At 34.9% G+C, this 51255-nt stretch overlaps 6 protein-coding genes and 1 pseudogene across 7 annotated transcripts; 6 read left to right on the top strand and 1 right to left on the bottom strand.

Annotated features, from left to right (window-relative positions):
* Positions 1-1608: 1608 nt before the first annotated feature.
* LOC105159730 (putative F-box/LRR-repeat protein At5g02930) lies at positions 1609-4588 on the top strand. Its single transcript, XM_011076904.3, has 3 exons — positions 1609-3050; positions 3354-3530; positions 4118-4588. Exons 1-3 carry the CDS (start codon positions 1857-1859, stop codon positions 4418-4420), a joined length of 1674 nt encoding a protein of 557 aa, XP_011075206.1. The 5' UTR covers positions 1609-1856; the 3' UTR covers positions 4421-4588.
* A 4001-nt stretch (positions 4589-8589) lies between these two features.
* Positions 8590-12787, top strand: LPAT2 (lysophosphatidyl acyltransferase 2). The gene is given in 12 exon segments (XM_011076903.3): positions 8590-9012; positions 9267-9389; positions 9545-9584; positions 9684-9757; positions 10217-10276; positions 10495-10572; positions 10702-10860; positions 11350-11475; positions 11914-12006; positions 12163-12246; positions 12330-12554; positions 12556-12787. Coding segments are annotated over 12 exon segments (1164 nt in total). The 5' UTR covers positions 8590-8931; the 3' UTR covers positions 12577-12787.
* Positions 12788-16362: 3575 nt separating this feature from the next.
* On the top strand, positions 16363-32521 carry NRPA1 (nuclear RNA polymerase A1). Its single transcript, XM_011076902.3, has 21 exons — positions 16363-16511; positions 17163-17332; positions 17433-17592; positions 17687-18037; positions 18952-19227; positions 19326-19505; positions 19916-20078; positions 20512-20702; positions 21998-22261; positions 23288-23376; positions 23473-23620; positions 23760-23978; positions 24118-24417; positions 24509-24647; positions 25556-25773; positions 27160-27362; positions 28890-29088; positions 29197-29513; positions 30140-30280; positions 30735-31494; positions 31694-32521. Exons 1-21 carry the CDS (start codon positions 16509-16511, stop codon positions 32306-32308), a joined length of 5106 nt encoding a protein of 1701 aa, XP_011075204.1. The 5' UTR covers positions 16363-16508; the 3' UTR covers positions 32309-32521.
* A 128-nt stretch (positions 32522-32649) lies between these two features.
* LOC105159726 (target of rapamycin complex subunit LST8-1-like) lies at positions 32650-37791 on the bottom strand (annotated as a pseudogene). The gene is made up of 11 exons (XR_016065174.1): positions 37698-37791; positions 36417-36553; positions 35567-35725; positions 35333-35445; positions 35167-35236; positions 34925-35002; positions 34536-34651; positions 34354-34448; positions 34144-34222; positions 33978-34037; positions 32650-33387 (listed from the first exon to the last, which is right to left on the bottom strand). The product of XR_016065174.1 is annotated as a target of rapamycin complex subunit LST8-1-like (transcript).
* Positions 37724-39917, top strand: LOC105159725 (H/ACA ribonucleoprotein complex subunit 4-like). Its single transcript, XM_011076901.3, has one exon. The coding sequence runs from the start codon at positions 37843-37845 to the stop codon at positions 39643-39645; it is 1803 nt and encodes a 600-aa protein (XP_011075203.2). The 5' UTR covers positions 37724-37842; the 3' UTR covers positions 39646-39917.
* Positions 39918-40839: 922 nt separating this feature from the next.
* Positions 40840-42311, top strand: LOC105159724 (uncharacterized). Its single transcript, XM_011076900.3, has 2 exons — positions 40840-41216; positions 42037-42311. Exon 1 carries the CDS (start codon positions 40937-40939, stop codon positions 41201-41203), a length of 267 nt encoding a protein of 88 aa, XP_011075202.1. The 5' UTR covers positions 40840-40936; the 3' UTR covers positions 41204-41216; positions 42037-42311.
* Positions 42312-44368: 2057 nt separating this feature from the next.
* NTT (C2H2-type zinc finger family protein) lies at positions 44369-46760 on the top strand. Its single transcript, XM_011076899.3, has 2 exons — positions 44369-45090; positions 46156-46760. The coding sequence occupies exons 1-2, from the start codon at positions 44533-44535 to the stop codon at positions 46582-46584; spliced, it is 987 nt and encodes a 328-aa protein (XP_011075201.1). The 5' UTR covers positions 44369-44532; the 3' UTR covers positions 46585-46760.
* The last annotated feature ends 4495 nt before the right edge of the window (positions 46761-51255 follow it).

Below are 51255 nucleotides of genomic sequence, written 5' to 3'. Positions count from 1 at the left end.
TTTCAGTTAAGAAAATTTTAAGGTCAAATTGCATATTACCCCTTGTATTTTAAATAGGCAAAAATATCCCTTTCTTTTTTTTTTTAACAAAAACCACCTAAATGTGGGGGGAGCTTTTCGGAGTCCCCAGTCCTCTATATTAAAATGTACAAAATAATTACAGTAGGGATAGCTACTTCCCTAAAATTTCTAGTAAAGCCATAAATAAGGAGTACTACTCCCTTACAAATAGAGCAACAATAAACAAGGAATACTGCTCCTTTACAACAAAAGACCCGAACATGTGTCGTAGAAAAATTATGGCGGGTCAAATTATAGCGGACAAAAATATCCTTTTTTATAAAACACTGCGCAAAATCCCCCTTACATCATACATTAATGGAAGGTGAAATGCACTCGCGGGTGGTGTGAGCTGACATAATTTTTTTACGAATTTTAACAACTTTAAAAAAAAATGTATAATTACAATATATTTCATTGGAGACTGGTGCAAATACCCCTATTTATTGGGTCAAACTATAAAAAATCGGCGTCCATAGAAAATGAATGCGAACAATGTTTGTTTTATTAATTGATAATAACATGATAATTAATAATAAAGATATTAACAACTCCTTATTAATTACGATCAAGATCTGCAAGGGAAAAAATGAAGAATCTAGATCTGACCAATAATTTTGCCGTTTAAATTATACTCGTTTTTATATTTTACCATCTAAATATTTTTATTTTTGAACATCAATCTACTATCTCAACTTTGTGAAATTTGAATTTGTCGTATATGAACCTTTTTTGATTTATTTTTCTGTTATACACCCAAAAAAATTACTATATTGTCCTTAAATATCATATGTGTATTACATGCGATGTTCTTTTTACAGAATAATCAACTAAGAAATATTAGTATATGACAAAATACAAATTTTATAAAACTAAAATTATAAATTAATAAAATAAAAAAAGTTTGAATAGCAAAATATAAAAATAAATATAATTGAGATAACCATGATAAATGATGAGTCGTAACGTTCATGTCCAAGAAAATGAAGTAGGGAAGGGAATAGCTGTTGAAGAATCAATCATAAACATATGGCGTCACGAGCTACTGAAGGCCAATGTGGTGCCAACATCGACCAAACAAACATAACAACTATTGTCAAAAAACTAACAAAAAATTTCAATCGACTAGCAAATAGAAACTCAATTATACAAAATTATTAAATCGATATTAAATATAATTTTTTTTCCCTAATATCAGCAATTTTAGTGACTTTTAATTAATGAATGAATTTATTTATTAGACAAAAATAAACACTAAAGTACAGAATGTGATTTTTCAAATCACAGAAAATCTATATATAATTTTGCAAAATGTAAGAGGACGGTGCAATTATGCCTATAATTTATTATGAAAAAATTGTTTTCCTAATTTATGAAAAAATAAACAAATGTATTTTGTTATTTTTAATGAATAATTGGGCCAAGAATTCGGCTTGTCAGTGTTAATTCGATTCTTCTTATTGGGCCAAAAACTGGGCTTGCCCATATGCAGTTGGGCCCAATATGGAAGTCTATGCAACAGATATCAGAGCGAGAAAAGAAAATTGAAATAAATAAGGAAAATTGAAATAAACAAGGAAAATTACACAGCGAGCGGAAGGCAGTGCCGATTCACTTCGGGGGATACCGCAGCCACCGCCTCAGCGGCGCTTGACTACACGCCTTTGTATTTTTTACGGCAGAAGGATTTTGAAGAGTGTTTGGATTTTCAGGAATTTGGAGGTTTAAGTTGGCCTGGATTCTGTTGATTGAGGTTCGGATTGTAGGTACAGTAGTTTCTTCTTCTGTTTCATGCGATGAGCGACGAATGTTTCGACCGGGAATCGCGTAGCGGTGGAGCCTTCGATTGGAGTATTTTCTTGGGCAGTGTTGATGATGATCATGTCGTCTATAAAAGAAAAAGATTCCATTATCAAGTTGAACAAGAAGTAGAAGGGCAAGAGTCTGGAGGAGAAGAATTTGGCGAACAGGAAGGAGAAGAAGAGGAAGAAAAATTTGCCGCGGAAGAAGGGGGAGAGGAAGGAGTAGAAGAGGAAGAAGGAGTAGGAGAGGAAGGAGAAAATTACCGCGTCGAAAGTGATGAAGAAATTAGTTCAGCATTATCATCAAACAAACGGGTAAAGCAAATGTCCGTTGATCGGCTAAGTGCATTGCCGGATTCACTGCTTGTTCGGATTCTCTCTTTTCTTGATATGAAGGAAGCTGCCATGACTGATATATTGTCGAAAAGATGGCAATTTCTCTGGACTGGTTTGCCGAAGCTTAAATTTTACGAGGGCAGTAGCCGGACTGAGAAAATAAGCAAGTTTGTGGCTTGGGTTCATAGGACCCTTGTTATTTGCAGCGGCCATCATTTGGAGGCGTTTGAGATTGACTTCGGGTATGATAAATGCTTTGCTTCCGATGTTAATGTTTGGGTCGACTTTACCTTAAAAAATAAGGTGAAAGATGTCGCATTGCTGTTGAATTCCAGAAAAGATTTGTATCTGCTGCCTCAGATGATGTATTCAAATTCATCCTTGACGCGGTTGAGCGTGGAAGGGTGCATTATATCTCCTAAAAGAACAGTTGAGTGGGGATCATTGACTACATTATACCTTGACAAAGTGGTGTTGAATGAGCATGTAATTGAAAAGATATTTTCTGGTTGTCCTGCTTTGTATGAGTTGGAACTAATGGCATGCACGGGATTATATTATTTGAAGATCGACTATCAAAGTCTTCGTAAACTTAAGATAGGATACTGGAAAGGTGAGAACTGCGAAACCTGTCTAGATATTTCAGCACCCTATATACATACTTTGCAGATCTCACTGCATCCTAGAGGGAGGAGATTGCGGCTTACAAATGTCGCCTCTCTTGTTCGAGCTAATATTGATTTTGAAGTTGATTTCGATCCTGGCTCTCTGAAGTTGATCGGTTATACAAAAGAACTTTTTAATAGCCTTCAGCATGTCAAGGAGCTTGAAGTGGGATATGGGTTTCTTGAGGTTTTATCCATGCTCTAAGCTTTCTACTGATCTTCTAACTACACTACCTAAATATGTATCAAGGAACCTATACTCATTTGAGCATGACTTGTGTAGTTTTCCTCTTCATGATTCAATATGTTTTTCTTGATATGGTGGTATTCTTGGGTTTGTCAATTTGGAGTTTGACTGTTGTTAATTATATGTCCTAGGAGATGCATGGATTTGGGGTATTCTTATTCTCCTAACTTAGGTTGTAAGTATACCCAAATGGTAGACGTTATGCTAACCCTTTGTATTCTTTATCTGTTTCATGTACAATAGGTCCTATCAATGTTGGCGGTAAAGGGGTGGCGGCTCGCACATTCAGGGCGAAGACGTTTGACAGTACATGCGTCAAAGGATGAACACAGAATTCCTGGAATTTTATGTCTGCTGGAATCTTCTCCATACCTTGAGACAATGGACATATCATTAGACGAATTTTGCGAGTTCAATGAGGTATATATCTTGTCACTTGTGTATAATAAATGGTAATCTTTAGTTTGGTTTCTATGGCTACAACTTAATTTGTTCTTATTACTTCTAAGAATCTAAATTACAGGATAAAAGAACTAGCAGTTAAAAGTTTAATGCTGGTTTTATATTGATCTAGATAGAAAACTTGGCCGCTAGATAATTTGTTCAAGGATCAAAAAGGATCATGTTATGAAAGTGAGAGGTGAGAGCTTCAATTTATCGAAGAGAGAGACAGAGCATGTCTACATGGGAATTTTTCAACATCTTCCAGTCACAATATAGAACTTTAAATTGTAATATATCATACATTTATACTGAAAATTGATTTTATGAATTTTGCTTGCTCAACATTTATGATTTTCAAATAAGCACTGTTACCAAAAATTGCTGGAGCGGAGGGCTGTTTCATTTCACTGGAAGCAGTAGGCCTGAGGTTTTCTGAGCATTATCATCGAAATCTTTCATTTCAAAAACTAATCCAAGAGTCCACCTCATACTCAATGTAAATCACGTAGACTTGGTTATTTGTTGTTAGTTTAGCCTAAATATGTCGTCCTTCTTCTTTGTAGGACTGGGTCAATATCAGTCCAGCTGCATCATACTCAAAGAAGGTTGATTTGCAAAACGAGTTATGGCATCTGAAGACAGTAAATATCACAAGCTCTGCAGACTCGGATCTTCCCAGTGAAGGTGTGCTAACCCTGGCACAACTTCTGCTTCAGAGAGCAAGGGTCTTAGAGAAGATGGTGATTGATACCGGAAAATTTGTCACATCTTCATCAGCAAACGTTGCAAGCAACTATATCAGGATATCTCAGATGCTGCTTAGCTACCCAAGATCCTCACCAAAAGCAGTAGTCCTACTCCATTAGTGATCATGCAATTGCAACATCATCAGTGTCCCACCGCTTTTGTGGTTCTTTACATTATCGTAGTACCATTACTTCTTTCCTACAACGTTAGCTGCGAGACATAATCCTTGATTGTCAAACCGCAACATATTTATCGTAGAATGTTATCTTATTTCATGTTTACTTTTACCAGTGTTGCCAGCATATCATCTTTGCTTGATATTTGAGACATGTACTGTGTTGGGGATTGAGATGTAGTTTCATGTTACAACCTGAACATTTGATGTTGCCTTGCTTATTAATCTGCTTTTATGCAGGGGTAATTACACTCTCCTCCCTCAGGTTTGGTGTAATTACACAAGACCCCTTAATAGTTTGAAAAATTACATCTAGCATCCTTGAGGTTTGCTTCAGTCTAACAAATAGTCCTTTAATTAGTGAAAATTCACTGAATTTGCGAATATTAACAGTCAAAACTGAATGAAAATTGAAATTTACCCTCAATTGACTTTTATTTACTTATTGTAGGTCAAATAATTTTTTTTGAACTAAACTACCCTTGTAACAATGAAGATATATCTCCTCACATGTATTAATGTGTGAAGACTGATGATAGTAATTTGGTCATAAATAAATTTATTTGATTTGTAATAAGTCAATCGACAGTATATATATTTTATTTTTATTTTTTTGTTAATACAATAAATTCGATAAATTTTTATTAATGCCGGACTAATTGGTTAGACGAAAATGAATTTCAAGAGTGTTAAATGCAATTTTTCAAGCCATAGAGAATTTAGATTTAATTACATCAAATCTCATAGAAAAAGAGTATAACTATCCCCATACATTATGGATGTTCATACCTTGAAATTTTACACGGACAAAAAATTCGAGACATTATCGTAACAAAGATAAGTGGTTGTTGTATAATTTGTTTTATCATTAACATCACATTCATGACCATTAAATAGATAGAAGAGAAGTGTTATAATTTGTTGGTGTGGTTGGTTAACTGGTGAAGCTATTCAATGCATTGGAAGGTGTGTGTTGGCAGGTAACAATGACTTACTAGGAACTGGACTTGTTTAGGTGCATCTGATTCCTACCACTTACCATAGCAAGTTGGGATGATTGTACTCCTCTTTCTTCAAAATCGGTGGTTTGAAAAATTATATTTAATATTTTTAATATTTACTTTTATCTAATAAATAGATTTCTTCATTAGTAAAAATTCATTGAATTTATTAATATTAACTAAAAAATAATATTAACTAAGAGATGGATTATTTATTAGACGAAAACATATATCAAGAGTGTTAGATGTAATTTTATAGACCACATGAAATTTACGTATAATTATATCAAATATCACGAGAGAAGAGTATAATTACCCCTAACAAGTAATTGTAAAGAAATTTCAAGCGCACAATTATTAGCTCTACAATATACTTCCCATAATATGGAAAAATTCGAAAATCACAATAAAGTATAATAATATTTTAAGAAATTGTGAAACGAAAAATCAAATCCAGAAAACATTTATTTGTTCATTATCTTTTACGTATTTATAAATTAAATAATAAGGACAAAATTAGCTCGAAATAATATTTCATCAAGTGAGGTCCTAATCACATAGTATGTGTAGCCTTAGTAAAATAGCAATAATGATAATAGACAATGATGAAATTTAGGAATTAACTATTTTGACTGAAATAGTTACATATATAAAAATAAAATAATAATTACACCTACAAACCAACTACACCAAATGTGCCAAATAAATGTTGTATCCACTGGTCTCTCATAATTAGGGCTGTAATTAATTTGAGTCGAGTTGAACACGTTATGATTCAAGATTATATATATTATTATAAAGCTTAGAAATTTATGGTTGAATTTGGTTTGGTTATGAATCTAACTAATCTCAAACGAATTTTAATTGAATCAAGCATGAATCGAATTCGAATTATTTGATATTTTATTATTTTTATACTAAAAATTTATTCAAATTTAATACGTTAAGTTTAACAAATCGAATCCAAACTATCTTTTTATTGAATAATTTGATTTTTTTTAACCTCAACATACAATAAAAAAAATATTGATCTAGTGAGTTCATTTAATTTGAGCTAAAAAAAAATATGTTAAACCATGAAAATATTTAATTTATTTTTAGTACAATTTAAAATGACTTTTTTATAACAACGATAATTTATATATTTAATATATACTTCAAATACCAATTAAATATATTTAAAGATAAATTACAACGATCTTTAATGAGATTTAACATAATTATGAATATCATCTTATTTGAAAAATTATACCTCTTGGTTTTAATGGTTGTCTAACAATTAACCAAATTCATTAATCTTCTTTAGATTTCCATCTACTTTTTATAGAGAATTGACCAAAATATCTTGTGGAGTTAAAACTATAAATTTTTTTTATTTTTTATGGATTAAGTGAATCAATTTTTTTTATGATTTTTCGAAATTTTTCATCCATTCAGTTCAAATTTTTTACAAATTTTTATTTTTTTTAAAATTTTGCAGTAAGTGCAAAGTTGATAATTTTTTACCTTCATCCAAAAACTACATATTTTCATCAAATATTAAGGGGTATTTTTCATTTTCAAATAACGAGTGAGTATTCATAGATTCAAATTACATTTTGCCATCCAAACTATGTATGTTTTTATACTCTGTAATCAAAATTTTTTTTTTTTTTGTCTCAATTTTTGCAAATTTTGCACTTTACCATATATGATCATTTTTTTGTTGGTTTTTCTGTTGAAAAAATATCATATGTTGTGCTTATGTAAAAAAAAATACCACAATCAATAACTTTTAAATATCGCATGTGCACGGCATGTTATGTTCTTTTAACAAAAAACTTGATTGGAAAATAATTATAAATGACAAAATGCAAAATTTCGTAAAGTTGGGATGATAAATTGACAAAAAAAAAAGAGCTAAAATGTAAAAATAATCATAGCTCAGATGACAAAATATAATTAAACCCTATTTGTAATTATACCAAATTTCAAATAAGATTGTTGTAATTTACCCTGTATTTAAATAAAAAATTTTAAGTTCTCAGCTTTACAATTAGAATAAAAAGATAAATTACAAGAGATTTTTTAAGTTTTTTTGTATCATAAATATTTTTTATTATTTAAAAAATTATAGATACCCTTTAAAATGAATAATTATTTAATAAATACTACTTTACAGTTAATTGTTATGATGATATATTTGTTAGACGATTATTAATTATAGAAAGTATTTATAATTTTTTAAATAAATAATAAATTTTGGAGATATCCTTACAATCATCATCATCATAATAATAATAATAATAAAAGAGATTGATTTTGTAGTAACTTGGTTTGTATCGAAGACTTGATTATACTTTAATTTACTTAATTATCTCTTTGTCACGCTGTCGTGACTTGTACGGTACAACTCCAATGCATGCTGCCCTGACCCCCACGTAAGCCTTTCTCCTTCCCACCCACATACAGTAAAACCTCTATAAATTAATACTCTATAAATTAATAAACTCTCTAAAATAATAAAATCCTCCGGTCCCGACTTGGGCCTTTGTAAAAAATCATCAAATTTGATAAGATAATAAAATAATAATTTTTCGAAAAATTCCTTTATAAATATTAGGTCCCATTAAAACTCTAAATTAATAATTCATAATTATTACAATTATAAATATTATGATAATTTACTAAAATATGAAAACTATAATGCTTTACGCATTTGATCATTCATGGATGATTTTGCAATGCCTTTTAGATGAGAAGACATGGTTGGGTGTTATGAATTATTTTATTATCATATTGAGATTTATGTAGTATATGTTTCATTCATCATGCACGAATATATTTAATTGGTTATAATAGTTATTTAAGTGCAACGAATTAATGTAAACATATAAATAATTCCAATGAATTGATACATGTGTCTATGAATATAATAGTTAATTGCTGCATGAATATAATCAATGAAACATATATGAATTTATTTATTTTCAATACATATGTACTAAATTTGCTGAATTTAAAAAGTCTCTCTTTTAATTAATAAAATATTAATTTATCGATAAATTAATATCTCTCTAAATTAATAAAATTTAATGGTTTTATCTCTCTCCAGTTCTTCTACCATACTAACTACTCTCTCTCTCTCTCTCCGATTCTTTGCCTGCAAGAAATTAAATAAATGAATTAATGCTGCGCCTCAGCATGATATAGAGCTGCTGCAGCTCTACTATCCTCTCAGAGACCCAAAAGATTGATTGTTTCCATAAATATAAATCCGCAAGATATAGTTATATATACGCATTATCATCATCTGTTGATGAATTGGAATCTTGATATTGTTTCTGCACATTTTCCCAGATTCTTGGCCTGTATTTGTTACAGCAGCTACCTCTAGTTCGTACGCTATCTCCTGGAAGCAATTGCGGCCCAAAATCTGAAGTTTTCTGGGGTGTATGCGTAGATATACCCGAGTATGGCGATTGCAGCGGCGATAGTGATTGTTCCCTTGGGTGTTCTCTTCTTCGTTTCCGGCCTCGTGATTAATTTCATTCAGGTTCTGGCTTTTACAGCATATGCATGAATTTGGATGGGTTTGAAGATTTGGATTTTGATTTATCGAGTTGATTGTGAGCTCAAGGTGTTTCTTTTTGGGGGTTGGGTAACTGAAATGATTTCGTGTGGTTTTATTTTGCTTGGTGTTCTATGCTTAGTTACTTGCTCTTAGTTTTCATTTTGAGTTTTTGTTATTTCAGACTTTATTTAATTTTTAAATAGAAATTGTGATGGATCCTTCTTCCAAATTTCCAGGCAGTATGTTTTTTGCTAATCAGACCGTTGTCAAAGAAGACATATAGGAGGATAAACAGGGAGGTGGCAGGATTGTTGTGGCTGGAGCTTGTGTGGCTGATCGATTGGTGGGCTGGTGTTAAGGTGAAACTATTGATAATTTGTGGTATTATGCTGTAGTTAGAAACATTCTGGTCCTTCAGACACGTTATAGCACAGTATCAATGTTAGCCACAGTCTTGATTTATCACTTTCATCTGATTCATCTGTCTCATACCCCGCTGGTAATTTGGTTGCAGATTGAGTTGTACACTGATTCTGAAACTTTTAAGTTGATGGGTAAGGCCAAAAAGTTTGCTTATATACTTTGCTTTGCTTGTGAGTGGAAATTTCAATCTTGCTTGAGTTGTTTATACTTTGCCGTGCTACCTTTTCCAGGTAAAGAACATGCACTTGTCATATGCAATCACAAAAGTGACATTGATTGGCTTGTTGGATGGGTGTTGGCTGAGGTTTGCTTTCTGCTTGATGCTTCTTTATGATTTTTTGCATCTGTTACTTGTTACTGCAAATCTGTATCATCTGTACCCTTTGTTACATATCATGATTACCCTGTGCAGAAAATAAAGATGCTCGTCTTTTGGTATATGCAACTTGTTTCTTTACGTAGTGAACATCAACTAAGGTGTGCTTATCTGGAATTGTAATATCTGGAGACATGATTGTTTATGGCAGATCAATGCACACATCATTATGATTATATTTTTTGTTGAGTGTTTATTGTCCCCTGAGTGAGGCTGGGAGTGGGCTAAGCATGTAGCAGAATGCATAAATATCTGTACTCACAGACAAGCAACAAAAATGGGATAAAAAAATTGAAATATCTGACTTGTCCTTGCTTTAGCTGACTGTTTAGTATTGTTATTACTTTGAATCTTCTGCTAATTGAGTTTTGGATCCTCTAATGACAGCGATCAGGTTGCCTTGGTAGCACTTTAGCTGTTATGAAGAAATCATCAAGATTCCTTCCTGTAAGTGGCAAATATTGAACTTCTTGTTATGGCATTACAGCTGAGATTTTACTTTCATCTTAAATCCATTTCTTTTTGCACAGTTACTGAATGCATAATTTTAGTTATGTACCACTAAAATACAACAAATTTTGACCCATCAAGGAAAACTTAAATGTAGCTGGCCATCTCTGATAGTTCTAGTCCAGTCATGTTAACTATTGCTTTTAATTATGAAGGTGATAGGATGGTCCATGTGGTTCTCTGAGTATCTCTTTCTAGAGAGAAGCTGGGCAAAGGATGAAAGCACCTTAAAGGTATTGTCTGATAAAATTTTTAGATCAATCCTATTTTAAACATTCTCATTTTTTTCTTTTGCTTTGGTTTCTAGCCTATGTAGCTGTCATAATGTATACTAGTGTTAACTCAGTTAAAATCCATTCCAGTCAGGACTTCAACGGCTAAGAGATTTTCCTCGACCCTTTTGGCTGGCACTTTTTGTTGAGGGTACTCGCTTCACGCAGGCAAAACTTTTAGCTGCTCAAGAGTATGCATCCTCGGCAGGGCTACCTGTTCCAAGAAATGTCTTGATTCCTCGTACTAAGGTTACAAATTGACCTGCTTCTACAGTACAATACTTGCTTCTGGTGCCTGTGCTGAAGCTCTATGTTTATTTAGGATTTTTGTAGTTCTGACAATTTAGGACATTTAATCTGCCTTGTGGTGGTATCGAGTTTTAGTATTCCTGCAAATGGAGGATTCACATCTTTTCTAAAGTTTTATTGATGAAACAACATCTTTGCTATCAGAATAGCTAGCTTGGTGAAGTTGCTTGTGTTTATTGTTTTTGTTTCCCTTGCTAGGATGGTTCCACATGAAAGTAGCATCTGGCTAAGCAATTGCTGTTCTTCTGCGACGAAGTATATTAGCTTTTTTTGTTTCTCTCCCTGCTTACATGCATATTTTGATAGATGGTCGTTGAACCGAATTTTTCTGTGTTTCTGTTATAATGCTGCAATATTTTTGTCCCTCAAGATCTCAATTCTTTTATATGCTAGCAGTATTTAGATTTTAACATCAGTTGCAATTTTCAGGGTTTTGTTACTGCAGTAAGTCACTTGCGCTCATTTGCTCCAGCTATCTATGACGTAACTGTTGCCATTCCCAAAACTTCCCCTGCACCAACAATGCTAAGACTCTTTAAAGGGCAATCTTCTGTGGTAAGCCTGCAAAATATCACTCAGAACCCAGTCTCAAATTTGTAAATGTTTTGGTAACTATACGGAAATTGGAGGTGATTGCTGCGGCTTTATGCTGCTTTGCGTGGTGTTACAGATTTTATATTCCCTTTATACTTTAAGTTTATACTAGCTAGGTGCAAGTATAGATTTAAAGGTTACTGCAGGTGACCAGATCAACTGCAACAAAGGTTATCAAATGCTGGGAGATGTAGGAAATGTTTGAAAATTTTCTTTCCACGTGAAATTGCAGCAGATTATAACAATTTGCAGTTATAGTAATGAGCGTTGAGACTTATGTGGATTTGATTATTTTATTTCATGGAGTAATATTGCTATTTTGTTGTCATAAAGAAAATTTGATTACTAGAAAACCAACAAAATATAATATGATATGCTGATAATTTGAGGTTTCTGTAGGTGCATGTCCACCTCAAGCGACACTTGATGAAGGATTTGCCGGAAACCGATGAGGCAATTGCTCAGTGGTGTAGGGATGCCTTTGTTGCCAAGGTGCACTATACTTTCTCGTTGATGTCTATTTTTTACCTTTTCTCCTAAATATTTTGGGGTTGCAAAAGAGTATTCAATAATCGATTGTTTTACGATTGCACTTTCCCAAAAGAGTATCTGGTGTTGATCGTTCTTTGATTGCATTTGTCCCACTAGGATAAGTTATTGGACAAGCATAATGATGAGGATTCCTTCGGTGAACAACTGCAAGACACTTCTCGCCCCGTGAAGTCCCTTCTGGTAAATTACTTCGTGTCTCTTATTCTGTATCGGATTGCGCCTCTGCATATCAGACAACTATGAAACTCTTCTTGCAATAACAGGTTGTCTGTTGTTGGGCAATTTTGCTTATCCTGGGAACCTTGAAAGTTATCCAGCATTACTCTCTTTTATCTTCACGAAAAGGCGCCGCTTTGTCAGCCATTGCTTTGGCTGTCGTTACCATTCTCATGCAAATCTTGATCCAATTCTCGCAATCGGAGCGATCAACCCCTGCCAAGGTCGTACCATCAAAGTCTAGGAACGGGGTAGAGCCCTCACGAGCTAACTAGACGAGATAAACAGCAGTAAGTACACTGTATTTCCGGAACGATAGAAATCAATGGCCTTATTAGGAGTAGCCTTTCTTTCTAGCCAAATATGAATCATGCAGTGCGTTTTGCTGTTCATTTACACAGTTATTACAGTAAATCTGCCTGTGCTTGAACTTTCTGTACTAAAAACGGACTTCTTTTTAACTCTGATGTGATGAAGAATGAAAAAATCTTTCTTGGTAGAGTCATTCTGTAAGTATGAAATGGTAAAATTAGGCAAAATAATCTTAGCCATAAATTCAAATTTTCTATTGATTGAGATTCATCTCATATTAAACTATTGATAAGTGGATTTGATGCTTTGTAGGAAAGGGAATAAATTTATTTCTTGGATAAATTGCATGCAGATTTCAAATAATTTAAAAATATATTTTTAGTTATACATAGTCGCAAGTTGTTCCTGCTTGCATATAATGAAATCATATTTCACATTCTAAAATATATTGTAAATAAGAGTAAAATATATAAATTAATACATTATATTAAAAAAATTAAAAAAGAAAACAAATAATTTATTTTTCAGTTAATGTAAAATTTTAAAAATTGAATAAGTTAGTTATCTACATTTTTGAAAAAATTGGTGCAACGATGTTACTATTTGTCGTTTGTGAGTGTAAAGGATCACGTTCATACAATAAATAATTTTTTATGTTTTAAAATATATTATAAATAACAGAAAAATATATAAACCAGTACATTACATAGAAAAAAAGAAAGAAATAAATAAATAATAATTTATCAATTAATGTAAAATTTAAAAAGTTGAATAAGTTAGTTATTTTATCAAAAAAATAAATTTTTGGCTTCACAACTTCGTGAGTGTGGAAGAGTTTTTCTTTTTATATTAGAATAGATATATATATATATCATATATATTCATCAAATATGTGTATATATATATCTTATAACCGACAATTGCCATTGCTGCCCAAACTCTGGGTGACGACGAAATTGCCCCGAGCAGTCTAGGCGATGTCGCCACCACCCACCTGTAAAAGGGGGCGTCGTCCGTGGGCCCATTTCTGCAAACCCGTAGTTGCCAAGGCTGGGTAGAGAGAGAGGTCGATTGGGGAAGAAATGATGAATTTTGTTTAATAATTATTTATTTAATTTTAATGTTTGTATGTTTAATTTTATAAATGTTAAATATAGATTACACGATAAAATAAATCTGAACCATTGTTTGATTAAAAAATATTTTTATATTACATTTAGTTTCAAATTTGTTTTAAGTACATATAATATGTTTATAATGTTTTGGTATTTTAATGTTTAATTTATATATTTTATATATAAAATAATTTATTAAAGCATATTAACCTAAATAATAATTTAGTTTAAATGTCAAATAAAATGGATAAAATGAACATTTTCCCATTTAAGTTAACCCCCAAAAATGTATCTAATCCACCACCCGAGAATGTTGTTTCGAGCTCTAGTCCTAATTTTGAAGATTTGTCGTTGGACTTTCGGGATATCCAAATCGATGATTGGAGTTCTAAGCCCTCATCGGAGTATGTTATTCTTGAAAATATTCATAAATTATCAATTGAGAATGAAAATCGGGATATCTCAATGGGTGGTCCAATTCAGAATTGAAAGAAAATCGAGAAGAGAACCGCGAATGTTGGAGGTCTAAATTATTATTAGAATATGTTATTTCGGGACCTATTCTTAATCTTGATGCATTGAAGTTTAATCATATTAGTTTTGATAGATTTTTTAGTGACGTTCCAATGATGAAGATTAATGTATTATGTTATTATGTTACTTCAAATAAAATTGAAAATTATGCACTATGTTTGTTTTTATTTTTAAGTTATTTATGGGATGGGTCAAAACATATCCAATGTTTGTCATCTTACAAAATATGTTATTTGGATTTTTTTTTAACTATTTTAACATGAATACATACACACATATACATAAATATATATTAAAAATATATGGTTTGACAATGAACAATAACTTTTATCTCCAAAACACAACATTGAACATACAATACTAATTTTAAATTATATCCAAAAATAAAATCCAAGCATACATACTATCTCTACCATGTACTTATTTATCTTTGTTCTTATCTCTTTATCTTTACAAAACACTCAAAAAACAAACTTAAACACTACGATGATTTTTTATATTTGATTTGAAATAAATTAAATCGGAACTACTTTAAAAATTTTAATTTTTATTTGTGCACGGTTAATTAAAATGGGAAATCTAGCTTGACAATTACATTTAATCCTTTTGCCTCGTAATTTGAATAATGGTAAACAAGTTCTTAAATAATTTCCTAGTAAATTAGCTGACCAAACCTAGACAACCCAACACTTCACCACTATGTTTTTATTTTTAAATTATTTTTGAGATAAATTAAAATATACTTGATGGTTGCCATCATTCAGATGTTTTTAACTGTTTTAGTATAAATACATACATATACATAAATATATACAAAAAAAGATATGATTTGACAATGAATAATAATTTTTGTTTCTCAATACACAACATTAAACATATAATACTTATTTTAAATTATCTCCAAAAACAAATTCAAACATACATACTATCTCTAACACACACTTATTTTTTTTTTATTTTCTCTCTCTATTTCCACAAAACGCAAAAAAAACATTCAAAAAATGAATGCAAACGGTATGCACCTTTTTTAATGGGATTCAAATCCACATTTCTCGCCGTTCACTTAATCCCTCAAACTAAATTGACATTTAGTTAATTATATTATATACTTAAAATAATACTAATAACCAAAGAACTAATAGTGAATTCTTATTATTTTTCAGCATTGATAGTAACATACTTTATTATAATGAATTAGTCGCTATGACATACAATATTCGTGCATAAATAATCACATAAAGATGACATAAATTTGAAAAATATAAAATTAGTATATAATTGAAAGCAGATCAAATGATTAATATGACAGCATATTAACGATTAAAAGACGACGAAGACATTGTAAAATAAATAAATAGTTATATTAAAATAAACATTTAATAGTATAATTAGTATTTTAAAATTTGGTATGATGACATCCCATATCGTTAGTTGTGTGTTATGAGTTGCTTTATTTTTTGTATTTATTAGCTGTTATGGCGCGTCGTTCTTATGTGTAAATAATAAATTATTTTTTGCTCTTTTAAATATATTATAAATAAAAATAAAATATATAAATTATTACATTACATCAATAAAATAAACAAATCATAATCTATGAATTAATATAAATTTAAAAAATTGACTAAGCTAATTATTTTATCATGAAGGGTTAATAAACAATTGGTACGGGGATGTCATTAACCACTTTTTGTGAGTGAGGGATTTTTCTTTTTATACTAACGGTTGTGATACGTCGTTCCTATGTGCATATAATAAGTACACTTTCAAGCTTTAAAATATATTATAAATAAAAGAAATATATTAATCAATACATTGTATTAAAAAAATATTTATCAATTAATATAAATTTTAAAAAATTAAATAAATTAATTATTTTATCATGAAAAGTACTTTTTGCTTTACAAAAAATTAATATGACGTTGTCAATAATCGTTATGTATCAGAATAAAGAGAATTTTCTTTTTATATTAGTATTGACGGACAAAAAATAAGGTTTTAGCTCTAGAGGAAAGAAAACTTTAAATTGAAAATAAAAGCTATTAATTCCCAAAAAAAAAAAAAGGGCCGAAAAAAGGAGGAAAGTAACCGTTACTGTATAGGCCAAAAATACATACATATAAAATATATAGTTGTAGGGTTTTGTAAAACCCTGGTCTGCCTTCTGAGTCATCTTCTCCACTCTAATAAAGAGGGCTAGCACCGCAAAGGACGCATACGCCCAAGGGAAAGGAGGCGGTCGGCTTTTGGAATCACCGGCGAGTCATGGTACAGTAGTACATGTTATTCCTATTACGCTTAGTTTTTGGTTTTTTGGTCAGTATTAAACATTATGTGGAAAGAGTAGGCAGTTTTCGGATTATGGAATTAGAACCCTAGAGTTTGTACTGGAAACGCTTGCGGTTGAACTAGTGCACCGACGATTCAGAATGAAGAATTAAAGTCGAGTTTGGGAAAAGTGTGGACATTAGAGTAAAAATACCGTGTGTGTTTGTGGGAATCAACCTCTGGGGGTTGTAAAAAGGGGATTCGATCCGAAGGCTGGGTGCAAGCGGTTAGGAGAGAGAGAGAGAGAGAAATTCATCCGCCAGTATATAGTTTGCCTTTTTCTGTTTCTGGAAAACTTTTCAGTTTCCTTTATTTCCAGAGTCATTGATGGTTATCAATTTTCATCATTACCTAGTTTATTTTTTGTGTTCGATTCCAATCCTTTAATGGTCTGTCTCCTCCATTAACTTGATTGTTTTTCACAACTTAGGTGAATTCTGTATAATTCCTGTTTCTATGATTACATATTTGGAGAAAGTAAAACTTTATATTCTTTTGGATTTAGGGATATATATTCCAGTGTTGGCAATAATTTTTATTTTTTGAATGTTTCGATAGTTGGTTTCTAACATTTAGCTGTTATTTATTTAGGCTTCAACGGAGGTTGTGGAGGCGGTGCGATTCGGGTTCATGACTGATGAAGAGGTGAGGAGGCACAGTGTTGTTAAGATCACGAATCCCAATTTGCTTGACATACTGGAGAAGCCAATTCCCGGTGGACTCTATGATCCTGCAATGGGGCCACTTGATGAAAATTCTCCGTAAGTATATGCCTTTAAATGGAGGATTTTGTTGATGACAATATACTACTAGCCTGGAGTTTTGATGCGTATATGACATGTTATAGCCTGTGCGATGCAGATGTAAATCATGTGGGCAGCGTGCATACCACTGTCCTGGGCATTGTGGGCACATTGAACTTGTTTCTCCGGCCTATAACCCATTGCTATTTAATACGTTGAATAATCTTTTGAACAAGACATGTTTCTATTGCTTTCAATTTCGAACAAGCAGACGAGAGGTAAGCCAATGTGGAAATTTCCATCTTACTTATGGTACTAATCTTACTTTTACGACTTCATTTCACTCCTCGAAATATTGTATTTTTGACTCAGGTGGAGAATTGTGTTTCTCAATTGGAACTGATTGTAAAGGGTGACATTGTTGGTGCAAAAAGGTTGAGTATGCGACAAAACTTACAAGACAAGAAAAATATGGACTGGGTCTTATCAGATGATATAGTTGATCCGGAGGATAGTCAAGGGAGCCATACATCACATTCTTCAGGAATATCTGGTGATCAGAATCACTATGAGCAAAATAGTCAGGCATGCTGGGATTCTTCTCAGCTCACTGAAGCTATGTCTGTTCTTAATGAGTTTTTGAAGAAAAAAGGAAGGAAGTGCAAGAACTGTGAATGCAACAACCCAAAGCTCAATAAACCAACTTTTGGATGGTTTCATGTGGTATGTTTGATCTGAATGAACAAAGAAAAACCCTTAAGCCTGAAAGACACTCTAATTAAACTTCTTAGAGGTCTGTCATGTTGGAGAATTTAAGGTGTCATGGAAGGTCTCTAATTGAACTTATTACTTCTAAGATCCTGAGTAGTACTACTGTAATAGCTGCCTCGGCTTGAATATCCTTCCTACTCGCAATCCAAATTACTTCTTAGATTTCACAGCCATTTAGAACTATTTGGATGTTATTATGTCCATATTCTTAAATATGTCAAAACTTCTTTTTCGTCTTTAAGTCTGTGCTTAAGAACCTGTTTTTTGGTGTTGTAAACCAAAGAATGAAATGTGAAAACATTGAAATCTTTATTTGGTGCAACTAAGTAAGATGATTAATCATTATGCTGACTTTCGTGGCCCTACTTGAAGCTTAACTTTGAACTGTGTCAATCAAGTTCCAAATGTGACTTGGAATTATCAGTTTTTTCTTCTTTTCCCGTGTGCATGTAGAAATTGACAAGTATGTGGGAGCAAAAATGAACAAAGAATAAGTTTCTCTGCCAGAAATGCAGTCTGGAGATCTCACAACCATTTGAATTAGAATGATTTGCAGCTTGTTGATTTTATCATTCTGCTTTCCATTGCCTGTAACTAGATTCAAAGTGGCAAAGTGCATGACAGATGTAAAGATATATCTCTTAGTCCTTTCACCTCTCGGTGGGAGGTATCAAGTGCAAAACAGATTGAACAAAAAGGCTGGCAAGGGGGAACTCCAAGTTTGCTTGTGAAGAATAATAGTAGTTTATTAGAATTACATGTATTCATCAAGATGTCTGATGGATGAAGTGATACAATTATACTGTTTTCCGTTATGCTAACGTTTTGTTGTAGTTTCTAATTCTTCATTGTCTACTGTTATACAGAGTGGCCTATCTGATACTCAGCTCCGATCAAATGCCATCCGAAGAAGCAGGTTGGATGTGGCACACAGTGGGGGAGGTGAGGAGAGGCCTTCATCTGAGGTGGTAAACGCTAGTGACTATTCGTGGAAGGATGATTCTGAGACGGCTGAAGCAAATTCCTTTATTGCCGCCTCTGATACCCCTAAAAAGTCCAGCAAGAAAGGTGTAAATCAAGCAAGAAATCAGGGTCTGGAGGAGACAAATAATTATTTTTCAGGACCTCTTTTACCGTCAGAGGTGGCTTCAGTAGCTCTTAATTCTCAGTGTTCTATTACACTTATTTAACCTTATAGCTTTTGCTGCGATGATTTGATCTGTTATTGATTTTATCATAGGTTAGGGATATTCTGAGGCGTTTGTGGGAGAATGAAGCTCCTCTTTGCTCATACATGTGTGATATTCAGCAGCAGCAATGTAAACTTTCTGGAAATGTAGCTGGCTACTCTATGTTTTTCTTGGAGTCTATTCTTGTACCCCCAATAAAATTCCGGCCTCCAGCCAAAGGCGGTGATTCTGTAAGTGTTAAAGAACATCCCGTCAACAGGTTTTATATGACTTGCATCTATGATCTTTGTTTCAAGCTTGAAAGTATGCTATCTGTTCGTATTTGCTAATTTTTTAACATGATTGCATGTTTGCTTTTAAAATAAAATTTTTATTCTACAACAATCGGACTTTCACTCTCTTTTTCGTTGTTCGTCGTCATATAGTTAGAGTTTATAGAGACAGAGAAAACATTCTTATAAAATGTCAAATATTTTCCAGAGATTCACATTAGTAGTTCTGGCTGTTTATTTTGAAGCTTTTTTTTTTTTTTGGAGGTGGGGGGTTGGGGATTATGTGACTATTTGAGCTTAATATTTTTGTTGCGTGTTCTCGACTGCAAGATTTGTGTCCGCAATCATTAGTGTGATTTTACCTTCAGGTGATGGAACATCCTCAAACGGTTCTATTGGGGAAAGTGCTGCAGTCAAATATTGCTTTAGGAAATGCTCATGTTAACAATGCTGAGCGTTCAAAGATTATCAATCGCTGGATGGATCTTCAACTATCCATCAATGTCTTATTCGATAGCAAAACTGCAAATAGTGAGCCCGTTTCCCTGGATCTTTTATGGGTGCTCTTATCCTTCTTAAACAATGTGAATTTGTTGTTATTTCAGTGTCACTTTCATATTGATATTTTTTGGCTAAGCTTTCCTGTCCAAGCCAAAGTCTTTGAGCAGTTTTCCTATCTTGAATAAATACGTGGAATTAGTATGTTTGTTCTAGGAGCAAAATCCCGTAGGCAAGAGCCAAGAGGTTCTTGTACAGATATTAACTGAACTGCTGCTGTTTCTTGGGTAACTGTCATAAATCTTGGTTATCTATTCCACTATGAGATGCAATTTCTGTTTCCTTACGGTTCCTTTTTCCTGTGTTGAACCATAATTTCTTACTACTTTGGTTCTATGGGTTTTAGTTGCAATAGAATTGGGTTTCTTAGCTCTGAGTTGTGTTCCTCTCTATATTATTATGGCAGGCCAAGCTCAAAAAGATGGTACTTCTGGAATTTGTCAGTTCCTTGAAAAGAAAGAGGGTATTTTCCGTCAGAAAATGATGGGCAAAAGGGTTAATTTTGCCTGCCGGTCTGTTATATCTCCGGACCCTTACTTGGCAGTCAATGAAATTGGAATTCCTCCTTACTTTGCTTTAAGATTAACCTATCCAGAGGTACACATGCAAGATCTGCTTCTGCATTATTTTGTAGTATGTAGAATGTCTTAGACTGTCACCTATATGAATGTGTACCAAATAGATGACATTCTTTGGTTATTGTAGTGGATGTGATTAATAATGAAATTGTGCCGTAATGTAACAGATATGTGCCCGCCCGTCTCATATGTATTTACTCAATGTGTGGATCAAAATTTTGTGAATTACCAGCAAATTTGTATCACTATTTTGTGCATAATGCTATTTGAGAGTGAAATTGCGTAGACCATACACAGAAAAATTTGTTGGTCTTTTTGCTATCGTGGATACAAAAATGGAAATAACGTTGAAAATAGAGACAAAAACGATGCAATTTTGAAAAAAATGAGAAATCCATTGTTTTAGAATAAATGTCTTTTAGTAAATTGCTTATTTATAAGGTTAAGTTTTCTATGATAACTCTGTCTCCCTGCAAAGCCCCAGAACTTCTATAATTTTCAGTGGAAAAAACAGTTATCTTTAGATTTTGGATGAGAAAATTCCTTAGAAGTGAGCAAGCGGTGCATGCGTGATTCCAGGTGCGCCTCTGCGGAATTTTTGAAGTAAAACTATGCATTTTGATGGTCAGGGCTTCCCATGATACATCATTGTTCTGTTTGCCATGCATGGGGCTCATATGTTTATCGCAAATATTAACTAAATTTGAAATGCCATGTGGTTGATAGTTGAGAAAAAAATCCCTGCCTGCTGCATTGGTGGCTTTTAATGCAAGCAAGTTGGTCCTTGCTGGGATCTGGGATTCTGATCATGGTGAAAGGAAGTAAACCAGGTCATGCCTTTTGGCCTCAATGGAAACTATCCCTATTCTTTTGATCTGAGCACTGATTATTATTGTGTATGAAAGGACTGGGATGCCATATCTATTTACTGTATGGTTTAAGAGTTTATATGGGTAAAGTAACTTCTATCATTCAAATTGGGGTCACGCCATTTGAGTCCAGTCCACGTTTTAATGAAAGATACTTCTTTCCCAGAAGGATGAACAAAATTCAGACTCTTGCAACGCTCTTACGTTTATGTCCTTTAGGCCTATTCAGTTACCCCCAATGAATTAGCTGCCGTGCTGGTGGGCAGATCCAACAGCACTGAAGCTACCCCGCTAATATAATAACAGAAACATGTGACTACCTTTTCCTGAGGCACTGTATGACACTTTGTTACATAAGTGATTGCTTTCTTTGTGTTTCATATCACAGTCATTTGATATATATTCTTTATCAGGTTGTTCTTATGTCATTCCCTATATATTACAGAGGGTTACTCCTTGGAATGCTGGAAAATTAAGAGGTGCTGTAATTAATGGACCAGAAATCCATCCTGGAGCTACAACTTACGTTGATAGTGTATCAACTGTGAAATTGCCATCAAGCAAAAAGATGCGTGTTGCAATATCTAGAAAATTGCCTTCTTCGAGAGGGTTAGTTTCACAATCAGGGAAGATCAATGAGCTTGAGTTCGAAGGGAAGTTTGTGTATCGCCATCTGCAGGATGGGGACATTGTGCTTGTAAATCGGCAGGTATGTGAAATGGTCTATTCAAGCAATGATCTTATTTGTATCCGTATTTAATCTATGTCTGAAATATATTTCACTTAGATTAAGAAGTGGTAGTTGTTAATTTCTCAATCAGCATAATAGTAACCTCATCATGTCTCTAAAGTTCAAATTGGGGCACCTTTTCCCTTGATCATTATAATAAATTATGAATTTAGCAGTCTTAGATAAATGCAATAATGATTTTATACGGAATCTTAAAATATGGGTCTCATATTTCACTGTTAGTGTCTGTGAACTTACTGTTTAGAAAATTTTTATTATTCAGTTCTGTGAGTGGCCTGGATTGGACTTTGAATACATATTCATTTGTTTACGTTTCTAGTTTTCAGTTTTTGAAACAGCAATTAAAGTGAAATTGAACATGCTTGTTTACATGTATTCGCATTGAAAATATGTTATTGGACATCACAATTCAATATAAAACACAATTTCATTAACTAATCCAAACACATTCTCATTTCACACAAAAACCTGCCTATAACTGAAAACACGTATTTTTTATTGAAAATGAAGAAACAATTGTCTTCTCATCCTAAAATGAGAGAACAAGGGCATGCTTCGCACTTTGATTTTCCTTATTTGCATAAGCCTTTTGGTAATCCCCGAACAGCTAATGGGAGTTCTATGGCTTAAACTGCCGGTTTTGTACAGGGTGACACGAGTCGACAGTGTGCCTTGCTGTGATGTCTTGTCTCAATGGTTTGCTTATCAATTATTTTTAGTTATTCTCCGAAAGCACTGATGCTATCAAATAATTAGGATAATATGGCAATATTTGTTCAAGAAGGGCTTCAATGTGATTTTTGATGGTTGATTGGAACATGCATTCTATAAGAAGTTTTTTGGACATTGTCCCTAATTAGTTCTATGTTCTCTTCACTTATATTTGAGATCATGTTGCATGGTGAGTATTTGTTAACTATGTATTATGAAGCTGCTCCATATCACTTAGCTGCTACTTAGTTTGATCCTTTTTATGTATTTCAGCCTACACTGCACAAGCCGAGCATAATGGCTCATGTTGTTCGTGTATTAAAAGGAGAAAAAACGCTTCGCATGCATTATGCCAATTGCAGGTTTGCTTTATTTATTGTATATTATTTTATTATTTGTATCTTTTACATTAATAATCTACTATCCAGGACTGACCTCTTTTCTGAAATTGGCTTCAGCTCCTATAATGCTGACTTTGATGGTGATGAGATTAATGTGCATTTTCCTCAAGATGAGATTTCTCGTGCGGAAGCATACAACATTGTAAATGCTAATGAGCAGTATATTGTTCCAACTAAGGGTGATACTGTGAGAGGCTTGATTCAGGTATGCATATCAGTACTGACTATCAGTTATTTTTTCGCTCAGAAATTCTTGATGGTTATTGATCTTATGATTTTTCTTTCGATAATCTATCTCTTCAGCTGCATGGTTAACTATTCTCTTTTGTGCTTTAACAACCCAGGATCACATTGTAGGTGCCGTGCTCCTTACATTGAAGAATACCTTTCTAACTCGTAGCGAATTCAGTCAGCTGCTTTATGGATCCGGCGTGTTTGCAGGTGGGCCTGGTTCACTTGCAGGCAAGCAGTCCAGAAAGGTTTCTTTAGTAGATTCTGAAGGTCTCGTGGAGTCTGTCCTGCCTTCAATATGGAAACCAGAGCCTCTTTGGACTGGAAAACAGGTTAAAAGTTCTGCACGCTGATATACGGTCTAGATGTCCATGAATGATTAAAAAATGCCTGGATTACAGATATAGTTAACTTAGCTAAAACTGTTGATTTATATGTGGGAATATAATCATTTTCTTGTGCCCTTTCTAGGTTATTACAGCATTATTGAACCATATTACCCGAGGTTGTGCACCTTGTACTGTTAAAAACCAGGGGAAAGTTCCAAAGAATTATTTCACTGGTAGCAGTTACAAAAATGGAGAGGAGGATGAAGACCAGAATGCTGAGCATAACTTGTTAATTTGGAAGAATGAGCTTGTGCGTGGTGTTATTGACAAGGCTCAGTTTGGAAAATTTGGGTTGGTGCATACAATACAAGAGCTTTATGGATCTAACAGTGCAGGCATTTTGCTTTCTGCACTCAGCCGTCTATTTACAATTTTTTTGCAGGTGTTTCTTATTTTAATTACAGAGTTCCTTTGAAGTATTCTTGAGTATCTGCGCTGATTGATGAAATTAATGTCTTTATACATTGCCTCAGATTCATGGATTCACGTGTGGGGTAGACGACCTTATTATATTACCTCATTACGATGTCCAAAGGAAGGAGAAACTTGAGGGTGAAGATGTTGGTGAAGAGGTTCACTGTGATTTTGTTAAGTTCAAACCTGGGCAAATTGGTATTATATCGTAAAATCCTTAAATGTGATGTAGCTTCCTTGTTGAATATCAAGTATTTTTTGGTGTTACCAATTTAACCTTGAATGTGTTCTTAAATGGGCTTGTGTATCTTTTGTGTATTGCATGACAAAAGAAGATTACATTAAGAAAAGCCTGGCCATCTCCTTGGCATTTGGCCTTCGGCGTGACTGTTCTGATGTAGTGCTGATATAGAGTTAAGATAAAGTTCTGCATCTGGAATGATCCCTGGTTTCTGTTTGTTTCATGAGGATTGGTCATTCATAAAATTGCTTAGACGACAGCACACGTGTTGTTAACGAGATTCATAACTTGAAACGAGAACCTTATTATGCTAATCATGAAGACAATGAGATGGGAACTGCTCAACTTTTTATAAATATGACATCAAAGTCAAGACAATTTTAACTGAAAAGAAGTATAGATGCATGTTCAGTGAGGGAATGTTACCCTTACTCTTGAAATTCTGTTCTTTTCAAGTGCAATTGGTTGAAGACATCAGGCCGGAAGTCTGCATTAACTCTAGCTGGTTTCGCTGCACTTCAGATGGAACTAGAGACACTGCGAAACTCCCTAACCACATTCCTCTAGTTCAAAGTAACAGCCATAAGAAGATAAAAGTTACATGAAAGCTAATGGTATAACCAACAACCCACCTTGTAGATCACCACAACCGAAAACTAACATCACTCTGGAATTCTACCTAATAAATATCTGCATACATGTTTTTTATTTTTGGGTTGCTTGACCACCTCATTTCTGTTTTATAGATGGGTACCATTTTGGGAGTTGGTCTCTTTCCATGAGTGCTTATTACTTATTTATCATTCTGTTTTTGGTGCTTATTAAAAATTTTACACTCATCAAATTTTTCTCTTTTGCTTCCTAGGCCATGAAGAGTTGCAGTTGGAAATTGAGAAAGTCATATGCAGAGACCGAGAATCTGCAACGGGAGCTTTGGACATGAAAATGAAAAATAAATTGACAAATAGGTTAACTAGAGAAGGTTCTCAGATCCTCAAACATTTACTGACTGCAGGATTATTGAAACCTTTCCCGAAGAACTGCATCTCAGTCATGACAACCACGGGTGCAAAGGGTAGCACGGTAAGTTGGAATCTGATCGTCATTCATAAAAGTTGTAGCCGTTAGAGTCAATCTTCTATTAAAAGACTAGGCAGCTATTGTTAATATTAAGTCTTGTGAGTTGGAGTTAACCTCAGTGATCATGAGAAGCTTTTCGGAAAGAGATTTATTCCTCATCACATTTTGTGGGTTGTCCTTGAACATCAGTTGTTATCTTACTTGGCATATCTCCCACTCCAATTGACTTGATACATTGATATGATTTATTTAAATCATGTCGCCTGGAATTTGCACGAGGTTTCAAGAGTAATATTGTTGTTTCACTTAAAATAGGGTGATTTTGATTTTCAATGCGTGCTGATAATTTTTTGTAAGAACAGATTTTGATGAGCAACCGGAATGGCATAAGATATAGATATCTTTTGAGATTACCTTCTTGACCCTATCAGTTGGACTCCTTAGGATTCTCTTATCATTGAAAAGGTGTTGCCCACATCATTTGTTTCCTGGATTTCAGGATTTTGTTAGATACATCAAGATTCATTTTCTTTTGCTAAGTGGCGATGTGGATAACCCAGTACTTACTGATTTTTGAGTTTAACATATTCCTTGGTCTTTCTTGAGGAGATAACTGAACAATCACTTAAATCAGCCAAATACTGAGGTATTTCCCTGCCTGGCTCCTTTCCTGATCAGCTAACCTCCAAAAAGTGCTTTGCAACATTATTTTCTTCAGTAGGTGTTGCTCATACTGAACTGAAAAAATGGCTAGGTGATTTTTGAGTTTAACATATTCCTTGGTCTTTCTTGAGGAGATAACTGAACAATCACTTAAATCAGTCAAATACTGAGGTATTTCCCTGCCTGGCTCCTTTCCTGATCAGCTAACCTCCAAAAAGTGCTTTGCAACATTATTTTCTTCAGTAGGTGTTGCTCATACTGAACTGAAAAAATGGCTAGGGATGTGAAGTGCTGTGTTGTTACCTTTGGGAGGTTTCTGAAGGGAAGGTGGAGATTTGGCTAACAATATAAATGAATGGGATATGAAATATTGAGGGACTTGAAAATAGAACCGAAGATAAGTTGCATCGTTAGTTAAATGCATGTGGTGGCAGTGTAGCAGTAAATAGTGAGAAGATTAAATTTACTTATCTGTAGAAATGCATTTTGAGAATTATACTTTGTAAAATTTTCTTTCTTATGCTGCAATTAAGATATTCTACATAGTCAATATTTCATGCTGGAGATGCTTTGTTGTTCTGGATGTTTTCAGTATGCCGTTTGGTTACAGAATGGAACGTGCACTGCTCTCTTATTCCATATATATATGTCTTCTTGGTGATGGCTTGTTCATTTGTTACAATGGTCCATAGTAGTTGCTATAGTAATTTCTATCCATTTGGACAGGTGAACTTCCAACAAATCTCTGCCTATCTTGGGCAACAAGAGTTGGAAGGAAAAAGAGTACCACGAATGGTTTCTGGGAAGACTTTGCCCTGCTTTCCACCCTGGGATTTCACGGCTAGAGCAGGAGGCTTTATTACTGATCGTTTTCTGACAGGTCTTCGACCTCAGGAGTACTATTTCCATTGCATGGCTGGTCGTGAAGGGTAATTTATCTTGTTTGAATTTCTCTATTTATAGGAACTATTTTCTTAAGTTGCTTAGCTAATCACTGTGATCCACATTAATTTCTGTTTGCTTGATGAAACATGTAATCTCACATTCCTTTTCTGCGTATTTTATTCAAATGTTGTACACATAAAGCAGGCAGGAATATTTATATTTAACTGTACAGTGCTCAGGTATTTTGTGGGTCTTGAATCAAGTGTGTTTGGTCCTGGGCCATTAGTCATTTTCAGTAAGCCCAACTTTTCTGTGAACTTGTTGGTAGTGATGTTTTTGGTTTGGACTAATCAGTTTAAGTATCAAGAATTGTACTGTAGACGACTTGCTGTTGTATTCTATAGGTGTAGACTACAGGAACTTTAGCTTGCTTTTCTGTGGCATGGATAGCATCATTTTTCATTAAACTCATAATACTCATCCTGCTAGAGATTTGGGTTCTTTGAACTTACGATATACAGCAGCTAATTTACTAGAATGGAGTTGCCCCAGAGCTCTTCTCCTGGAATGGTGCTCCATGGTGCTTAATTCTTTTCACTGCGTGAAAATCTAATCTCCCGATGTGAGATGAACAAGATAAATGGAAAGAGAGTGGATTCATCAATGATATTTGATGCCATGGGAATGAAGATAATATAAAAATCAGAATCACTTGTTGAGTACGCAAATGCTGCAAATAGGAAGGAGCAAAGAGCAGAAGGGAAATATTTAGACAAAGAATTGGCGAAGGGAGGTGACAGGGAGCTACTTTCATTTTGGATTTAGAAAATACAGTAGTCTGGTGGGTTTGCATGTTGGTTGGCTACACCCTGGGCTGAGCACAGTGGACTCAAGTTGGCCTATGTTTTTTTGTGCACGCATAAAGGCATCATTAATCCCTCATGTCCCACTGCACTCACCGTAGAAACTCCTTGTACTGGAATTTTTCTCTTGGTCCATAGCTTTATGTAGAATTTATTGAGCTGGTCCTGCTTTACTCAGGGCTGGTTGCTTATTCAGGATATTTGGACGACACCTTTACAAAAGTATCCAGTTAATCCTGGTTGGTAAATGTATTTGTGCTATTCCTTAAACCTTTGATTTGGAACTTAGGCTGTTTTGTCTGTGTATTTATAGAATAAGTCTAAAATACTTTGAAGTGCCCTTTTATATTTCAGTAAGGTTCAGAAGTCTCTTGCTGATTAGTTTGCTATTCATCTAGCAGTGAGGAAACATGTGCAGGGTGTCACACAATATTTCTTTCATTCATCACCAGAGATTTGGTTTTCTCTGGCATGTGAAGAATGACTTCATTAATTTGCTTATCAGTAACCCAAAAAATTAATTTAAGTGATATTGGGTGTGGTTCGAGCCCTTTCCTTGCATCATATCATTATATATTTACTTGTGTTGGTGCACTAGACTGCTATAGAATATGTTGTTTTTGTTTTTGCATTGCACCTTGAATTTAAAGTAGTATTCTGTATGATGTCTGCTATGGCTTTGTCCAACTCTCAGCTTATTTTCTACAGGTTAGTTGACACTGCAGTAAAAACATCTCGCAGTGGATATTTACAACGTTGTCTAATAAAAAATCTTGAGAGCCTAAAAGTTTGTTATGATTATACTGTTCGTGATGCTGATGGTTCCATCATCCAATTTTACTATGGAGAAGATGGTGTTGATGTGCACCAGACAAGCTTTCTCAAAAATTTCAAGGCCCTAGAAGATGTAATTGTTTTATGTTCTCCTTTTAATCTGGTCTTGAGTTATTTAATTTCTGATGTTGATTAAATGTAGATAAAGACTAAGAAATGTCTCCGCATTTATATGGTTCAGAATCAAGAAACTATTCTCCAAAAATATCGAAATAGGCGTCAATTTGATAGCTACATCCAAAAATTGCCTGAGGGGCTTGAAGAAGAAGCAAGGCGCTTTATTCAAGAGGCAGGAGACCTTTCATCGGAAAACCAGAAAGCAAGTGGAATCAAGCACCTAAATAAAAGCCGCAAGGCGAGAAAGAAGGTAACTGGAAAGGTTCAAGACAAGTTTATAGAGTTGGTGAAGCAAAAATATCTATCCAGTCTTGCACAATCAGGAGAACCGGTTGGTGTCATTGCTGCTCAGTCCATAGGTGAACCATCAACTCAAATGACGTAAGTTCATTTCTGTCTTCTGCTCTTGTAGTGGATAAAATCTCTTTTCAGAGAAGCTGTGACCAAGTTATCTGCAGTCATTAGAGGAGTTAGTTAACCCTACCCTCTCCACTCTATACTCCAATGATAATTTTAATTTACAAAAAATCTTTAAAATCTCTAGTTTACTTCTCCTAGCAGGACACCACAACAGTTAAATGAATGTATCAAGAGATAGTAAAAGGTACTTACAATTGTCTCTATATAAATTCACACGGGCCTTTACCTTTTAAGAAGTTGAGAACTGGTTGTGAGGTAATTTCATGATTTGCAACCATCTGTGCTAGTGATTGCCTTCTCAATACATTTAGCTTTGTTCAACTTCCAAAACCTGGTTGGGAACGGGACTGCTGGTAACCATTTAATTCATGCAATGATGTGCAAGTTTACATGTGGACTAAGTTGCATCATATTATAGTGAGGCAGCTCTACTTCAAAAAGTTGGCAAGTGTGGTGGTGATATAGCTCCAGATTTTAATGTCTAGGTGCTGTTACAGTACAGTTAAAATCAAAATTTCTTCGTTGACACAATGTCATGATTGAGCAGGAAGGCAATGTCTCATTTGATGCTTGCATTTTATTTTCAGACTCAACACATTTCATCTGGCTGGCCGTGGGGAAATGAATGTTACACTAGGGATTCCACGTCTCCAGGAGATTTTGATGACTGCATCTGATGTTATTAAGACTCCCATCTTGACGTGCCCATTCTTGCAATGGAGATCCAAGTGAGTTATTGCAATTTTATAGTGAAAAGAACTTTTACCTTTTAGAGTGTTGGATTTTGAGCCACATCTGCATTACTTTTATGTAAATTTTCTTAAATTGAAAAAAGTATTCTGCTCCAATTTTATGCTGCAAGCGAGGAAAGATGTAACATAATGCTGTTTCTGAACGTTGAAATTGAGATTTGCATGTACTAGTGTCTTTGTGTATCTCTTGGTTTCTGAATCAGTGGACGTGGGACAGGCGGGTGCGTGGCTATGGTGAGGAGATGGTTAGACACACCACACGCACTATTGCACACATCTATGTGCAGACCACCTATTTCACCAAGTTGGCAATTGGCATAATGCAACCAACTTAAGCATATCTTTGCCAGACTACCTTTTTAATCAACCTGGCATAATGCAAGCAGCTTAAGTGTCAAGCAGATACTAATTTATTGTGTGTCACTTGCAGGCATGATGTCGTGTCTTTAGTTTCAAACGTGAAGAAGGTAACTGTAGCAGATTTGATAGAGAGTATGGAAGTTCAACTCTCAATACATCAAGCTAGAATTTATAAGCTGAAAATGAAATTAAAAGATACCGAGTTTGTGTCATTAAGAGACATACAGGAAACCCTCAAAACTGTGTTTCTAAGGGAGTTAGAGGATGCAATAGAAAATCATGTCATCTTTCTTTCCAGAGTTAGTGGCATTAAAAATTTCATGTCTAGTTCAAGATCAGAAGAATCAAATGAAGCGTATGAGGATGATTCTGGTCCAAGAGCACAAGAAGAAATTGATGATGATGATGCTGATGATGATTATGACAAGGGAGATGATCTTGGTTCAGATGTACAAAAGAGAAAGCAACAAGCTTCAGATGAGATGGATTATGAGGATGAATCTGATGTTGACCCTGGTGAAGACGAGGGGTTGGGAAAAGGAAAAAGTGATGGAGACCATCTTGAGGATATTGACACCAGAAAGGATGAGGAAACTGATGACTTTGATGACAAGGATGATGCTTCTAATGTACAAAATGTGGATGAAGTTATGGCAGAAGCTAAATCAAGTGGCAAGAAGGACAGAGCAATATCAAAAGGAATTGATAAGTCAATAGAAGAATTATTATCTGACAAAAAAATACGTCGGGCTATCTACATGGAAGTTAAAGGATTGTCGTTTGAAGTCCACTTCACATTTACATCAGAACCTCATGTATTGCTAGCTCAGGTAATTCTTCACCCTTCAGTTTCACATTTCTTGTTAAACGTCTAACTCCTATAACTTATGCATTCGTTAGTTGTGCTATAGTTGTATTGCTTTAACCCTGAGGCACTGCAGATGTATGCTTGGATGTGGAAAATGAAAAAAACTGGTTCTTGTTCTCTGCAATGTTTTCATCATTTCCTTTTTCCTGATTAATTTACAGATTGCCCAGAAAACTGCAAAGAAGGTATTCATCAAGAGGACTGGCAAGATTAGTCAATGTAAAGTAGTACAGTATGATCCAGATGAAAAAACTGTAATTTGGGACAATAAGAAAAAACCAAAGAAGGGAGATGCGGAAAAACAACAGGCTGATGGAGAGGACAGTGCTTATTGGGCAGTGAAGGCATCTGGAGAGGATTTTAAGTCAATCTGGGAGATGCAAGATGATCTTGATCTAAGTCGTCTGTATTCTAACAATATTCATGCCATGTTGAAGACATATGGAGTAGAAGCAGCCAGAGCAACACTTATAAGAGAGGTGACACAAGTTTTCGATATTTATGGAGTTAAGATCGATTATCGACATTTAAGTCTGATTGCGGACTATATGACACACACCGGTGGATACCGGCCAATGAGCAGACATGGAAGTATTTCTGAGTCATTGTCGCCGTTCCTCAAGATGTCCTTTGAGACAGCTTCTAAGTTTATAGTTGAAGCCGCGTCTCATGCTCTAACTGACAACTTGGAGACCCCATCATCTAGAATTTGCCTTGGCTTGCCTGTGAAGATGGGTACTGGTTGTTTTGACCTGATGCAGAAGTTGGATATTTGATGTAGAGTAAATACAAAGTTTTTTTTATCACCAATCTCCTTTTGTTGTAGTGTTAAACAAAACAAAATCCGACATATACAGGTGAGGCCAAACTGATCTCAGAGTTACATTTGGCCTTTAGAGGGATGTGGTAAATGTTGTATTGATAGGACTGTAGTTTCGAAATTCTCGATTTTTTCACTTATAAATCTGGTCTGCCCCATTTTCATTGTCTGTTGTTTCTTTTTGGTGATGAAGTTTTGTTAATGTGACGTGGCTAAATATAATCCCACAGCAGGTGCGAAATTTATACTGGATTTTAGGTATAAGAATTATTTAGTGAGTACGAGTGCGTCCATGGATTATTTTTTTTTTTAAGAAAAAACACCCATAAATAACGAAGATAATAAATTACAGGATACTGTTTTTTGGCGTCACGGACTTCTGGTACAAGTCCTTGGTTTAAAAATTGCACTCTTTGAGGCCTCAGACCACTTAAGGGGGCTGGAGATAGCATAATTACCCAACAAGACGTTGCATTATACCGATGAAGGCCTTCCACATACTCAGGCTGTAGTTGGGGTGGTGCTGGAGAGTCAGTGCCTTCCACATACTTAGGCTGTAGTAGGGGTGGTGCTGGAGTGGCAGTGCCGGTATTTGGACCAATGAAACAAGGTGCCAATGTCTGCCCATCTTTGATATTTCGCAGCATCAACCTTTCTCATGATAAAGGATGTTTCCAGTGCTAACAGCAGTTGTTGCAGAGAACGCTGTCTTATTTAAGTCCACATTCTCTAGCACATTTCAATCAAGCAGCTGACTCTAAAAGCTTAAAAGCCCACACCAATTTCAAACTGTACAACCATATGCACGGAAACGACCCAAAAACTTCACTTTTGGATCAAGCTTCATCATATCAGATTCTACAGGCAACCTTTCGAGAATGTTCTGATGTGAAACAAGGGTGAGGATGATGTCAGTATGAAGGTTCGGTTCCATCATGAAGAGCACAGCACACAGTTGCTTTTGATGCCCTCGGTAGATCTTGATCTCCTCACCGTTTGCCATGGACCATAATCTTGCAGTTGTATCAGAAGAGGCTGCAATATGAATTTTATGTGTGTTGAAAGGAATGAAGTCAGGTAGACGAAGTTGCACCTTTTATATTCAGCCGCACATGATGTTCATGATCACCAAGACGACTCAAGAAGATTGAGAGAGAAATTGAACACTACTGAATGCACAAAGTTGTACTTTGTTGAGGAGGAAATTTAGGAATACGGTAAATCTAATCTGATGCCTAAGGTAGAGGTGGTGGTAAGAACATAAAATTATGAATCTTGTTGACTCTGCAACCTTGTTAGTTTCGAAATATCTTGACATAAATCACATAAAGGTGGCTTTTATTTAAATTCAATAACTTCCAGATCGAATAACCTGTTTGCCTCCGAAACTAGAGCTACTATGTTACCTATTCCTGACACATTGGTAATGAACAGTATCAAAAGTTATACTTCGACAGAAGCCAGTTGTAAAGGGGACAGATATTTTAAGAAAAATTTCTCAGTTGGATGTATAAACCCCAGGATGCAGTAATTGTATGTGATAACTCCAGCACTAAGACCCAAAGTCCAAGGCAAGATTCTGGCTAACTACCCAAGTACCAGATGTACTTGTTTCAAGATCATACCTGTGATTAGAAAAGCACCATCAACAGAGAAAACACAATCCCAAACCCAGCGCTGATGTCCTGAAAACACATCAACAAGATTACTATAACCTCACATTGAAGTTAACATAATTCCAAAGAAGCAATCACCTAATACAGCGTGATTTTAACAAGGTCAAACTCATACCTACTAGGGCTTTTTCCAAAGTAAAACCATCTACATTCCATATTTTGATAGTGTGGTCGGAAGATGCAGTCCCAGATACCTGAAAATCAGCATTTTCAATATAAAATAGAGACTATCAGAATTAAGGGGGAGAACCAAAAGAGAAAAAACAAAAAGATGATTAGAAATGCTATGCTGACTAGAGGGTGGTCAATGGTCATTCCTCCTTACCGGGTAGGTTCACACAACTCGGGTGAAAGGAGACATTTGAGGATATATCCATCATGAGCCTGGAGCTTATGAAGTGGCTCAAAGTTGGTCATTGTCTGCCTTGGGATAATGAACTCGTGCTTAAAAAATTGTCAATCACAGAGCTGAAATCAGATTCACATCAATTTCAATGGTCTCTCCACCTGAGTTCCTTGCAGCAAAGGCCACACGTAACATGTCCACGATTGTTTGCTGCAACCACCAAGCTTCCATCCCACATTACAGTCAAAGATCGTACTGCTGTATCTACCTCTGGAACCTGAAACAATACATCAGTTTTGTAATCGCAATTACTGAAAATGTGTGTTTGAACATGAATGTTGATAAGTTACCCACTATTTCAGTAGATATACGATAACAAAACTAAGGTGCATGATCCATCTCTTAATCAGTATCTCCAGAACCCAGTACATAAACCTCAAATTTAGTTGTAATATGAACTCGCAACCATAGTTTCTTCTAACAAGAAGGCTGGTTGTTAAGATTCATGTTGAATGCATAACCATTCAAGGGACAACAGTTAGCCACTTACCAACTCACAGCTGCAAGAATTTGCTGTCAAGTCCCAGACACGAATGTTTCCATTTTGGTCTCTTGATATCAGTTCAGTCTGAAAATCACAAAACAGGGAAAAAAAAATGTGAATGCCATGTAAGGGCGTGTAGATTGTCAGAGAAAATAGAAGTGCCTAAAAGAGAACCAAAAATAAGGCACTTATTCAACAGCCCACAATATCTGTGGTAGAACAAAGTCAAATGTGCTTAGACTTAAGACCTGATTTGGGTGCAAAACAACGGTATTAACTGCCGCTCGACTTTCATATTCCCTCTGACAACCTGGTGCCCTGTGTCATACAGAATGATAGCAGATCCAAATCAATGTCCAGTGTGACAAAAATATTGAGAATTGGTAAATTGAATGGTTATAGAAGTTCATCAACCTCAAGTCCCAAAGCTTTACAGTGCCATCTTCAGAACCAGAATACATCCAATTACCATCGCACTGAAATCCAACTGATATTACATTATTAGTGTGAGATTTATAGCTCATCACCTGAATAAGAACCAAAATCAGCTCATTAAACAGAAGACAGGCCTAAAGGGAGTCTAACATTCTAAAATAAGAAGCAGACAAGTTAAAATGCAAAAAACATAGAATAGGTGATAAAACTTACAGGTTGAGGACTGTTTGAATTGACATCAAACAGTCGAATATGAGGATTTCCAGCCGCTGCTAGGTAGTGCTTATCTGGGGTAATCTCAAGCCGATTAACTTGATGTGATGACAAAATAAATGCATCAGATTCCACAACAAAATTATGAAAGTTTTGACTCTATCTGACACATTTATACAAGCACATGAGTGCATTAGAAAACTTTGAAGAGGTACAAGAAACAGGAAAGCAGCCCCTCTCCGTCGCACTACTCTTAAATCGAAATGCGAATCGGCAAATGCATGTGTGCAACAGTAACCATTGCTGTTATAATGCTATCAAACCTCAATAGGAGATCTAACATTTCAACATAGAACATCCAAATTTCCAACGTGCAGCAAAATGTGAATATTTTGCCTTTTTGAACCTAATATACTAGTGAGCAAGTAAATTTCACCTAAACTGCTAGCTTCAACCAGTCCGTCTCCCCTTAGATAACCTTAATGAAAATTATCTCCAGGGAACTTTACGCTTAAAATAGCTGCTTTGGGACACAACACAAAATCTTAGATTAACAGGAACAAACAGGTTTTTCACCCTAAGCATCTAAATCAAAGTCATGAACATTCGAAAGCAACCTGCAACCTCAAAATAAATTAGCTCGTATAAAATCCACAGGCACATCAATTCACTTAAACCACTGAAGCCATCACCGATGCAATATTCACATGTCAACCTGAGCATTTGGGGATACACATTGTACTCATAAAAAGCAGCAGAGTCGAAGAAACACACGTCCGCATAGTGTTAACATCACAGAAAAGAAAACACTGAACCAAACCAATAAAAGCTGACAACTTTCAGGGCATACAGATTCAGGGTACTGGATGGTCCGATAGCATCGTCCACTTTTTGCTTCCCAGAACCGAATAGTGTGATCATAGCTTGCTGTGCCAAAACCACCAATGGTTGACTCATGATTATTCTCTTGAATCTCTTCCTTTCCAGCTGAAACAACAACAAATAAGGCATTAACCACACAATTGTGAACATTAAAATTAACATCATATAACATATTTTCTTTCATTCCAGAAGGACAAGACAAATTTGGGATTAAAGAAAAGGGACCCCCAGATTTTCTTTTTTCAGCTTTTCCTGCTAATACAAAAGGAAACAAGAATGCCATAAACTATATGAAAACAAGGAGGCAAAAAAAGGTAAAAGCTATGATCTTTGGTATAAATAAGTGTTGGAAGCTACACAAAAGTATGAATTGAAACATGAGTTTCAAGATCTCGTCTTTCTTTTACTTGATGAATCTTTTGTAGCCCAGGCAGCTTCTCTGCAAGCTTAATCCATCAACGGGGTACTGCTAAGGGTTTTAGCTTTTAAGGGGATTTAGGGAAATAAGTGCCCTTTTCTCTTGCATTTCATCTCTCAGAAATTTCCACTTCTTTGCCTCAAGTCTGCAACGAGAGCAACTCTTTTAGGTAACAAAATCATGAACTCCCTCTAAAATTCTTATTTTGCTCCTTCACAGAGTGGAAAATGCTAATCCCTCCTCAACTTACTACACTCAATCCCCCATGAATTGTGAAGGTTTTAATTTGTACATGTTCTTGAAAACAAAAGGGAAAATCACTTTACATAGAGAACATATTCCATTCATATTTTATACCCCAAAATTGCCTTTGTGGTAGTTGGTGCAATTATATTATGCAGACAAGCTTGAATATCTATTTTTCATATTTATTTAAAATTCGAGCTCCTATTTACACTTATGTTAATAAAAAAAAAGTAATTAAATTCAGATAAAGATATCAAAATGCTCGATTTTAATATATATTTTGATTACTCAACTATCATTCGTTTGACAATTAGAATTAAAGCAGATAAAATTTTGGATATATAATAAAAAAATCAAACTAAATTTGGTGTAAAACTTTTCAATTTGTTGCTGTTAAATTGAGGAAGTGGATTATAATTATATTATTCTTGGATAAATAATAAATTCTTGTGTCATTTTTTTTTTATTTCTCCAACTCTGTCACACTTCGGACCTGGATTTTTATCTGATTGGGCTTTGCGCAATTCAGCCCATCAAATTATGGGCCTGAGGTCCAGTGAAAGGTCCATTGCACACACATCTTACCGTGCACCTCAGAACACTCTAACATCACTCCACCTCCATCAAAAACCCTGAACCCTATTCCTCTACAACCCTCCGCCTCTTCATAAACCTTCATTTCTATTTCTCACCACCAAAACCCTAACCCTAGAGCTCGAGCTCCACCGCCATGGCTGACGTCCAGCTTTCTCACTCCGAGAAGACGAAGAAGAAGAAAAGCAAGTCCAAAGAAGAAGATGATAACGATGCCGTTGATTTCCTGATTAAGCCACAGAGCTACACCCCCGCCATCGACACCTCCCAGTGGCCGATTCTGCTCAAGAACTACGACAAACTGAATGTACGGACCGGACACTATACCCCTCTCCCCTCCGGTTACTCTCCCTTGAAGCGTCCCTTAGCCGAGTACATCAAATACGGCATTTTAAATCTCGATAAGCCCGCGAACCCTTCTTCTCATGAAGTTGTGGCCTGGATTAAGCGCATTTTGCGTGTTGAGAAAACTGGGCATTCGGGTACCCTCGATCCGAAGGTCACTGGTAATCTGATCGTTTGTATTGACCGAGCTACGCGCTTGGTGAAATCACAGCAGGGTGCTGGGAAAGAGTACGTTTGCGTAGCTAGATTGCATTCGAAGGTGCCTGAAGTTGCGAAAGTTGCGAGAGCGCTCGAGACTCTCACAGGTGCGGTTTTTCAGCGCCCCCCTTTGATTTCCGCTGTCAAGAGACAGCTTAGGATTAGGACTATATACGAAAGTAAGCTTCTTGAGTATGATGCGGATAGGCATTTGGTTGTTTTCTGGATTTCTTGTGAGGCGGGAACATATGTGAGGACACTGTGTGTGCATTTGGGACTTTTGTTGGGTGTTGGTGGGCATATGCAGGAGTTGAGGAGGGTCCGGTCAGGGATTCTCGGGGAGAAAGATAATATGGTGACTATGCATGATGTGCTGGATGGGCAGTGGGTTTATGATAATTATAGGGATGAGAGTTATTTGAGGAGGGTGATTATGCCACTGGAGGTGCTTTTGACTAGTTATAAGAGGCTTGTGGTGAAGGACTCTGCGGTGAATGCAATTTGTTATGGTGCAAAGTTGATGATTCCAGGGTTGTTGAGGTTTGAAAATGATATTGAGGTCGGGGAGGAGGTAGTGTTGATGACAACAAAGGGGGAAGCAATTGCATTAGGGATTGCAGAGATGACTACTGCGGTGATGGCTACATGTGATCATGGAACTGTTGCGAAGATTAAAAGGGTGGTCATGGATAGGGATACATATCCGAGGAAATGGGGATTGGGTCCTAGAGCTTCGATGAAGAAAAAGCTTATTGCTGAGGGAAAGTTGGATAAGCATGGGAAGCCCAACGAGAATACCCCAGCTGAGTGGTCGAGGAATGTTGTTTTGCCTACTGGAGGGGATTCTGTGGTTGCCAGTCTTGCAGCAGCTGCAGAGCCACAGCCTTCTAGTGGTGGAAATGTGGAGGGTGCTGTTGTTGAGGTTGATAAGAAGAAAAAGAAGAAACATAAGGATAAGGAAGATGATGGAGAGGAGGGGCGCAAGCGTAAGCTAGATGCGCTTGATGGTAGTCCTGTACCAGATGCTGTTGTTAAGAAAGCCAAGGTAGATGCTGCTGAAGATCTGCAGGTGAAAGAAAAGGCTGAAAATGTGGAGGTGGAACCAGAGAAAAAAGAGAAGAAAAAGAAGAAGAAGAAAGAGAGTGCAGATGAAGCCATGGCTTCTGATGGCGAGAAATCTAAGAAGGATAAGAAGAAGGATAAAGTGAAGGAAGAACCTGTAGCATCAGAAAATGATAAGTCGGAGAAAAAGAAGAAGAAAAACAAGCATAAAAATGCAGAAAATGGCGACTCTGCCTTAACTGCTGCAGTGGCTGGAAGTGATGATGAAGCAATTAAAAGTGAGAAGAAAAAGGAGAAGAAAAAGAAGAAGCACAAGGATGCTGAGCAGGAGTAGACCCGAGGATTTTATCTCTAGACGGCTTCAGTCAAGTAATGGTGACACTGCATCATGCTATATATCATCTGCATCAGAGTATAGCCATGGAGTTTTTATCTCTATTTGAGATACATTTTACGCCGCGGCACACTTTCCCCCAGTGATTGACATTGACCATGGACTTGGTTTAGCAATATGTTAGTTTTGAACTTTTTTTTCATGATGTGCTCAAGGTTTTGTATTTTATGAACTGGATGTTTTTCATTTATCAAAGTGGTAGTAATTTTGCATTGCCTTTTCCATAAAATATTTGATCTTCATCTGAATGTTGACATAGTGTTCCTAGTATACATTGGTCTCCATGACCACCAACATACAGATTTTCTTGCGTCTTGTCTATACAATCTATCAAAGAGTTTTGCCACATGTTGTAGGAATACATAAAAGGGTTCGTGCTCGATCATACCATACCATGAATTGTTGAATATGAAGTTGAATTTTCTATTTCAAATTCAGAATCCATTACATTTAATATAAAGAAAAAATTATATTCATTACTTTCATCAGTTGAGACATGTTATTTATGGACCATCATCTTCTTTGATTGCAAGTTTTACTAGAAGAAACTTACCATTTAATCATGACTAGTTGTTATGGTTAAAAATTATTAATTTGTATGTGGTTAAAATATTTGTCTTGATTGAAATTCTTGGCAAAAACATTTGCTACCGTTCATAGTCCTGACAAAAATAATTTTTATAATAAATAATTTAAATTTTTGCATCTATTTTTATTTAATCAGGATTAATAATAATATTTACCATGATTTTGGAGGCAAGAAAATTATAACCAATAGTAAATTTCATTCTAGTGACATTTCTTGTCTTTAATTCACTCAAATTAATATTGCAAATTAATAATACATAGGATCGTACCATGAATTCTTACAACTTTTATATTCCACTTTTTTCTTTAGATAATTTTCAAATTTAGTTTGTAGTATAATTTCAGATATTAAATTCCAATTGTTTTATTTATTTTATCCAAAAACAAAAACAAAAAGAGGCCCCAATTATCTGGAGCGTAGACCAGAAGAGAAGACCCATTTAAGTCAGCATTGTCATGTGCGTAACTAAAATCGTGAATTGACGAGATAAAGTTAGTCCAGAAACCCGATTTTCCATCTCAAAGGTAGAATAAAAAGACTGAGGGAGTCTCAACCTCTCCCCTGCTAGGGTTTTTGCAGCAAAAGAAGTGGGAAAAAGAGCGCAAGAAATTCTCTGCAGCAGAGCCCCAAAAGCAAGCGGCCATGGCGAGCACCAAAGTCCAGCGTATTATGACCCAACCCATTAACCTGATCTTTAGGTTTCTACAGAGCAAAGCTCGCATTCAGATATGGCTTTTTGAGCAGAAGGATCTGAGGATTGAAGGCCGGATCATTGGCTTTGACGAGTACATGAATTTGGTTTTGGATGACGCGGAAGAGGTCAACGTAAAGAAGAATAGCAGGAAGCAACTTGGGAGGATTTTGTTGAAAGGGGATAATATCACTTTGATGATGAATACTGGGAAGTAATTCTGGAGACAAGGTAATGAAGACTGATACTGCTTTTTTTTTTTTGCACAGCATCTTTACGGAAATTTTCCTGCGCTTTTGGTGGTGTCTGGATTTGAATTTTTATGTGTAAATGTTTGATGAAATGTCTCAATGGAAACTATTAGTTGCTCTTTATTTAATGTAATATGCTTATATACTAAGTATCCCGTCAGGGTGTTGGGGTTGGGAGTGGGGCTGGGATGGGGTACTAACTGGTGCAGCAGCAGGGAACAAAGGTTAGTCTAGGACCATGAATTCTTAATTATTCAGGCAGCTTTATTTATGCATCGATACTTGTGTGTTAGTTCTAGAGAAGTCACTTATAGAGCTGAAAATACAGTGGTCGACTCATGGATTGTTGTATGAAGAGTGATTTTAAATTTATTGAGGAAGAAGTATCAGATGACTGTATGGTTTTTAGTCTCCATCGGGTAGAATGGATAATCAGCCTTTACGTCATAAGTAGTGATGTAAATTATAACTTTTTGATTTTCAGACAGTGACTCAATATGTTCAGCCTTTGCGTCTTAAGTAGTGATGTAAATTATAACTTTTTTATTTTCAGACAGTGACTCAATATGTTCAGCCTTTGCGTCTTAACTCAACTTTGAGTGTTACGGGAGTGGATCATCTCTTCAGTTATCTAATTTGTTTGCACAAATGAGATGTTTATCCTTCAAGTCATGAAATGCTTGTGAATTCTTACTGCATCCTATTGATGGAAGCAATAAGCCTTGTGTGAAACCTCGTCTGTTTCCTTTGTCTCCCTTGTAGGGTTTTTGACTTGGGCTTCATTGTTGTTATTTTTGCAGGCGAAAAGTGTAATCACTAAACCGTAAAGTGGCTGGCTGTTGGTGGTTCTATGGGACTGTTGTCCCAACTTTGTACGGATTCAACTCGTTTAGGATCTATTTTCTCTTAGCCCATGTCTTCTATCTCACAACTATTGTGTATCACCTTATCCTGCCTTTTGAATATCATTACAAGAATTTGTAGTACTTGAAACTGGACATCAGGTAAATGTTTGGCATGGCCGTTGCAGACAGTTGAATATGTTGAGGGAGATGCATTCTTACTTTGGTTACAAGAGAGAGCTGTCATTGGTTACCTCAGAGATATGCATGATTTTGTTAAGCTTAGAGGAAAGTGTGAGATTTTTCAGGGATGCGGTCGGTTTTAGTTTGAACTTTGAAGTTACTTTCGTTTGTAATGTAGTTCTTGATGATGTTTGCAGGCTAAAGTAACTCGGTAGTAGAAAATTATTAGGTCATACAGCCATAAGCTCTTAAAGTTTATGATATGATATTATTAAAGCTGCCTAACTGCGTAGGTTCTGTGTCAATCATGAATTAAACTAGAACCAGTCAATTCACGTTCTATTACGGTGTCTAGAAATCTATCTACAGAGTGCCTTTATGATAAACACCAGATAATGGAGTATACTGCAATCACAGATTCCCTGCTTGTTTGCAATCACTGAAAAGGATTATAGCAGGGATGAAGCCTGTATGTTGGTCTGTTTAGACATAAATTTGTTGAGGATATTTCCATATAGTTCCAATCATATCACACCGCTGAAACTAATGAAATCCTCCCACCATCTTCTTTTAGCTCTACCATCACATGGCATGTTTTATTCATTCGTAGCATATTTCTGGATGGCAATCAGGATGGAAATGATTGCAGGCTTATTATTGAGATAAAGGTTATTCTGTATTTCTGCAACCTATGGCATTGATACCTGATTTCGAACTCTATAGTTTGTAATTCGATGCTAGTTTGGCCATATGCTTCTCTTGTTATTTGCTCAATCTATGTCGATTCTTTCTCAATGAACCCGAGACTAATGAGAGGACTTTGGTTCTAAAACAGCTACTTATATATATTTACGTATGTATTCCTCAGGTTGTAGTCTGTCTTGAGCATTATGCTAACTTCAAATGTCCTGGAAGTAAAATTTTCAAATTATTGGACATTGTATTTAGTAAAAAGGGGGTTAATTTTTTCTGTCAATAATTAGTAGCAAGTAAGAAACTGTGGATTTATTGTTTGATTTTTCAAGAACTTGAATCTCAGATTAATCTATATGTATTATAAATGACGGAAAATGTTGTGACAACCTAAAGAGTGAAGTCAGAAAACTAATATTTACATTTTCTTATGATTCCGAGTTATTCTTTTTCTTGTGAAGGAACTCATCACTTTATGTCATGTTGAATATTAGATTTTTTTTTTTTAAAAAAAGAACCATTAATGAGTTCTGTTGCCATGAACCGGTCCCGTTTAAGAGAATAATCACGAGTATAATAATACCAACATATTTAGTTAATTGAAAATATTTAGATAATAATTAAACAAAAAGGATTATCAAGTTCCTAGTCCGTCACCTGCTGATTTTATCATCTTCTTCGTTTTCCAATGCTACTGTACGTACTGGTGACTAAAACTCAAAATTTCTCTTAATGCCAAAGAAAATGAATATTTCAACTAATATAATTGAAATACGAAGAACAGAAATCTGGAAACCGAGAGATTACTGTGAAATAAAAATAAATATCAGTTGTTGACAACCCGATTTCCCCTATAATTCATTAGACTAATTAACATTTGAAATGTTTATATTTGCGTTTTTGTTTGTACAACACGACTTTATCTATACAGAGTTAGCAATTCACACTTATGCTTTCAACAATTGGGAAAAATCGATTAACATTACACTCAACAATATAAGCTGGTTTAGACACTATATTTTTATTATATGCGTTGGCAACTACTCTTGTTTTTTACGAAATCGGGAGATGCTTCACGTCTTTATACAATTGAAATTCTTTATATTAATCAATAAAAGTATATATATGTAGATAGTAATTTTCCCTAGAGATTACAGAGACAGAGGAGACCTTTTTACACGGGAAAAAGGGAACATTGTCTTATACACTCATCATCATGCTTATTAATATTGTTAGAAATTAAGGAAGATCGATACCATTAGAATTACATGCAAATTAGTGGAACAAAATACAACTCTTTCAGTTGATTCTATCATCTAATCATAAATTTTAAATTATATATATACATATCTATACACTTGTATATTTAATTTCTTAGCTGCCTTTATTAGTCACTATATTCATACATGGTCATCTTGTCGACTTCCTCTCTCTCTCTCTCTCTCTCTCTCTCACATAGACACACACGCATAGTCATCTTGTCTTCCCCTCTCTCTCTCTCTCTCTCTCTCTATAAAGGCAAGTTCCTCCTCCAGCCCACCATTTTCCTCTCCCACCTTTTATCTTCCCTACTTCACTATGACTGATCCCCACTCAAATCTCTATGCTCAATGGTTCAAATCCGACCCTTTTCACCATTTCTCCACTCCAAACCCTCCTCTCCACAATCCATACATCCACAACTACTACTCTAACAACACACACAGTAATCATCATCATCATCACAACCCACCTCCTTCACCTCCCTTGAAAGAAGCTCTCCCCCTTCTCAGACTCACTCCCACAAGATATGAAGACCAACATCAAGAACCCTCTTGCTCACTCTTGGATTTCCACAAGGCTAATAATGGGCAGAACCACCCTCCTCCTGATGATGATCATGATAATGGTGTCACAGTTGCACTGCACATAGGGTTACCAAACCCTAGTGCTGCTGATCTTGCTTCCATGGTTTCTTCTTCTTCTTCTTCTGCTGATCATAAAGAGGAAGAGGGTACTGATCTGTCAGCCTACCCCATCACTAGACTTAACAAGGGACAGTATTGGATTCCTACCCCTTCTCAGATTCTTATTGGCCCAACTCAGTTTTCATGTCCTGTTTGCTGCAAGACCTTCAACAGATACAACAACATGCAGGTACAAGGATTAATTAGTTTCTTCAGAGTTTTATGATTTTTCCTATATATATACCTTTCTTCCAAGATGTCAAGCTTCCAAGACAAGGAGAAAGTATATGGGATTCTCCTTCTCTTTCTTTTTTTTTTTTTTTTTTGCTTAATTTTTGGTTTAGAGGGTTTTTGTTTATTTGATTTTTCGCGTTTGTCCTTTTTCAATGTTGAAATTGTTATTGCATGGGATATATTATAAGGTTGAGGGATTGATTGTTTCCATTATGCAGTCTGGTGACTGATGTGATGAGAGTTTAGGTGAGATAGTTCACTTCATTTATGTGATGGAACAACTCAGGCAATGTTCCTTATGCTTTGATGTAAGTACTAGCAGTCTTTGAAGTCTGTGCTCTACAAATTGGTAACTGTGTTGAACTGAAACTTGAACAGTTACCAGGGATTCAGATTGATTTTCTTCATCATAAAGTCTTGAAAAGCCCATACCTAAACTTTCATCTCAAAACAAGACTTGTCTACAACTCAACAGTTGTTCACTTTGGAAATTGTTTCTCCATAGCTAAGCTATTATTCTCTTCTTCTTTTGCTTCCATTTTTTATTTTTGTTTTTCTGATGAAAGAGATGAACAGTAATTAAAACTGGGATTCACGGAGAGATTTCACTTTTCTTTTCTTACATTTAGAGAAGAAGAACAATCTCTTCCAATCAAAATAAACTAAGTTAAGAAAAAAGGCATAGTACTTTTTTGAAAGAAACTTGTAAGAACCACAATTTGCAGTATCAAACGAATCTTTGTATTATCTTAAATGGATCAATTACTGATCAAGGACTCAACGTGAAGAATACACTGCTCCTTCTTTGTCAATGGACTGACAACACCCCATTTGCTGCTTCAATTTGTTCTTTCTTTCTTTTTCCCATTCTTGGTTCTGGGCTGAGAATTTCAGAACTTTCCCACATTAGGTACTGATTCTCGATGGCAGTCAGAAACCCCCCCTTGTATATTTTCAGACAAATGTACTCCTTATTTTGCATTCTTGAACAGTTGTTGGACTTTGGTTATGTATGATTCAGATGCATATGTGGGGGCATGGTTCACAATACAGAAGAGGGCCAGAATCTCTGAGGGGAACACAACCTACAGGCATGCTTAGGCTTCCCTGCTACTGCTGTGCTCCTGGCTGCCGGAACAACATTGATCACCCAAGAGCAAAGCCCTTGAAAGACTTCAGAACCCTCCAAACACACTACAAAAGAAAGCACGGAATCAAGCCTTTCATGTGCAGGAAGTGCGGCAAAGCCTTTGCAGTGAGGGGGGATTGGAGAACTCATGAGAAGAACTGTGGCAAGCTTTGGTACTGCATTTGCGGCTCTGATTTCAAGCACAAGAGGTCCCTCAAAGATCACATTAAAGCGTTTGGCAATGGCCATGGAGCTTATGGGGTCGACGGTTTCGAAGAGGAAGATGAGCCCGCCTCAGAAATTGAACAAGATGATGATTGATCGATGATACGGAAAATAGAAGATCGATCAAGGGTTAGTAGTGTTGATTTGCTTTCATTTTTAGGCATATATGTGCCGATGAAACTTATGTAATTTCAGGCTCCGACTCAGTTTTAACACCATGTCTATTGTAAATCCGTTCTTGATTTCAACTATGGCCATGGCTTCCATTTTCACCGCTCTTTTACTGCATGCTGCTCAAATTATATAATCTTTTGAACCACTAAAGTTTGATGAGTCCTAGAATATTAATAACCATGATAACACCAAGAAACAATTATGACAACATTTGTTCACCTCTATCTATGTAGTAGAGCAAACAAGACATCTTTAGAGACAGTGGACATGGGAAACATGGCACCATAAAGTGCGGGAAAGTTTATGCAAAGCGGTCGGTCTGTTATTTTCAATACTGTTATAATAACATTTAAATTGAACACAAATATAGAACAAGGTATGTTTGTATGGTTGTGAATCTTATGATAGAGTTGATGAGGAAAACAAACAGTGGATGAGAATAATCAGACAGCCAAGTGGACATATGATGAGCTTTTCCAGGTGTTATGTCTTTGAGATGTTGTGTATTAGTCTTCTCTCTAATCCAAAAGAATCAAAGAAAGATAGATAGATAGGGGGTGAGTGAAGTGAAATGTGAGGGTACAGAGAGTATATTTTGGTCCTATAATGTAATAAGGGATCTATATATATATACATGTATATGTGTATATATAGGCTTTTCATGCTGCAAAAACACCAGCTTTTGGGGTGCATATGATGCCCTTTTGCTTTGGCTAGTGGGAGATAATAGCACTGGTCATGGATGGAACATATACCATATCTGCTGATTCACTACCTAGCTACCTTTATATAATGCGCAAGGCAAATTAATGATTAGCCAAGTGTGTGTTCTTGTGTGTGTTTGTGTGTGTGTGTGAGAGAGAGAGAGAGAGAAGCATTGTAATTATAATTGGTGATCACTAATTATAATAATATCTATATGATCATCATCCTACTTAATTATAATCTCCATACATGCTAATCAACTGCTTATAATTAATAAGCTTATTTCACAAAAGAAAATAAAGAAAACCCTTTTCAATTATAAAGATTTTCATGCATGGCTAATTTTACTCCTCATAATTATGCCCATTATTTTGCACAGGTGTTGTTTAAACACTCACAAAATAAAATATTAATGTACGTAGGTCTAATTAATTAAAAAGGAAACTTCAAACATTTCAAGCTATTTTATAATATTATGTTTCTTTAAACATGGGCGATGTGTTATTTTTCTTTATCTTTTTAGCTACAATTATTGAGTGTATTTAATTTCAAGTGTTAATACAGCTAAATTACTTTTGTTGTCCTGTATGATGATTAAACGGTCTAATTTCAAGACTTCGATCATCGAATTTTTTGAATTCAAAGGAAGGTTCTGACATGGATGAAATTATGGTCTTTTCAATTGAGATTTTACGGACCAATCATTCAATCAACACATAAGCAATGATTAAATTGTATTTTATGCTCTGTATATATATATATAGTCAGTGACATTATAAGGATTGTAGCTACGAGACTAATAATTAATGAATAATGGGTATTTAATTGTCAGCCCTGTAACTACATTTCTTAAAATATTACCCCTTGACATATACGCCGTAAAATGCAATTTACTTATCGCTTATGTGGTTAGGAGATTGATTGAATACTTGGTAAGCAAAATCCAATTTAAAAATCTATAATTTCATCCACATCAACAATGAAATAAAAAAATTCAATAACCAAATTTTATAATTTTACAAAATTTATAAATTACAGATATTTAATTATCACCCATATTATTACATCCGATCTTTAAAATATCACCTCATAACATAAAGAACATTAAATGCAATCTAGCCTGTTATTAATGTGTTTGTCATGAAATGAGGTGTATAAATTGGAGGGACATCATTGGCATTAAATGGTAGGGTGGGGAAGAGGTATGGGAATGAGGAGAGAAGTAGACAAGTTAAGCTGCAAAGAAAGATATGTGTTGGTTGAGGTTATATGCACATAATAGATCCCAACAAAGCACTGTTGCCACCAACAGTTGCCCATACAATACCACACCACACTCCTCTCTCAATTCTGATACCATAAGAAATAACACTGTACATTGAAACGACATTTCAATGACCCCTTTTGACTATGTAATATACCCTCTCTCTCTCTCACACACACACACTCAACATAATCAGATATATATATATATATATATATGTACTGTAATATCTTGACAAAAAGATTAATAATGTTGGGTGAGGAATACTATGAAGCACTAGTAGTACTAGCTAGCTAGGGTTTTTTGTTGTAGTCAAGAATTAAGGATTATTACCTCTGGTGTAAAACCAAACCCTTGACCCTTTTGGAGGCAGCAGTGCCCAGTTATTCCAAACCTCTGCTGAGTTGAATTCTATGTTACTTGCTGGTTGTTTTCATAATGTCCATATGTTTTTCACCCCACTTAAACCCTCCACCTACCCATTAACTCTTTACATGCACTCTTTTATTATTATGTGGTAAATTATATTTAGATCTACCAATCTACATTCTGGTTGTATAAATCATCCTTGTTTTTTCGTATAATTATAGAAATTATTCTTAATAATCAAAAAGTATAGATAATTTGTGTAATAATATTGGTATTTTGAGAGGGGTGCATGTGTAATTTTCTAAAAAGGAGGTGGTTTGTGTTGACGTTTTCGGCAGATGTATGTGTAATCCAAAAGATAGAAATGACATGAAGAATGCGTTAGAGAGAGTCCAATTATTTAGGATTAAATGCATCTCTAGTCCTATAATTATATACAACTTTGACATTTTAGTTTTTTATTTCATCGGGATTGCAAAATAGTCATTAATGTACCTTTTTCAATTTCTTGATTTAAGCACAAATTTGGATGAAAAACTTAAAATCAGCCGGAAAGCGGACAAACATTGCATGTGTCGATTAAAAATTCGAGCTTGTCTAAATTTGTTGTTAAATTGAAAATGTAAAAAATGTATGTGACTATTTTACAATCCTAATAAAATCACCAAGAAAAAAAGCTCTTAAGTTTCGTCATACATAATAATTAATGTTCAACATGTCCTATTTCTTTTTTATTCTCTTGGACCTCATTTGTTTTGTTTAATAAAATTACTTATTATGTATAATTATATATTTAATTTATAATATTAGAATCTAATATTAATATACGACCAAGTCTTATCTATCATGGTTTATGGGATAGAGTATCCAACCTAAGGGCTGTGATACACTATCCCATCTCAATTTAAAACGTAGTATCTCTGAGACTATTACTTCTCTTCCCTCTTTGTCCATTAATAATAAAATTATATTTGTTAATTTGAAACTTTTGAAAAATATTTGAGTTTTGATTAGTTATGAAATTTTAAAAAATTAATTTTTTTCATACTTTTAAAATAATTAAAACTCCGCTCTTTATTTTTTTATTTTTTTTATTAAATGTATATTTTGAACTTCTATTTCATACGAATGTAGAAAACATGGAAAATATTCGAGAAAATTTACTTTTTAAAAAGTTGTACCTCAATAAATAATTTAGAATTTCCTATTTTTTATAATTATTCACAAGATACAATATTAAAATAAAAATAATTTAAAAAAAAGTTTGCGTTTAGTCTTACTTCATAATATTTCAATCAAGATCTATGTTATATAATTAAATGAAGTATCACACATATAATATCTCAAATAAAAAAACATATAATAAAAAATAAAATTAATTATTATTTTATTTTTCATTCTATTTCATTTCATTACGTCTAATTCTATTACAAAGAACCCTGAATTCTTGTCTTAAAATCCCAATTTGGTCCACTTCCTAGCTACCTTTATCCTTTTCAATTAATTACATATATATATAATTATATATATGTGTGTGTATGGGGATGGACGAGGGAAGTGTATAGTATAATTGCATGGGGGGGGGGGGGGGGGAGAGCAGAGCAAGAATCCGAACAAGAAGGAATTAATTATGTATATATATATGTTTTTCTTTTTTAATTTTTATGGTCTGGGCCTGTATTGATATTCCTCTACAAAGGAGACAGCTTTGTCCCCCTCTAATTTCCTCCAATCACTCTCTCTCTCTCTCTCTCTCTCTCCATCCAGTTTTTCTCAATCCCAAAATCCCTAAAACCAACCCCCAACTCTTAGCTCACTTCACCCCAGATATTTAAAATTTAATTATAATACACACACACGCACACGTGTGTGTTTGTGTCTATATACATGACTAGGTTTGCCTAATTAGATACACGCACGAGTGGTCATATAATGTACAAAATTTTAATTTACTTAAATAAGCTATACTATACATTTATTTATTTATTATTGTTGTGATGCTTCTGGTGCTATATATATATATATATATATTCCTATATAAAATTATGTCAAAGTTGATTAATCTGTATTAATTATGGACACTTGTAATATATTAATTTTTATACAAACATCTATATATGACATTAAGTGTAATTATGAGCATAATAATATATATATATATTAAAATAACAAAATTCTCTGAATAATAATTTAAATAGTAAGAAATTAAATGTATATTAATTTATTGCAGCATGTTAGTACTCATCTAAGATAAA

This window comes from Sesamum indicum, linkage group LG4 (genome assembly GCF_026168435.1).
Source record: "Sesamum indicum cultivar Baizhima isolate 11 linkage group LG4, ASM2616843v1, whole genome shotgun sequence".
NCBI classification, from domain to species: domain Eukaryota; kingdom Viridiplantae; phylum Streptophyta; class Magnoliopsida; order Lamiales; family Pedaliaceae; genus Sesamum; species Sesamum indicum.
Note: the sequence above shows the minus strand (reverse complement) of the source record. Positions and strands in the feature narration are given on the sequence as shown.

Bases quoted from the DNA above. Each gene is read 5' to 3' on its own strand.
- LOC105159724 (XM_011076900.3), top strand. From the start codon at position 40,937: ATGGCGAGCACCAAAGTCCAGCGTATTATGACCCAACCCATTAACCTG.
- NTT (XM_011076899.3), top strand. From the start codon at position 44,533: ATGACTGATCCCCACTCAAATCTCTATGCTCAATGGTTCAAATCCGAC. The intron at 45,091-46,155 runs GTACAAGGATTA...TGTATGATTCAG, and splicing joins ACAGATACAACAACATGCAG to ATGCATATGTGGGGGCATGG.
- LOC105159725 (XM_011076901.3), top strand. From the start codon at position 37,843: ATGGCTGACGTCCAGCTTTCTCACTCCGAGAAGACGAAGAAGAAGAAA.
- NRPA1 (XM_011076902.3), top strand. The intron at 19,228-19,325 runs GTGGCTTCAGTA...ATTTTATCATAG, and splicing joins GACCTCTTTTACCGTCAGAG to GTTAGGGATATTCTGAGGCG. The intron at 22,262-23,287 runs GTATGTGAAATG...TATGTATTTCAG, and splicing joins TTGTGCTTGTAAATCGGCAG to CCTACACTGCACAAGCCGAG.
- LOC105159730 (XM_011076904.3), top strand. From the start codon at position 1,857: ATGAGCGACGAATGTTTCGACCGGGAATCGCGTAGCGGTGGAGCCTTC. The intron at 3,051-3,353 runs GTTTTATCCATG...CATGTACAATAG, and splicing joins TGGGATATGGGTTTCTTGAG to GTCCTATCAATGTTGGCGGT. The intron at 3,531-4,117 runs GTATATATCTTG...TCTTCTTTGTAG, and splicing joins AATTTTGCGAGTTCAATGAG to GACTGGGTCAATATCAGTCC.